General features: G+C 33.7%; 3 protein-coding genes across 3 annotated transcripts; 2 read left to right on the top strand and 1 right to left on the bottom strand.

Annotated features, from left to right (window-relative positions):
• Nucleotides 1–3,606: 3,606 nt before the first annotated feature.
• LOC103492637 (type I inositol polyphosphate 5-phosphatase 4) lies at nt 3,607–8,529 on the top strand. Its single transcript, XM_008453074.3, has 13 exons — nt 3,607–4,602; nt 4,710–4,797; nt 5,205–5,276; nt 5,442–5,529; nt 5,602–5,706; nt 5,807–6,422; nt 6,518–6,711; nt 6,829–6,937; nt 7,048–7,196; nt 7,295–7,587; nt 7,666–7,743; nt 8,086–8,196; nt 8,291–8,529. The coding sequence occupies exons 1-10, from the start codon at nt 4,573–4,575 to the stop codon at nt 7,518–7,520; spliced, it is 1,677 nt and encodes a 558-aa protein (XP_008451296.1). The 5' UTR covers nt 3,607–4,572; the 3' UTR covers nt 7,521–7,587; nt 7,666–7,743; nt 8,086–8,196; nt 8,291–8,529.
• A 15,336-nt stretch (nt 8,530–23,865) lies between these two features.
• On the bottom strand, nt 23,866–45,403 carry LOC103492636 (pentatricopeptide repeat-containing protein At1g03100, mitochondrial). The gene is made up of 3 exons (XM_008453072.3): nt 45,098–45,403; nt 41,917–44,752; nt 23,866–24,406 (listed from the first exon to the last, which is right to left on the bottom strand). The coding sequence occupies exon 2, from the start codon at nt 44,636–44,638 to the stop codon at nt 42,278–42,280; it is 2,361 nt and encodes a 786-aa protein (XP_008451294.1). The 5' UTR covers nt 44,639–44,752; nt 45,098–45,403; the 3' UTR covers nt 23,866–24,406; nt 41,917–42,277.
• LOC127148524 (uncharacterized) lies at nt 38,260–40,692 on the top strand. Its single transcript, XM_051082568.1, has 2 exons — nt 38,260–39,498; nt 40,129–40,692. The coding sequence occupies exons 1-2, from the start codon at nt 38,260–38,262 to the stop codon at nt 40,690–40,692; spliced, it is 1,803 nt and encodes a 600-aa protein (XP_050938525.1).
• Nucleotides 45,404–63,757: the final 18,354 nt, after the last annotated feature.

The following is a 63,757-nucleotide window of genomic DNA, read 5'->3' as shown; positions in this document are numbered from 1 at the left end:
ATATCACTAATTTGATGGTATTTGGTGACACAAACCTAAACTAATTCCTAAAAGCTACTTCATATCTATAAATGCATTTGGAACCTTGAATTGAGTATCATAACTAGTGGTTTTTTTTTTTTTTTTTTTTTTTATAGTTATTTGATACCAAATCTTATTATCTACAAATATAGTAGGTTACGTAAACATTTTACTAGGCGTGAGTATGATAGACCAAAATACTAAGCTGACTGACCAAATCAACCGGACTAAAGATGTTTGGTTGAATATAAGGACGAGTTTATGGTCGGTGTTGGTTTGGGAAAAATAAAAACCGACAATAGTTTTAAAAAGTTTCAAAGTCTTAAATTGACCTAAACCAATTGATCGACCAACCAACAAGCAATTTGTACTTCTTTTGTGGTTAGCGTTAGTTTGATCATTATTTAACTAACCATATGTATTTGTTTGGTCGAAAAATCGACTTCGACCAACCAATCAATGCTCACCCCTACATTTTGTTACTACACTATAGCCAAAGTGAGCTTAGCTCTACCGTGATTAACATGAGCTTATTTTCTAGGAGTTGAAGGATTGATTCTTCATCTATGTTGTTGCGTTATACTAAAAGAGGAGAAATACATGTATACAAGATGAGAATTTCATGCATACATTTTATATTCTTTCTCCGAATCTAACTTTTAAATCAGTCAAGATATCTGTTTCAAAAGTTAGCATATTCCTTACAAATTGTTTTGGGTGTCACAAAGAGGAAAAAAAATCTTATAGTGAATCATTTTATGTTCATTTGAATAAATGGTGGGTGGAATTACTTGGTATGTATATTAAAAGTTTGTTAAGTATACAAAGATATATGAAACGTTATCTTTAGTGTGACGTATTAAGCTTTAATTAATATAACAACTATGGACCATGGGTGTTAGGAACAATTCTAACTAATGAATTAATTAACAATGTATCTAATTAATTATTCTTAGATATATCCAATCTCATTTTTGTTGGAAATGATTATTGGCTTAGGTCCATGACAAAAGTTAAGGAGTCGAGCGAATCTTTGTCACACATGAGAGAATTTAGCAATACCTAGAGAGTGTTAATAACAAGATATATTAATTGTGTGACAAAAGTATGTTGGTATCATAGTATGACCTTATCACCACATGTGCATTGTTCGTCCAGTTGGACAAGTGGGCGTGTGTAGGTAACCATGTTTTTCTATTCTTTTTTCACTACACTTCTCTTAATTCTAGTCCATATTTTGATGAGTGTACACCTCAATATGGAGAGATTAACACCACAATTGTGCTGTAATTAGTTTCAAGACATAGTTCATCCACAGTCCAACTATTCATTTCAACATCTCTTCTTACAATTTCTCCCTATTAAAATGAAGACAACTTTCTAGAATGCCATACTTTTTTCTTTTAAAAAAAAATCATAAATGGATTAAATCTTTTAATATAATTAGGTCCACTTCAATCCTATAAAATGTTTTGATTAGTTAAAAAACTACTTAATTAGCCAAAATCAAACAAAATAAAAAAGCAAAAGTGAACATATTATTATCCTATATATATATATATATATATATATATATCAAGGTAATGAGGTGCTACCTAAGTCTTTGACAACCTACACTTTAGGAGATTTTGCTATAAAATTATATTAGAACCTTCATAAAAAGTCTATATCTATATATAAAAATGAGTTTGTTGGCTGGTTCCCCCACTTAGAGGATAACAAAATTAAATAAATTTTTAGGGTTTTTATTTTTGAAGAGCCAATTTAATTTCTTGCTGTCAACCCCATTTTTTTAATCTTTCCCCAAGAAGAAGAAGAAAACCCATATGATTAATTAATACTAATTCTAAAAAGAAAAGAAAAGAAAAGAAAAGAAAAGAAAAAAAAAAAGCAGTATAAAAAATTAAGCATTCTAATTGATCACCAAAGAGCCTTGAAATTATGAAAGCTAAGATTGAGGTTAGGGACCAAGACACACTCTCCCACATGTAGCATGTGTATTTTTGGAATAGTCAATTAAGATCAAGCAAACCTTTAAAAGCACCTTATTATATCCTTAAAAATTGGATATATAGTTTTCTTATAGGGCCACTTGAATACTTGAAACTATATTTTAATAAGAAAATAAAAATCCTAGAAGCAAGCATTTTGTGGGGGAGAGTGAAGATTAAGGTAGGGAACCCTAATTAGTGCCCTAAACAAGATCCTACATCTATGTTAACATTTTTATTTAAATAAACAACAAAGTTCACTTTTACCCATATGGGGTGTTTTTTCTTTTTTCTTTTTTTCTTTTTAATATATTGTGTTAGAGAGAACAGTGATCCTTGAATTAGGACTCATTGCAATGCTCCAATTGGACATAAGTCTTAGATTTGAGTCAAAATGCTCCAAAGTGAATTCCATGTTACAAGACATAGTATTGTGTTTCATTCAAAAAGTAGAAAACACAATATTTTTATTTTAAGGAACTATGTATCTTTCATGTTTTTTTTTTCTTTCTTTCTAAAGCCCCTTCCCCCAATGAATTTTTTTTTTTTTTCCCTCACAAAACTCCAAAAATATTTATTATCTATGGTTACCAAAAAAAAAAAAAAACATTCTTGATTTGAAGCTTAAAATGTATAAGAAAGCAAAGGTAAATTCATGAATTCTTGAGAAGAAATGGTAAAAGAATTGCACTCATTTCAATCTCAACCTACAAGGAAAAAACCAAGAGGGAATAATTTGTAAGTTCAAAATTTATGATTTTTAGTTAGATCATAAAAGATATCCAACAACTTTGCCACTGTTTTTTCTTACCAAGAAAAATATCTAAATTACCACACTGTATTAGGCCATCTCACACAATTCTAAGCCTTGATCTAAGTTTAGACTTTGAATTTCTATTCCAAGGATCGATTTTGATTTTCTTTTCTTTTTTTTCTTCATTTTTAATGAAATCTAAACATGATGTTGCAACTTTTAAAAGAAAAAAAATTTATTTTAAAAACAAATGCTGAAGTTCAATGGTATTTGGTATTAATTTAACCAAAATTATATATATGATAAGTCAATCCAAGCATAACTCATTACATAATGTATAAGGTCATCAGTTTACTATGATTGAGTTTGTTGAGTTTATTGTCATGTTTAAAGGTATCTCCCGTGTTTTTGCTGACATCTATGTTTTTTGAACATAAATTGATTCACAAATCGTTTGGTTGGAAAATTTAGTGCTCTTGAACTTTGTTTGATTAATTGTAAGAATAATTTTACTGTCTATGATTTAGCTATCCATGCTTAAAGATGATTTTATACCTCATGGCTTGAAGAAAAAAAAAAGTTGGATCCCTAATGTTGGAATTTGAGTACTGAAAGGGAAAAAAAGTAAGGAATTTTTCCACTTGTTTATGATGTAATATTCATTTACAAAGATTGAAGCTTTAGGAAATAAGAAAGAGTTTATACAAAATTTTAATAAAAAGGAAAGGAAACAAAAAGAAAACGGAGAAATTGCATATTTTCTTTGATATTCATTTTTGAAACTGCTCTTAACTCCGTTGGTATTGAGGATTGAGGAACGGTGGAATTACAAAATACTCTGTTTTTTGTTTGGGGCAGAGAATGAGCATGTTTCTACACTAACCCCAGATACTGACCGCGGGCAGCTTTTCAGGGAGAGAGAAGAGCACAAAAATGGCTTCATGAGACAAGCCGTCAGATGGGTTCGGGCAATGCTGCCTCCACCGGGTACCCTATAGATCCACACCACTTCCCCAAGTCCCCAAATTGAGTCTCCCTTGAATTTTGAGCACCAAAAGGAAAAAACTTCCCTTCCCTTCTCCCCTTTATTGCCTTCAAAATTCCTCATTTTACTCTGTCACCCACAATGGGATTTTGTTAGATACATACTTCATCTTCTTCATCTCTACTCTATTTATCTACATTGCTTCTTTTTGCTTCACTTTCAATCTCATTCTACCCTTTCGCCCTTCCCCCATTTGGATTTTGCCTTTCTATTTTCTTATCTCCTTTCTTTTTTACTCTGTTTATCCCTTATTACTTGTGGGAGTATTGGGAAAATTTGAACCCCCATTTGGTTGATTCCCCTTTGTGGGTGGTTTTGGGTTATGACTTCCTGTTTGGGAGGTGGGAAAATCAGAATGCCAAGAAACAGAGATTTTCCTTGTTCACCCCTTTTCTTCTCTCTCTCTTGCTCCCTTGATAGAACAGAGGATTGCCCATTTGATTATATGTTTTTATTTATTTGGACTTGATTGTTGTACACCAAGGGGTTTGTGTTTTTTTTTCCCTTCTGAAATCGGTTTTGAGCATTATTGAATAGGGGAACTTCTTCACCTCCGGCATCTTGTTTTTTGTTTTTTTTTTTTTTTTTTATTCTTCTCTTTGATTTGGAAATAGAGATTAGTACTTCTTTTTTTCCTCATTGAGATTCTTCGTTCTCTTCCACTTTGGAAAGGACGAATTGAGAGGCTGATATTTTAAAAGCAATTGGTAATTTTCTAGTTGTTGCTGTGAATCTGGGGTCTATATGAATTTTGTGGAACGATGAGAGATGAGAATTCAAAGAAAAGCAAGGTTAGAGAAATGCTTTGTTGTTTGCTTGTTGTGTGTTCTTTTTTGTGTAATGTGCATTCTATTGTTGGTCTGAAATTTTCTTATATGCTCTCCTGTTCTTACTAAAGCTCTCATGGCCTAAAACACTGGTTAAGAAGTGGTTCAACTTGAAAAACAAGGCCGAGGATTTCGTATCGGATGATATCGCTTATAGAGGTGGGTGTTCCTTGTGTTTGTTCAAATTTCTTAATGATTTGGATACGTTCTGGGATTTTCTCATTTCCTGTAGCTTGTTCTTAACCTGAATTAGATTCTTCTAAAGCCTGAATGATAAACTTGTATTAGTCTGCTTCTCGTCACTGTTTTGTCTTGTATACAAGTTACTTTTGGTCATTAATGGAGTGTTCTGTTTAGGTGTAGCCCAACAAGAGATTTATAATTTGTTTTCTTCCTCTTGCTGTTTGTTTTTTTCTTTTGGACAGAGAAAAACAAAAAGACTAAAAATTGAGTTATATATTTTTTCGTTATGGATGGATTTGGATGCGTGCGTTTGATGATGATGATTAACTAGGAAGTAAAAGCTTAGCTTTAACATTCTTTTGTTGTTGGTGTTTCTTTTTCAGGTGGTGGTGATGAAGAATGGAGGAACAACTGTTCAAAGAGGGAGACGTGCACTGTCAAGAAAAGCAAAACAGGTTGGTTCAGGTTCAGACATCTCTCCATTGCTCTCTTTTGGACCACAGCAGCCTTAAAAACTCCAAAACAATGGACAAACTAATATGCTTTAATCATTCCTCGTTTTCTGCTCCCAAATTATTTTTCACTAATCCTTTTCATCATCTCCCAAATTACGTCCACAGACAGATCCAACAAACGACATCAGGATCGAACTCGGAGAGGCAAGATTGACCTCGATGCTACACTAGTTACTGATGTGCAAAATTACAGGTTTGGCTTTGTTGTTGTTATTGTTGTTTGTGGGGTTTGTTCTTTCTTTGCTTATCTGTTCCATGTGGACAGGATTTTTGTTTCTACTTGGAATGTGGCTGGTAAATCTCCACCTAACTGTTTGAATCTTGAAGACTGGCTTCATGCTTCCCCTCCGGCTGATATCTATGTTCTTGGGTATTTACTGATATCTTATATGCAATCTCTTTCTGGTTATGTCTGATTACAAAAGTTTGGAAATAGTAAAGGAGAAGCTTAATGTTGTTTACTTTTGTAGGTTTCAAGAAATTGTTCCTTTGAATGCTGGTAATGTTTTGGGCACAGAAGACAATGGTCCGGCCAAGAAATGGTTGGCTTTGATTAGGAAGACTTTGAACAGTCTTCCTGGCACTAGTGGGAGTTGTCACACACCTTCTCCTATCCCCGATCCGGTTGTGGAATTAGAAGCAGATTTCGAAGGATCAACGAGGCAGAAGGCTTCGTCGTTTTTCCATCGGAGATCATTTCAATCACTGAGCCGCAGCATGAGAATGGAGAATGACATGTCAGTGCCACAACCACGACTTGATCGACGGTTCAGTGTCTGCGATCGGGTTATGTTTGGGCATCAACCGGGTGACCATGATCCCAGTTACAGATGGGGGTCCTCAGACGATGAGAATGGGGATTCACCTGTTGCCCCACACTATTCACCTTTCTCTTGTAATGGTTTTCTTCCCATGGAGGATAGAGATCATAGACATTCAGGACACTCGAGGTACTGTTTAGTTGCAAGCAAACAAATGGTCGGCATATTCTTAACAGTATGGGTGAGGAATGATCTCCGAGACGATATCCGAAACATGAAAGTATCTTGTGTAGGTAGAGGATTAATGGGTTATCTTGGGAATAAGGTAAAAAATTCTTTTGGTTTATATACCAAACTTAAGGAGCCCTAATGTAAAATGAAGGAAATAAATTGTAATCTGGTTTCTTTATTGATTTGCAGGGATCAATTTCAATTAGTATGTCTTTGCACCAAACAAGTTTCTGCTTCATCTGCACTCATCTGACCTCTGGTCAAAAGGAGGGCGATGAACTTCGGAGAAATTCTGATGTCATGGAGATTCTCAGAAAAACAAGGTTTCCTAGAGTTCACGGCATGGGGGACGAGAACTCTCCTCAGACAATTTTAGAGCATGAGTAAGAATTCTGATCTTATCATTGAACAAACATTTCATAAAATGTATTAACTTTGGTTGTTAGTACAACATCATTAGCCTTTTCTAATCGTTTGTCATTGTGACTGTCCTTTCCCAGTCGAATTATTTGGCTTGGGGACTTGAATTATCGAATTGCATTGTCATATCGATCTGCAAAGGCTCTTGTCGAGATGCAAAATTGGAAGGCATTGTTAGAAAACGATCAGGCATGCTACAAATCTCCTTTTAAAAGCAAAACATAATCCATCAAACGTCATGTTCTCATTTATACAATGACGATCACTTGATCTAAGATTGTAATATTTTGTTCATTCAGTTACGACTTGAGCAGAGACGGGGCCATGTCTTCGAAGGATGGAACGAAGGAAAGATATACTTTCCTCCCACATACAAGTATTCAAATAATTCAGATCGATATGCAGGAGATGTAAGGCATCCAAAAGAGAAGAGAAGAACTCCTGCTTGGTAAAACGATAATATATAAAATCGTGTTTACATATTCACAAAACCATGACATATACCCTGTCGGAAAATGTTGATTCTAACCTTGATTATTTGTGAAGGTGCGATCGTATTCTATGGTACGGAAGAGGCCTTCACCAAATGTCCTATGTACGTGGAGAATCAAGATTTTCTGATCATAGACCAGTGTACTGCATATTCTTAGCCGAAGTTGAAGCAATAAACCACAGCCGCATCAAGAAAAGTATGAGCTATTCAAGTTCCCGAATCGAAGTAGAAGAGCTGTTGCCATGTATGTATGGACACCCTGAAATGAACTTCTTCTGAGGGATATTCTTGCCGCGTCATGCTTTACTAAGCCAACAACTTATGATCAAATGTCTTACTCTAGAAGGTAATCATCCAGATCCTTAGTATATCTATTTCTTTTGAACTTACTTTCTCCCAAATAATAATCGTATGCCATTACCAGGTCTCGTTCAGCTTTCAACCGTTGTACTCGACTTCCTCATAAATCCAACCAAAACTCACCCTCTCAAAGTAAAGAAAGGTAATCCATTACCTCCCGTATTTGAAAAGCACGTCAGTTTTGTCACTTTTGTGCAAATCTAGACAATTTGGGTTTGTGCATAATGTACTTATTTATAATGTTGATTTTGGAGATCAAACATGACATCTATTCTTGGGTAAATGGCGTAGTAACTTTAAGTTTCAAACTACCCAATTCAAAATCTGATATAGTTGACTACCAACCTTGGAAAACAGAACAAGAACCAAGCATTTATTCTGAACCAACTGCTACAAAAGTTGTCTTGTTTCAAAAATAAGTTTAGGTTTGGATTTGTTGGTTGGCTTTATTCTTATTTGCAAATTGGTCCCCCAAAATTTGCAGGCTCTCTCTCTCTCTCTCTGTGTGCTGCAGGAATGGAAAAAGAAAAAGAATAACTTGCTTCTTTTACACAGCAATGGCAGCTCTCTGAAAATCTGCAAGATCAAGAAGAAGGTCCATTATGAGCTTTCTCTCATTCTCTAAGTATGACTACAATTTTTTACCATTTTATAATTTGTTCTTTGTTTTTTCACTCTTCACTGTGCAGGTAGTAGGTACAGACTGCAAATTTTTTCATCAGTAAGATTCAAACTGATATGTTGGACAAAATAAGCAAATTTTTTTTTTGGGTTCAAGTGTGTAGGGTAGGAAATTCAATTTGTAATTTGGTGGTGGTAAGGTGGAGGGAAGATTTGAGGATTCTTTAAATGTAATTTAGTTCTAATGATATTCTTGTCTGATTTTGGGGAAATAAAACTGATATATTGAACAAAACGGCTACTTCTTCTTTTTTTTATATATATATAGATTCTTTTATTTCTTTGTTGGTTTGATTAAACTGTAGAAAAGTTGAAAAGAAGTGGAGAAGTGACAGAAACTAATGGCTAAATGCAAAGTGTAAAGAAATTTCTTAATGATATAAAAGCATTTTTTTTTTGTTGAGGTTCTGATATATTCTTTTTCTTTTTCTTTTTTTCTGTCTTTTTTTCCTTTCTATAAATGGTTAATTATATTTGTATTTGTTCATATATTTTCTTTTCTTTCTGCTCTTTATAAAGAAATCAATGAGAAAAGAGATGATAGTTTATTTTTGCTTTATCTTTAGTTCAAGTAATTGGTTTGAACCCTATTTTGTCCTTTGAAAGTCCATTCATTGTTTTTTGGACACAAGATATTTTTTTCTTCATTATCATTAATTTTAAATATCCATCCATGAGAAATCTCATTTTCAAAGTGATTACAAGACTCAATTTTTTCTAACTTGATGCAAAATGTTTAGGCAAAAGTGGGCAAGATTTTAAAATAAAAAATCATTTTAGAATTGGTTTTTACATGAAAATTAAGTATTATAATAGATGTGCAAACGAAATTAGTATATAATCTTTTATTTTTTAAAATAATCACAATAATATATTAAGGAACTAAACAGCACAAAGGTTAAACAAGAAAAAGTTTGAGTAATTGAATTTCGAACATCAATAACAAAAATAGAAACCACATTGATACATACGAATCTTTATCCAAAATTTGAATAATAGATAAGAAGTTTGAAAATCGTTAGAGTTCATACATCTATTCTCTCAACTAATTGGAAACTCTCATAGTCTTACAAATTGAATTGACGGCGTGTATGTCCGTTGAGATACGTGGATGATGTTGAACGGAAACTTTCCAATAATAAAGTAAGTATGGGATTGAAGTAATGTTATATACTCTAATCTCAAGGGTGTGAAAAGGTAAAACTTTATAATAATTCTTTTATGTTCCTTATATTCCAACTCGTGACATGTTTGAAATTAAAGTTCAGCATGAGAGAGATCTACATGTGCCTTTATTCTACCAAATTTATTGGGATTATGTTGGACCCATTTTTTCAAAAAAAAAATGGTTTTTAGGTTTAAATTTTAATTATTTGAGGGGAAAAAAAAAAGTAAAGTACATAGTATTTAAACCAGCTCTTGTAGTTTATGCTACTTTAGACTTAAATTTTATAATATGGATTCACATATGTGCTTTTAAAGTGCAATGATGTGAACATTTATTAAAGTCACATTGACTAAATGAAATGAGTATATAGAGTAATGAACAAAATGATCTTAGTTTAATAGTAAGTGACATACAATCTTCTTTAGAGGTTGAAGATTTGATTTAGGAAATTGGTTAGGTGCAATGTTCATCTAGCTAGTACTTCACAATGTTCATCTAGCTACTTAGCGTGGTGGATGCATCCTTAGAACTTTGTTATAACCTAACAAATGGATTGACTTGACACTTCCAACAAGAGTCATGGCTAGGGATAGTCCAAAAAGGTGGGACTAAGGTGACTAAGGTACCTCCAAAAGATACCTAGGTAAGTTAAACCAAAGAGCGAAAGTCCTAGAAGGATCTGGTGATCGGATAGGAAATTTTCAAAAAACGATTTATGTACAACGAAATGCATATGACAGTGCAACAAGCAAAAAGACATACTTCAAAGTAAAAAACTATTAACTTAGGATAATGTCCAAACAAGAAAGTAAGGGCTAATGTTATGGTTAATTTAATTTGGACCAAATGGTAACATTATCTTGTAAGGCTCAACCAAGGTTTAAATAGGTAATGGATGGTGGTCGAGTCCAATCTCGTGTACAAAACCCAATGAAAAATACCGAAACATTGGGTAGGAATGAGCTGAAGTCCATTACGCGCACTGACTAACCCTGCCAGTTCGGTATTCCCTCAAGTGTTGGATGATCCAATAAATCGTACTATGTATTCTAGATAGATTAGGAAGTCTAATCCTTATTGTCATAACAATTTATAAATAGGCCATAGGAGTTTTGTGAAAAGCAAGAAAGTTTCCTCTAATCACATGTTGCTGTGGTTTTAAACTATAGAAGACTTCTTCTGATTTAAGAATAGAAGCATGTGTGAACTTTGTGAGTGTAAAGAAATTGATTAATTTTGTTTGTAGACTAATCATCTTCTCTCCAATCAAATAAGTTTGTTATTTTTGTGTGTACAAAGGTTAGAGACCAAGCCTTGAGAAAACTTTGACATGAATATATATCATTATTAGAGAAGAAAAATTATATTACGTACCAAATCAAAGCAAGAGGGGATTCCATAGCATACTAAATTGTTCCAAGTGTAAAATAACAAATCCAAAGCATTGAAACACAAAATGGGTAGAGTAATTTGTGTAATTAGGTTGCTTTTCTTCTTAAAAAAAAAAAAAGAAAAAGAAAAAGAAAAAGAAAAAGAAAAAAAAAATGGAAAAGTAGTATTCCTCGAGATGTGTTTAGGTTTTCATAACTGTGTTGACCCTCAATTAAATCCCCAACACAAACACCGTCCATCAAAATAATAATATTAACAAATAACTAAATCCCTATAAAATAAAATATAATATGTTTTACCTTTCTCTATTTTCAACGGAATATGAAACACGTGGGGGGTTTCCATTGGTAGAAGCAGTTCGAGTAAAGTTCTGATTACTCCAACATTTCTCATACTACTCTCTCTTTCATAAAAAAAAACAATATTATTTTTAATATTTCCACGTCAGCGACAAACCAAATCCAGATCAAACGCATTTTCTTTCTACCCTTCCCTTTTCTCCGTGGGCGTTATTTTAATTTTTCCTTATTTATTTATTTATTTTTTAATTATATTTTTATAATATCCATAAATACATCACTCTCAATTCACAAAATACCAAAACAAAAAAAATATATATATATATATATATTCAACATCAATATTTTAGATGGATTTTTGCAAACATATTACATTTTTGAAATATCTTTAAACATCTACTATTTATAATATTTTTTAAAAACCTTTTTTTTTTAATCTTTTATAAATTTTTATTAGAGGTAAGAAAAGAATGTGTTGATTTATCCCTTTAACCATAACTCAACTTACATATATAGCTATTAAGAGGTATGTAGTTCGAATATTTATTGCTTAAAGAGCCAATGATGAATACATGTACTGTTCAAAGATGTTATCTCTAAATCGTAAAATGTCAAATCAAGGCACAGTAAATAAAAAGACTCCCTAACAAGGGAGTTTTTAATTGTTTTCTTATGTCAAATATATGACTTCGATTATGTCATTTAGTTTAAATTGTATATGACTGATAAGTCTCAATCCCAGTTACTATGTGAACCAAACACAACAACAAATGTCAATTTACAAATAATGATGATTTGGTCGAATTTAAATCTCTAACTTCTTGAGTTATCTTTTGCTGAGAGTTATGTTCAAGTTAAACAACGGTATAGTCATATAGTCAATTATTCCTATTATGCACGTGGACGTAAATTAGAAAATAGAAAAAAAGTAATTAGTTTCAATGAAAAATTATTAAAAATATTTATAATAATTATCACTATTTATCATTGATAGACTACTATCATCTAAAATGGTAGACAATATATACTATTATTATTTATAATTGATAAACACTATATCATGATCTATCACTAATAGACCATGATATTTTTTTTGTTATATTTGTAAATATTTTAGTTCATTTTGCTATATTTGAAAACAACTCGAATTAAAATATAATTAATAAATTTATAAATTGAATTAGAGAAAAAAAAAAGAATCCATTAAGTTCACTTTTATCTTTTTAAAACAATTTTACTCTCTTTAGTGTGGACTTTATTGAGTAATTGTCTCTTACCTCATTGCATGCTATAGCTAGATTAACAAAATCTATTTTGTGGAGTAAATCAACAAAATTTTATAATTATTGAAAAAAAATGAAAAGAATTTTGAAAATAGAAAAATTGACAAATATATATATTTCATAAAAAATATCTAATTTAATTTTTTCTTTTAATAGTTTTGTATGTGAGGAGTAAATAGTAAGTTTTTTTTTTTTTATATATTTTTGAAAATTAAAAAAAAAAATCAAAGAATAAAAGTATACTTAAAATTAAAAAAACCATAGTAAAAAAATATTAGATTACAAGAATTAAAAAAACAACAAGATCACCTTTTAACTTATTTATAAATTTGTTTAAAAAAAAGAAAAGAAAAGCAAAAGACAATCTTCATTAAAAGAATAACCATGGATAATTCTTGATTTTGTTCATATAAACAAAAGGCTTTGTTTGGATAATATTAATTATGATGATTACATTACTTACAATGCACCTTCCTCTAATCTTTGTTAACTCACTGAATTTAATTCACCAAAATCAATCAACTCATAATTATTATTGCTTATTCAATTTCTTAATTTGTTCCAAATTGGACATATACATATATTATTAAAACAACCAAACATCCAAACATCACTTTAATTAATTTAAGTTAGTTAAAGTAATTTGGTCTCTCATTAGGAAAAAGAAGCTTCAAAAAAGCTATGTTGGGACTGCCAGGTGGCATCTTATCAGCATGTTATTTATATATTTTCTCTACCCATACTATATATTTATATATTTCATTTATTCTCTCAGACAAAATCAAATAATAACATTAATTTGCTGACAGATTCTTTCAAAATAATAATTCCTTCAAACATTTTCTTTTAATAAAACAGAGTGTGGGGTCCAATGTTCTAAGTAATTTTATAGTGATAAGATATTATATATCTTATTTTTACTCTTTTATATTAATAATCTCTTTCACTTATATAATTCATGTGACTACAAACATGATATTCATTAATTTTACTTCTTATCTAACCGACATCTTCATTGTATCGTAAAAAACTATAAAATGCTACTAACCTTAGTAACCATGTTCGTCTTTATACTTTGTTTAAAAGTCACAATAAATAAATATATATTCAAATCTTTAGAAAGCATAAAATACATTGTAAGATGAATTAAATTTTCAATTACTAATAAAGCCATCAATCTAATTTAGGGATACATAAGGTCCAATTTTAGACTCGTTTGTTTTGACATCCTCTCACTGAAACATATATTCTTCTGATAGGATTTTAGGGTTAATTAAGTGCATAATATAGTTAAAAAAACCAGATAGTCACATTAAAAAGAATTAAAATAAAGTCATTATCAAAAACATTATAAGAGATCACTCAAAAAGCCAAGAGGGGATTTCAGCTTTGTTATGTGTTTTTTTAAAGAGAAAAAAGAAAAAAAAAAAAAACTCACACTCTTTCTCAGCTTTTGTAGTGTTTTTAATAGATATTGTCTCTCTCTCTCTCTCTCTTTTATTTAATTTTTCTTTTTCTCTCACAAGATCCCATCTTGTTCCCCATACAACAATTTTCAGCTTTTTTGTTTTCGGTATTTTAATATATAATCATTATTATTAATTGTTTTGCTTTATAATTAATTGCTTTTTAAAGTATGTTAGTTGTGATTTAATTTCACGACCAATTCTTTAGTCATATATGTCTCTTTTTTGCATTATATTGCTCTTACTCCCTACTAAGTTAATTATTCTCTCTTAACGCTTAGATTTCATTTTAGTTCACCAAGTGTTGGTTTTTAACTTCAAATAAGCATCTTTTAATTTTTTTTTAAAGGGTAATTGCAGTTTTTGAATGATAATTAATCTCTTTAATTCAGTGTCAACTATATTCCAACTCCCTTCTAATTTTAATTTTTCAATTTTGTGCTTATTTTCAAAAAAAAATTTAGATTAAATTGTAAATTTAGTACTCTAATTTTGAAATTTTGTTTTATTTAGTTTTGAACTTTTAAATTTACAAATTTAGTCTCTAGATTTAAAAAAAACCCAAAATATTAAAAAAAAAAAACATATTAAGACAATGCACTATTTTGATAATTTTTTTCTTTTTTTGGAATAACTCTTTAATATTCACATGATCCAAATATCGAAATAATTAAGTGATCAGCCTATTTTTGTATATGCTCATTGCTCTTCTTTTATATATATATATATATATATATATATATATATAATTTTCATTAACTTGATTCTCTTTCTTCTTCTCTTATTCTCACAATTTCTCTCGAAATCAATATACATTTAAAGGAATGACAACTAAAAGATGTTAAAAAAAGAAACAAAGTTCAAAATTATTCAACATGTAGATGAAATTAACAAAAGTGAGAATGAAATATCAACATGCATATGCAACAAACAATAGTTCGGTAATATCAACTTAGGTTACAATTAGGTTAAAACTTTTAGAAGTTAAAAAAGAAAATTATCACTGCATAAAGTATTATGTTTCTGTATAGTACAGTGGTATTTAGTCAAGTTTGTGTGTCAACTTTTATTGATAGCAATATATGATTTTACTAAGAAATTATTATGAAATATAAAAACGACCAATGAGGCATAAGGCCTTTTTAGGACAGATTTAGAATAAAATAAAGGCATAAACTTTGGGAAAGGCAAGAGGGAGAGAGAAAGGGGAAGGCAAAAAAAATCCAAGTGGGGTTTAGGGTTTGTTGGTTGCCATTTTATGAAGCAAAGAAAGAAAAGGGTATGGCTCTGCATAAAAAGTTCTGAGATTCAAACAGATTATTATAATTATGAATTAAAGAAGATGAAGAAGAAGAAGAAGAAGAACATGAAGCCAAAAAGGAAAAGGAACACATAAGAAGAACTAAGAAGATTAGAAGAAATTTCAATTCCCAAAAATTCAAATACTGTCTATCCATCAAATCACTATTCTTGTTTTTTTGACCCATCTTCTCTCTTTTTATGTTACTTTACTTTTCTTATTGTGGTTGGAATCCCAATTTTAATTACTCTATACCCATGATGTGTAAAATCAACTTCTTCTTTTTTCTTTTATTTTACCCTGGACTAGGTTGTTTAAGTCAATGGTGTTGGGGATGATTTTGGACTACTAGGGGTCAAATGTAGTTACCCTACAAACCCAAAACTTACCTATATAGAGATTAAGACAAGGATGACCCTAATACAAAATGTAGCCATGTCATGACTCAAAAATAATATTGTCTAGAGACCAAAATAGCTAACGCGTGCCGTATGTCCATTGCATGACCCACTATAAAAAAGAATTGTTATTTCCTATCATGTGGTTACCAAACTCTCTATAGGATAACCTAAATCATCTATTTTTATAAATATATATCATTATAGCTCTAGAAAAGGTATAATTCGTCATTTCTCACTTTCAATTCTTCCAGCTTTCGTATTTTATTGTCTCTTTAAACTTATGCATTAAACTGTGTGTGACAAACATGAAACCAGTATCTAAGCTTTTACGATCTTCTCATCTTTAAACAAATTTTGGTCTTTTAAATTTCAAACTCTTTTTACTTCTCCACATCTACATGGAATCTTTATATAGTTTCCTTTTGATCTAGGATGAGCAAGTACGGTCATGATTCAAAGTGTCCATTAAATCATGCAAGTATTTAATAACAAACATTAATGGGCTAATATATTATTCCTTTGACCAAGAGGCAATTTTATTTCCTTTAATGCGTAGATAAAAATAAACAGAGGTAATTGCAATAGGTAGCATTTTAAAGTTAATAATTAAATGCACAATAAAAAAGTTTAATTATTATAATTATAGCAAAACTTATAAACTTTTATTAATAATATTATCTATTTTAGGATCAAAGTTGAATTTAAATTTTTCTATATTTGTAATTTCTTTTACCTTGTGTTATATTTGCTAATGGTTTGAGAATATAACTGATACATTTGCAACTGTCTATCTTCTAAATAGTTATATAAATTTAAAAATTAAGACATACATTTTTTAAAGTTAAAGAAGAATGATAAATAAATATAGTTGGTTTTAGAAATTCGAATGATAAAATTAATTTTTTTTCCTTATAAATTTAGAGACATGTAGCAATGATCAAAATGGAAAATCTAAATTTAAAATTTTGGCCTTAGAAAGGGTAAATTTTCCTTACAGTAAATGCAACAAATTTTAATGGCTGCAAGTTGAAACTTTAATTGTTTAAATTAAATTAAACATTGTTGATAAAAAAAAAAAAAAAAAAGCTTAATTATATGTATGCGTCTTTATTAAGCTTTAAAAGTAAAAAAGAATTGCATTTTCAAATTGAGTTTATTTATGAATTTTCAAAAAAAGAAAAAATAATAATTTAAAATAGATGAAAATGATTGAATCAAGGATCCATGTTGATATCAAGATTTCAATTTTTTATATATATTAAAGGATATATTGAAAAATATCGATATATACAGATTATTTATAAAATTTACAAAATTTATTTTGATTAATAATTAAGTTGTTTTTATTTCAAAATTAGGTTATGAATACAGTTATTAGTATTTTCATTTATACCAAGCTAAATAGGTAATGATGGTCATATTATCATTTACGAACATTTATAAAAGATATATATATTCATATATATTTGATATCCTTGAATTTCAACATATCTATGAAAAAATTATTTTTCATATTATATTCTACATCATATCATGAAATATAAAACTCTTCTTCTTTTTTTTTTTTTTTTTTTTTTTTTTTTTTTTTTTTTTAAGATTTAGTTAATTATGATACAATAATAAAAGTGATGTACTTTGTAGTACTTACTACCCATACAACACAATAATAATAATAAATAACAAAGGGAAAATAAACATATTCTTCAAATAAATCAAAACTTAACCAAAACCAAAAACCTCTTTATATTTAATATCAACATTTATGACCATTTTGCTGAAATTACAGAAACGTACTGTTTTGTCCATTTTTTTTTTTTTTCTCAACCTCTTTGTTAGATTAAATATATTTATAAATATTTTAGAAAAATAAGAAAAAAAGAATATATATGACGTGGGGAAGGATTGGACGCACGAGGTTTGCTTACTCTGTCTCTAACAGGTATTACGTCATGCAGTGTGGAAGATACCTTACCATTTTACATCTTTTTTCTTTTCCTTTTTTAATCTAAAATCAGTTTTATGATATTTTCATATTATCATTATTTGTTTTGTGTAAATTTATAAATTTATAAATTTGAACAATTTTATTTATTTTATTGTTTTTGTTTAGAATAATGATGAGGTGACTCTTCATTAATTTGGTACGAATTAGCATAAGAGAGTACTATTATTAGGAAAAAAAAAATAGCTTTAAAGAACAAAGAAATAAAGCATTTGAAAATTTGATCAAAATGAGTCATTTCAGTTTTCATTTACGAAAATTAAGCTCAGTTTTCTAATCAAAACATTTTTCCTAAAGCTTGGACCTCAATTTTTAAATTCAAAATTTAAGGTGTAGTTTTTTTATTTGCTTACTTTTAAAAAAAAGTAATCAGTAAGATTTAAAAAATTATAACATCTTGTTTTGTTTGATTTAATAAATCTTTAATTTTAAAAATATATGTAAAAAGAAAGCACCAATTTCGAAGTTTAGAAACTAAATTTGTAATTTAACTTTTTTTTTATTAGTGATTCCTTAGTCATTGTTAGTGCATTGTATTATTAATTTTTTTTTTGAGATTTAAGGGATGTTTGAAGAGCTAAAATAGAATCACAAACCCTCAAAATTAGAGAGGTGTTCGAAATACGTATTGAATTGAAGGCAGAACAAAAAAACAAAATTGTAAAGCGTGAACACGGTGGAAAATAGCATTCAATTGAAAATTATTGGAATAAAATGAGTTTAGTATTACAATTTGAACTCAAAACGTTGAATCGATCCAAACTTAAATTTTAAATTACATTTCAATTCCGTCGCGAGGTTTTCAAACACCCGTCAAAAGTTTAAGCCAATAAATATTATGGAAATCTTTTCACACTAACATTTAAACGTTGAACCATTTACATGTATGGAAAAAGATTTTTCTATAAAATTTTTGTAACCCAAAAAAAAAAAAAAAGAAAAAAGAAAAAAGAAAGAAAATCTGTTATTATAATCCTCTCTCGGTTGTCAAAAACTTAATAGGTAAGTCTTCCAAATACAATGGAATAAAAACCAAAAGTTTAAAGACTGAAGTTCAAACTTTGGTAAAGAGATAGATATGCAGACCATCCAAAGCATAATAGAACATAAATCTAAACTTTAGCAGCCATTTGATACCTAGTATTAGCCTAATAGGTTATGAGTTTGTAGGGCAATGATAATAATAATAATATTAGAGGTATAGGACCCACATATGAAAAGAGGTAGGATTTGTCATTTTGAGGATTGAAATTATATAGAGTAAGGAAAGAGATATCCAATAAATAGCAATAGTCTTTTATGGTTAAGAGTAATGTGTGTGTGATGTGATTCTGAGGGAAGCAGCAGAAAAGTAGTCAGTGTACTAAAACTCTATCCCTCCCACCACCAACTGAAATGGTTTCTTACAACTCCAAAACAAATTTATTAAATTTGGCAACAATGGAGATTGGTTAGCCTTTGGTTATGCTGAAATTGAATGCAGCAGGCACATTTTTTTGGGAGGAAGAGTTAATAATAACCCTATGAATTCACTTCACTACTGTAAGTTTGGCTCAGCAAAAGGCTCATTTAACATAGCAGAAGAAGCACAGAACACAACTGCAATATATATATATATATATATATATATATATATATATATATATATATATATATATATATATATATATAGAAATGAGGTACTGCTACAATTCTGACACTGTTCACGCACGCTTCAAAATTTACACCAATGGCAATCATCATCAATGCTATCATCTCTTTTCCTTCCCACCAACAACAACAAATTCAAAATCAACCCCCCTCCCTCTTCTAGATTTGACACTGGATTTCTCTCATGGAAAGGAAGAAGGTTGGAGATTGTTACCGATTATAAAGCTGTTGAAAAGAGAATCTGATGCAAATGTGAAGTCCGGCATCAATTAAAAGTAGAAAATATATATCGTAAATATACAAGTAAGAATATTGATTTTCACAAAGAATATCACTGTTATTGTAAAAAGTGTTTTTAAGTTTAATGAGATGGAAAGCAAAAGCAGGTCAGTGTTGACAAAAACAGGCAAAGGTTTATGAGAAGAGAGGAGGAAAAAGATTAATGGAGACATAATTAGGAAAGGTTGGTAAGAAGATGGGTGCAGTTTGGTGATGGTGGTGAGTAATTAAATTTAACCATATCAAGAAGTAGCGATTGAGTATGAGTGGTGGGTTTAACTTGTGAAAGAAGGGATGTCAGAAGATGAAAGGAGGGGTTGTGGGGACGATCAATTATGAGTCAAAACAAATGAACATGAGCAGATAAGCCAATTGGGAAAACAATGGAAAATAAATAAGAAAGGCCTTACCAAAAATTATATTAATATAGCACATTTTTTTTTTTTTATTCGAATATTGTAGTTTCATAAATTATTTATTAAAATATTGCTATTTTATTTTCTCTCTCCATCGAGTAATTTAATTTTCTTTCAATTATTATTATTTTTTTATTTCATTTGAATTTTATTTTTCTTTTTTATTTCAATTGTAAGTAAGATTTAAATTCTTATTTCTTAAATTTAATACTAATTTACTTTTTTCCCTAAAAAAATCCTATCATCACAACTTGGTTGAATTTTATTTTTATTGAAACTTATTAAAAAAAAGTGTGTTGCTTGTATTTTCAAACTAACTATATTTCTTTCAATTTTTTTTTTAAATTTATTTTTACGTTGACCTTTTAATTTATTTTTGCGTTTGTTACTTGACACGATTTGTAAAGATCAACCATTAATCAAAATTTCATTACTTGAATGTTTAATTTTATGTTAGTAATTCGTTTGATTTATGTTAATATCATTCCATGTAGGTATTGACCGTTCAAATCCATTCATTTTGTATTAATTGAAGCTTCGTAAATTTCTAGTAATTACATTCAATGAAAAATTAAAAAAAAATTGTGTTTCCCAACCAGGGCGTTGCTGATTTCTAGTTGATTATCTTCATCAACTTTGAACTCTTGGTTGCACTAGCCCCGCCTCATTATCTTGTTTTGTTGTTAGTCCTTAGACTGCTTGGGAACCGTTGTAGACGCTTTATAGTACAAATATTCGTTATGTTCTTCACCATCACACCTGTGTACATGCATTGTATGAAACGTTGACAAAGTTTGACAATGATCGGTGAATGTTCTAATCATATAAAACATTGGGATCGATTGATCATGGTTTAATGCCATTAACTATATGAAAATAATTTTTTTTATTAATTAAACAAATTGCCAACAATATAGGATAAAAGAAATCTATGATGACATCTAGAGCCTGTCCATCCATTTTTCAGTTTGTTCACCGTTGATATTATGTTAGTGTGTTGATCAGAACCAAACACACATCATCATGGGGCGAAATATTTTTTAGATGTGGTAAAAAATAACCTATGAATCCCCAGTCTCCTCTTCTATAACGATAAATGCTAAAGGAAGAATATGCTCATTTGAATCGGCAGATGTAACAATTAATAATTTTCCTTCATACTATACAAGTGAGTGTCATCAATTTGAATGCTCATGGTTTTGCATTTAAATTTATACCCAAATCTTTCATACTAACAGTCACATACAAATGTATTATATTTAGAAATGACTTTGCAGTTGAACACGTAGTGTTTATTGCTTGTTCATTCGGAATAAAGAATTGCTTGTTCATTCGAAATAAAGAATGACATAAACCTAGTTGATCCTAAAATGAACAACACCACGTCTGGCACAACATGCATACCCTCTAGTCAAACTTTGCAAAGGTAAGAGATAGGTCGAGCATTTAGTGCTCAACCCAATTTATTTATTTATTTATATTTTTGAACAATGAGGCTGGCCCCCTTGAGATCAAATTTTTTTTCTCAAAAGAGAGAGGGAGTCTTGAATAGTTAATTTTCTTAATTAGTTTCAAACCAACAATATTTTGGTAATAGTCTTTCAAAGCAGCAATAATAAATAAAATAAAAGCTGCTTGGTTTTGGAGGTAAATGACCTCACTCTCAGCGTAAACACTGCAAAAAAATCAATGAGATTTGTTTGTATGTCTTTGTTTGCCAGCTTAAGCATGGAGTAAAAGAGAGCCAAACGAGGTAAGTCCTTGATTTGGTTCAGTGATTCAGTCCGATCCACTCGTCATTTCATTTACAAATGTTTTATCTTTTTCTTTTCTTTTCATTTCTTGGGATGGAGTTTGGTGTCTAGGACAAGGCAACCTTAAGATTCCAAAGGTGTATGTCACACTCCCTTTTGTTGTTTTTCTCTTTTTTCTTCACCTCTGAAAGTGTTTTTTAGATTTTCGAGAAAGGAATGAATCTGACTGAGACTAAAGAATTCTACTTCTACTTGCCTACTGCCAATAAGTTTTCAAGTTAATATATTTTATTAATACGTCAATTTTAGTTGTATATGATTTGTTTCCAATTTTCAAATCATAGAAACTAGTGCTTTTTAAGGTTGAACATATTCAAGTGCTTGATACCTTAACTTGGGCCCTTATTTTACATCACATCAAAGCGTGGGAAAAGTCTCTTAAGCTAAGTTACTCGGCAATGGAAATTTCCCTGGTGATAATCTGTTAATTTCAGGGAAGATTTGAGCCCATTCAACCAACTTAAAGTCAACCACTTTAAACTAGACATGAGCATTAGACAGCACAAGGTATCACAACAGGACCGTGGTACAACATAGGCATTAAGCTAACCAAACGGAAGAGAATCAATGAGATCCTACAGGGAACAAACCACATTGATAGCTCATCCTAGACACTACCTGAATAAAAGGAGAATAGTGTCTGTCTATCGAAGAAAATTGGCACCACTGAAGTATACTCTTTTCATTACCACTTGGCACGTAAGCATCATTTTAAAAAGCAAAACCCAAGTGTAAATAAAAGGAGTAGATACATAGTAAAAAAGAATTTCAATATATATTGTTGGACCTCTACTCAACCAATATCTAGAAAGATCACTATCAAGATGTTAAGCCTTTTTTATATTTTCAAGGACAATGAATCGGGAACTATGGGTTAGGTCATCTGATCAAGCTCACAGGGACCATGACTTTGTTTTCAAAAAGCAAACTCATGGCCATTCGTTACTACTGCATGGAACTAGTTGGTGGAATAACATTAATTTTTGGTGGTCATGTCTAATTTCCCTTGCTCCATTATCCGTTATTCTCTTTTGAACGTTTCCTCCAGTTTCTCAGTTGTCATTATAACTGCTCAAACACTTTCTTGAAAGGTGGTCACTTGGCAGTTTCTACATGGAAGGTCCACCTAATGTTAACTTAAAGCTAAGAAAAATTGGGCCATTCGTGAAAACTTGAGAATTGTTCCGACATGGTCCCAAATTGTGTTTATAATGACAAAATAGTTGATACTTGTGTGCGTAATAGAATGACTTAGCTCAAGTCAATTGACTCTCTACACGTGAAAGGTTGAGCAAGATTGGCTCTATTAAAGTCAGTGTCCAGGCAAGATTCACTCCGAGATCCACATCATCAAACAAAGAGACCTAAGTTGGATTCACTCCTACATCCAAGTCAAAAATAGACCTAAGTTGGACAAGGTCACCAGTAAAGTGTTTTCCACAGTTAACTCTTTGAAACAGTTTCAAGGGAAGAGTTGTACAGGTTAAGAAGAATACCGCAAATTTGTACAGGTCGAGGATTCACACTAGGTGACCACGCAGGGGATGTGAGAAGCTTTTCCAAATGATAGTAACTAGTAAGTCTTACAATTTAGAAGTTTCTTACAAATGAGAAGCTTTTCCAAATGATAACAAGTCTTTCAATTGATGGACAAAATTATAGAAGGAAGATAAAATCTCCCAACCATCATGGAAGAATCACAAGAAAGCTTCCCACGATGAATCATCAAAGGACAATTGTTTTGCACCCCTAAAAGGATCAATCATCAAAGGACAATTGTTTTGCACCAATAAAAAACATTAAAAAGCATCAAACTAGGATCCTAGATAACATAGTATTCTAGAAAGAACCCTAAAAGAACCTAAAGTTTCAAGAAAAAAATCTCTATTACTCAGGACACCAAACCATCTAAAGTAAAATTTCAATATACGTATCATTACCATCACAGATTGTTCAACTAATATGCACAGTACAAACTATATTCAAAACTTCATGTTTTCAAAAACAAAAGCACCAAAGAGAAACATGTCTACTTTTTTTATTATAGTCCATTTTCAATGAGAGAAAAACGACCGAATATAACGTCATACAAAAAACAAGCTTGCTAAAAAAATGGCATCACAATTTTGGGAATACTCATATCAATGTGGACTGTTACAAATGTTTTCTTTTTTTAAAAATAAAACATTTCCTCTGTTTTGGGAATACTCATATTCATGTGGACAATAATCTTAACTATTACAATTTATTTGATCGCATCACACTTTTAACAAATTAATCCACATGGCCACATCACAATTTGACGATTCTAAAACAATCTTGTGCAACATAAGAATGTAAAAGCAGATAATTAGTCCGATCACTGCAAGACAGTCTCAAATGCCGATCCTAGAGTCTCAGTCTAAGTAGCTGGCACAATTTACAGTTTGCAGTAAATGACCGAAAAACTGCTAACCAGTACATTGTTAATCACCGTGGAGAAACACCAGGACCATTCAGGAAGTGGAATAAATTGAACAACGCTCATAGATTTGATAGACTACATTAACAAAGCTGAACTAAGGAGTACCCATTTCTCTGACTCTGAACTTTCTCGATTGACTATCTTGCTACCTTGTCGTGGGGCACCAAAGTGTTCCTCCAAAGTTCAAATACTGCATTTTGCCACCAAGGTACAGTTTACCACTTTTACATCAAGAAAAAACTTGGTACAAAAACCACACCGAAATATGATCACCACATGCAGAAACTCATGGACAGTTATATAGTAAAAAGTAACACTTCTGATGAAATTAACTCTAATTAGAATCACAATCACAAAACGTAAAAGGGGAAAGAGAAGTACATGTATTTTAACTCCAGCATAAAACGTAAAGAATCTCTGAAGTTCAAAAAACAAAATCAAAACATGGAAGCTGATGTAGGAAGTTATAACTAATTGTTAGTTATCAATTAGTTAGTCTAATCTTTGCTTAACTTCTTGATTAGACTGACCAGTGTAGAAAAATCTGTAGGTGGAATTCAAGGAGAATTAGGATAAATCCATTAAATGTTAGGAGAGATTTTACAGAACTGACCATAACTTCTGAAACCCACAAAGAACCTGCCAAAAAAGCTCCCACTAAAAGAAAACAAATCCAAGACAGGCAAGATTCAGGCGTTGACATGGCTGCCAACATCAATTTTCCTCTAAATCAAGGCAGAACCCTTGCAAGAAACTTATGAAAACACAAAAATGTTGAAGATCCTTATCAAGAATTCCAAATGAAAAAAGAACACAATCCAAGAAACTTATATCAAGCAAGATTCCAACCTCAAGATCACCACCAGGGAGGGATTTCAATGCTGGAGTCTGACTCTTCCAAGTGAATATGCCAATATTTTGGATGATAAGAAGGTCAAGTTAGTGGCCTTCAATTTCAAAGAGGTGTTTCAGCTTGGTGGGACTAATTAGAGATCAATCGTCGATACTATGACAAGACTCCCATACGATCTTGGCCAAAATTTCTGAATTTAATGAAAGAAACAATTCCTTCCTATCAATTATCAACAACGGCTCTATAATCAATACCAACTTTGTAAACAAGGGAATCGTCCCATCTTTGATTATACAGAAGAATTCCATTGTTTAGGGGCCCAAAACAACCTACCAAAATCCGAACAGCAACTAGTTTCAAGATTTGTGCTAGGCCTTCAAGATGAGATTAAAGAAGTGGTCAAGTTACACCCTGTAGCCTACCTTTCTGATGGAATCTCCTTAGCAACTACAATAGAAGAAGAAGCTGCTGCCACAATAAGGGAATCTCCTTAGAAACTACAATAGAAGAAGAAGCTGCTGCCACAAAAAAATGTCAAAATCTATCAAAGAAGACAGCCTTGGGATCGCCAACCACAACCTTTTCGAAAGAATCCCACAGAATCAGCAATGGAAGACAGTCCATGGTACCAAAAAATCTATCATTCCTAAAACCAATTATACAGTCCCAATCAAGAGAACTACTAACCCATATCAAAGGACTACAATTGGTAAATGCTACCGTTGTGGACAGCAGGGACACTTTTCCAAGGAATGCCCTCAAAGCAAAACCATTGCTCTTCAAGAAACCAACATTGAGGAGGAATCTGAAGACAACACTTATCAAGATGAACCTGGATTTTGTTAGACCTATTAGATTTCATTATAGTAGGAGAAAGAAAGGGAATCACACGAGTGAAGCATGTGTAACAGCGCAGTCAATTTGTTAGCAATTAGTTAGTGTTTAAGTCGGTTAACTGTAGTATAAATAGTTGTTATTTTTGGGCGGAAAGGGTAGTTAACTTCTCTGTGAGAATTTGAGTTTTAGCTTGTTACTTCTCGAGAGACAGAAAAACATGAGAGATTGTACTGTTAATTGAGAATTCCTCAATTCACTTCTGCTGTAAATTCTATTCAATATATGAATAAAGATTGAGATTCAATACCAGATGATCGAGTTCTATCATTTTGGTATCAAAGAACCATTCTGGAAAATCTTTCAGACATGGTTCAAACACGAATCGAAGAGCGATTAGAAGCATTCGATCAGGAAATCGCTGGATTAAAAAAAGAGTTGAGTAAAATGCCAGTGATTGAAGCAAGTTTAAGTGAGATTATGAAGAATTTGGAACTGATGCGGCTGCAATCGGAGAAGCAACAACAAGTGCTTTTGATGTTCATGGAATCGAACGCGAAAGAATGTTCAATGATGAGTGAGTGAATGACGGAATCTGCTGTATGCGATTCGTCGACGACGAAGGGAAAAGAAACAGAAGCTACTTCTAGCCGTGAAATCGGAGTAGACCAAAATATCGGTGAAAACCGAAACGAGAAGAAATCTGATAACGATGATGCTGCTGGAGATCGAAATAAGTTTAAGAAGGTCGAAATGCCAGTCTTTAATGGAGAAGATCCTGACTCGTGGTTATTTCGCGCTAAAAGGTACTTCCAAATACACAAACTTACCGAATCTGAAAAAATGCTTGTGTCGACGATTAGTTTTGACGGACCAGCCTTAAACTGGTACTGATCACAGGAGGAGAGAGATGAATTCCTGAGTTGGTTGAACTTGAAAGAGAGGTTGTTAGTTCGATTTAGATCCACTAGAGAAGAATCAATTTGCGATAGATTTCTTGAATAAAGCAAGAAACAACGGTAGAGGAGTATAGAAATTTATTCGATAAACTTGTAGCACCCTTGTCTGACTTGCAAGAAAGAGTGGTAGAGGAGACATTTATGAATGGCTTATTTTCTTGGATTAAAGTTGAGGTAGCATTCTGTCGTCCTAAAGGTCGGGTCTAAATGATGCAAATAGCACAGTTAGTCGAGAATAGAGAAATAATAAGGGGAGAAGCAAATTTAAATGGTTTTTCTGGAGGGAAATATCCTCTTCAATCTGTAGTAAGTAATAAATCAGGTGCGAGTTACTCTGTGGGTGAAAATAAAGGGAACACTACATTTCCAATAAGAACAATAACTCTGAGGAGTTCTAACAATGGTGAAGTATGTAAAGAAGGAACCTTGACGCATTTACCCGATGCTGAGTTTCATGCAAGGAAAGAGAAGGGACTATGCTTCAGGTGTAATGAAAAATACTCAGCTGATCACAAATGTAAAATGAAGGAACAACGCGGACTAAGAATGTTTGTAATGGTGAATGAAAATGAAGAATATAAGATCATTGAAGAGAATGAGCCTGAAGGAAAAGAGTTAGCTAGGCTGGACGTAAAGGGAAACAGTGCAACATATGTGGAGTTGTCCATTAACTCAGTGGTGGGATTGAAAGACCTTGGGCCTATGAAGGTGAGGGGAAAACTGCAAGAAGAGGAAGTTGTGACAGATTGTGGAGCCACCCACAACTTTATTTCTGATAAACTGGTGAAGAAGCTGCAGTTACCTACCAAAGAGACAGCACATTATGGGGTAATCTTGGGTTCAGGAACAACTATTCAAGGCAATGGGATTTGTGAAGCCTTGGAAGTACAGCTGAAAGATTGGACTGTGAACTGTAAGGCAGGACTTTTTACCCTTAGAACTGGGAGGAGTAGATATTATTTTGGGAATGCAGTGGCTCTATTCTTTAGGACTGACTGTGGTTGATTGAAAAAATTTTCGCTGGCATTTACTGGTCATGGAAAGAAAATTTGTATCAAAGGAGATCCAAGCCTCACCAAGGCTTGAGTGAGTTTGGAAAGCATGATTAAGACACGGGGAGAAAACAAGATGAAGGGTTTTTGATTGAGTGCAGGTCAGTAGAAGTGAATGGCCAAGTTAAGGCAGAATGTTGTGGATGTGATTCTGAGTGAAGTAAACCCTATGTTTTCAGTTCTGGAACAATATACTGATGTTTTTGAATGGCCAAATAAACTTTCACCAAGAAGGGACATTGAACATCATATTCACGTGGGTACTGATCCAATAAATGTTAGACCTTATCGTTATGGCTACCATAAAAAATAAGAAATGAAAAAACTAGTTGGGGAAATGCTTGCATCAAGAGTAATTTGCCCTAACACTAGCCCTGTACTTCTTGTTAAGAAGAAGGATGGTAGCTGGCACTTTTGGGTAGACTATAGGGCTGTGAACAATTGTACAATTCCAAATATTCTATACCTGTGGTTGAAGAGTTGTTTGATGAGTTGTGTGGAGCATCCCTGTTCTCTAAAATTGATTTGAAATTTGGCTATCATCAAATTCGGATGGTGGATGAAGACATTGAAAAGACTGCCTTTAGGACTCATGAGGGACACTATGAGTTCCTAGTTACGCCCTTCAAACTAACGAATGCGCCAGCCACGTTTCAAGAGCTAATGAATGCCATTTTCAAACCACACCTAAGAAAGTTTGTCTTGGTGTTTTTTGATGACATTCTAATATACAGTAAGAATATGGAAGAGCATACGGTGAAACACATGGAGTGGGTTTTTTCTATTCTAAGGAAACATGAGTTGTATGCTAACAGAAAAAATTCAGCTTTGCTCAGTCAAAAAGTTCTTGTCAATAGGAGCAAAGGGTAGTACAGCCCCAATATCAAAAATGGGTAGGGTATTCATTTAAGGTGATTTATAAGTCAGGTCTTGAAAATAAAGCTAGATGTCCTGTCAAGGAAACCACTAGATGTACACTTGTATGGCATATCAATATCAATTTTGATTGACCTGAAAACTATCAAGGAGGAAGTGGGAAATGACTTGAAACTCCAGAAGGTGATAGCTGAATTGAAGGAGTTAAAGGAATAGGAAGATGGAAAATATCCGGTTCAAAATGGTATGCTAAGGTATAAGAACTGGTTCGTATTGTCGAAGACATCAACTTTAATTCCAGCTATTCTAAATACTTATCATGACTTTGTTGTTGGGGGTCATTCGGGATTTCTAAGAACATACAAGAGATTGGCTAGTGAACTATATTGGGAAGACATGAAAGCTAATGTTAAAAAGCATTGTGAAGAATGTTTGACATGTCAACAAAACAAAACATTAGCCATGTCTCCTACTGGCTTGCTGGTACCATTAGAAATTCCACAACAGATAACAGATATGTAGTGATATATTCATGGATTTCGTGGATGGATTGCCAAAGGCTAAAGATATGAGGTGATATTGGTAGGGGTGGATCGTTTAAGCAAATATGGTCATTTTTTGCCCTTTAAACATCCTTATACAGCTAAAGCAGTAACTGAACTTTTTGTGAAAGAGATAGTTAGACTCCATGGATTTCCTACATCTATTGTTTCGGATAGGGATAAAATTTTCCTCAGTCATTTTTGGAAGAAAATGTTTAGAATGTCCGGTACAAAATTGAATAAAAGCATTGCCTACCATCCCCAGTCAAACGGTCAAACGAAGGTAGTAAACAGAGGGGTGGAGACATCTCATATATTTCTGCAATGAGAAACCCAAAGAGTAGGTTAATTGGTTACCATGGGCTGAATTTTGGTATAATACCACATTTCAAAGAGCCTTAGGTGTAACCCCTTTTCACGTGGTGTATGGTCGGAAGCCTCCATCTCTGTTGTCTTATGGTGATAGTGAAACCACTAATTTTACATTGGATGAACAATTAAGCGAAAGAGATATTGCTTTGGCAGCTTTACGAGAACACCTTCATTTAGCTCAAGAGCAAATGAAGAAGTATGCTGACCGTAAAAGAAGGGATGTTGAGTACAAAGTTGGGGATTTGGTTTTTCTTAAAAATCAGACCCTACAGACGGTTGTCATTGAGGAGAAAAAGGAATGAGAATCTTTCTCCAAAAATTTTCAGGCCCTACAAGATTTTAGAGAAAGTTGGTTCGATGGTTTACAAGCTTAAAACTCCCAGAAAATACTTTCATTGATCATGTATTTTAGGTCTCACAATTGAAAAAATTAGTGGGTGAGCACACGAATATACAACCTACTATCAATATGTAGATGAAAATTATGAATGGAAAGCAAAGCCTAAGAGATCCTCGGTTATCAGAAGAACAAAGTTGGAAGTTGGAAAGTGTTGTTTTCCTGGGAAGGGTGACCAAGGCATGAAGCTATCTAGAAAAGTTATGAGGATATGTAGCGGCTTTACCCTGATCTTCACCTTGAGGACAAGGTGAATTTAGGGAGGGGGAGTAATGTTGACCTATTAGATTTTACTATAGTAGGAGAAAGAAAGAGAAGTCACACGTGTGAATAATAGAATTGGTATGTAATTCAATCTTTATCCAAGTAATGAATGAAGTGAATTGAGAAATCCTCAATTCACAAACAATCTCTCTTGTTCTTCTCTCTCTCGAGAAGTAAATCCTCAATTCACAAACAATCTCTCTTATTCTTCTCTCTCAAGAAGTAAGAAGCTGCAAACTCTCGCATAGAAAACTAAATACCTTTCTCGTCTAAACCAACAACTTATTTATACTCACATCTAACCGACTTTGACACTAACTAATTACACATGCTTCACACGTGTGACTTCCCTTTCTTCCTCCTATTGTAATGAAATCTAATAGGAGGTCTAACATTACTCCCCTTCTAAATTCACCTTGTCCTCAAGGTGAAATTCAAGATAAAGTCGTTCCATATCCTCATAGCTTTCCCAAGTCGCTTCATGCCTCGGTAACCCTTTCCAGCAAAGCAATACTTCCCTACTCCCAGCTTTGTTCTTCTGGTAATCGAGGATTTTTTCAGGCTTAGCTTCATTCAAAATTTTCATTTACATACTGAATAGTAAGCTGTACATTCGAATGCTCTACCACCAATTTCTTCGATTGTGAGACATGAAATACAGGATGGATGAAAGTGTTTCTGGCAGTTCCAGCTTATAAGCCACTGAACTAATTTTCTCTAAAATCTTATAGCGCCGAAGTATTTTGGAGAAAGCTTCTCATTTATTTTTCTCCTTATGTCAACTTTCTGTAGGGCTTAATTTTTAAGAAAACTAATTCTCCAACATGATACTCAACATTCCTGCGGTTAGCATATTTCTTCATTTGCTCTTGAGCCAAAAGAAGGTGTTCTTGTAAAGCTGCCAAAACAATCTCTTTCTCTCAACTATTCATCCAATGTAAAGTTAGAGGTATCACCATCATTATAAGAAAATAAAGATCGAAGATTTCCGACCATACACCACTTGAAAAGAGGTTACACCTAGGGTTCTTTGAAATGTGGTATTATTCTAAAATTCAGCCCATGGTAACCAATTAAATCACTCTTTGGGTTCCTCACCACTTTAGTTTGACCGTCAGACTGAGGATGATAAGCAGTACTTTTATTCAATTTTGTACCTGACATTCGAAACATTTCCTTCCAAAAATGGCTAAGGAAGATTTTATCCCTATCCGAAACAATAGATGTAGGGAATCCATGGAGTCTAACTATCTCCCTATAAAAAAGTAGTTCAGCTACAACTTTAGCTGAGGGATGTTTAAGGGGCAAAAAATGAACATACTTACTTAAACGATCTACCACTACCAATATTACCTCATATCCTTTAGGCTTTGGCAGTCCATCCACAAAATCCATGGAGATATCGCACCTGCTATGGAATTTCTAATGGTACCAGCAAGCTAGCAATAGACAATGCTAATGTTTTGTTTCGTTGACACGTCAAGCATTCTTCGTAATGTTTCTTAACATCAGTTTTCATGCCCTCCCAATACGTTTACTAGCTAATCTCTTGTACGTTCTTAGGAATCCAGAATGAACCCCAACAACAGAGTCATGATTAATGTTCAGAACAGTTGGAATTAAGATTGATGTCAGCACTAACCGATTCTTATATCTCAACATACCATTCTGAACGAAGTATTCTCCACTTTCTTGTTTTTTTAACTCCTTCAGTTCAGTTATCATTTCTGGAGCTTCAAATCATTTTCCACTTCTTCCTTGATAGTTTTTAGGTCGATCAAAACAGGTACTGATATACCATAAAGCTAAAGCTGTACATCAAGTGGTTTCCTCGACAATGCATCTGTCGCTTTATTTTAAAGACCCGGCTTATAAATCACCTCAAATGAATACCCAAGCAACTTAGCAACCCATTTTTTATACCGAGGTTGAACTACCTTTGCTCTAGCAGAAATTTCAACAACATTTGATCAGTTTTGACCAAAAATTTTGTTCCCAATAGGTATGGCCTCCATCGTTGAACAGCAAGAACAACTGTCATTAACTCTCTTTCATAAATTGGTCGTCTCTGTCTCTGTCTCTGTCTCTTTCATTGCTAGTGTATGGCTATAAAAGGCTATGGGACGTCTAGATTGAATCAAAACAACACCAACACCATAACCTGATACATCTGTTTCAATCTCAAATGGATGATCAAAATTTGATACTGCTAAAACAAGGAGGGACATCGTTGCTTTCTTCGGTCTTTCAAATGCTTCTTCAGCCTCCTCATTCCACTTAAACCCACCTTTCTTCAACAGGTGAGTTAAAGGTGCTGCTATGGAACCATATTGCTGCATAAATCTTAATAACCAGTTAATCCAAGGAATCCCCGGACTTCCCTGATGTTAATTGGTTTTGGCCAATCAGCTATAGATTTGATTTTTTCCGGATCAACCTCAACACCTTATCCAGATATAACATGCCCCAAATACTCATCTTAGACTGAGCAAAGCTACATTTTTTTTCTATTGGCATACAACTCATGTTTCCTTATAATAAAAAAAAAAAAAACAAGCTTCATATGTTTAACATGCTCATCCACATTCACTGTATATTAAAATGTTATAAAAAAACACCAAAGCAAACCTTCTTAGGTACGGCTTGAAAATAACATTCATTAATGCTTGAAATGTAGTCGGTGCATTTGTTAGCCCAAAGGGCATAACTAGGAACTCATAGTGTCCCTCATGAGTCCTAAATGCTGTCTTTTCAATGCCTTCATCCACCATTCGTATCTAATGGTAACCAGATTTCAAATCGATTATCGAAAATAAGGAAGCCTCACCCAACTCATCAAACAACTCTTCCACCACAGGTATAGGAAATTTATTTGGAATTGTAGCATTGTTCACACCCCTATAGTCTACATAGATACGCCAGCTGCCATCCTTCTTAACAAGAAGTACAGGACTAGAGAAAGGGAATTCTGATGCAAACATCTCTCCAACTAATTTTTCCATTTCTTCTTTTTCATGATAGCCATAACGACAGGGTCTAACATTTATTGGATCAATACCTTTCTTTAAAAGAATATGATGCTCAATGTCCTTCCTCTGTGGGAGCTTATCTGGCCATTCAAATACATTAGCATATTGATCGAAAACTGTAAGCACAGGACTTGTTCCACTCAAATGCACAACACTTTGGCATTCTCTGTGTTATGATATATATATATATATATATATATATATATATATTTATATTATATGTCAATTATCGTAATTGTACATACAGTCTAGGGTTTCTTTGTTCTCTATATATATGTAACTTTATTTTGACTCTAAATGATAATAAAAAAGATACTTTTCTCTGACTTCTTGAGTACATGGTATCAGAGCCTTTAGGGTTTCGAATTTTGTAGTTGGTGGTTTCCTCCTCCATTAGGGCTTAGTTTAGGTCATTTTGAGTGGCCATTTGTCACACCGCCTAGCTCAGAAGAAGGGTCATCGCCGTCCACCGCATTCTGTCGTTGCCGATCGCTGATCGTCGAGAAACGCCGCGCGTGAGCTTCACGCGCCGTCGAAAGATTCCTGTACAGCTGCCACGCGCCAGCGCGTGGGAGACGTGGGTCGTCCGTTTTGACTTCCGTCTTGCTTGCCTCGAAAACAGTCATTCTATGCAGTTGGTCCATCGAAGATCATTTGATTTTGACGAAAATTGAGGATTACTACCTCATTCTAGGGTTGTGGCTGGTTTTGTTCCAATCTTGCAGCTGTTTGGATTGATTTGTTTTGTTTGTGCGGACTTCAATCAGTTTGTATTTCCAATATGGCCGACATAAAGGATACGGTAGTTTCTAATGCTATTCCCCTAGTCTCTAAGATCACCAAACACAAGTTAAATGGATCTAATTATTATGATTGACGTCGGACAATCTTATTCTATTTGAGAAGTACTGATATGGATGATCATATGACCGAAGATGCCTTAGAAGATGCCAAGAAGAAGAAGGATTGGCTTCATGATGATGCCCGTCTATCAAAAACTCCATTGAGAGTGAGATAATTGGATTGGTTGATCACTGTGAGTATGTTAAAGAACTTTTGGAATTTTTAGATTTTTTATATTCAGGTAAAGAGCAAGTACATAGAATGTTTGAGGTCTGTATGCAGTTTTTCCGTGCTGAACAAAAAGCGGAGTCTGTTACCAACTACTTTATGCGCCTTAAGAAGATAACTGCTGAGCTTGCTTTGTTGTTACCATTTAGTCTTGATGTTAAAGTTCAACAAGCTCAATGAGAGAAGATGGCTATTATGATCTTTTTAAATGGACTTTTACCTGAATTTGGAATGGCGAAGGCACAGATTCTCTTTGACTCTAAGATTCCATCATTAGACAATGCTTTCACTCGTGTCCTTCGCATTGAAAGCTCTCCGAATGGTGTATCTATTCCTCAATCCAGTAGTGCTCTCATTAGCAAGAACAATAACCCTCGAGCACCTCAAGTGATGGATGGCAATGTTCAGATGAAGAGTTATGATCGATCATCGAAAACCAGATTCTCCAGAGATTGTTTGTAACTATTGTCATAAGCCAGACCATATAAAACGTGATTGTCGAAAATTCTTATATAAGAATAGTCAACAATCTCAACATGCTCAGATAGCTTCCACATGTGATATACTAGAGGCGTCAGTTACGATTTCTACAGATGAGTATGCTAAGTTTCAGATCTACCAAGATTCATTACAAGCGTCATCTTCCTCTACTCCTGTTGCATCCACTGTTGCCCCAGGTAATACCAAGTGTCTTCTTACATCATCTACAAAATGGGTCATAGACTCTGGTGCCATAACCCATATGACAGGTAATTCTCGCCTATTTTCTAGACCGTTGTCCCCTGCTCCTTTTCCATCTGTCACATTGGCAGATGGCTCCACATCTTCTATTCTTGGATCTGGCACTATTCATCTTACCCCATCATTTTCTCTATCTTCTATGTTACATTTGCCTAACTTATCCTTTAATTTAATTTCTATTAGTCAACTTACTCATGACCTTAATTATGCTGTCTTGTTTTTTCCTGGATATTGCTTGTTTCAGGATCGTGTGACGAAGAAGATTATTGGTAGAGGATATGAGTCGGAAGGCCTTTATCTCTTTGATCACCAAGTATCGCAAGCTGTGGCGTGTCCTATTGTTCCTTCTCCCTTTGAAGTTCATTGTCGTTTAGGTCATCCATCTTTGTTTGTGTTGAAGAAACTCTGTCTCGAATTTAGGTCTTTGTCCTCTTTAAATTGTGATTCATGTCAATTTGCTAAATTTCATCGTTTTAGTTTGAGTCCTCGAGTCAATAAACGAGCAAGTGCTCCATTTGAGTTAGTTCATTCTGATATTTGGGGTCCTTGTCCGGTTGTATCTCAAACAGGCTTTCGTTATTTTGTTACATTTGTTGACGATCATTCTCGTCTAACTTCGTTATATTTAATGAAAAATCGTTCTGAGTTATTATCTTACTTTTGTGCCTTTCATGCTGAAATAAAAAATCAGTTTAATGTCTCTATCAAAACTTTGTGCACTGATAATGCGGGTGAATATTTTTCTCATAGTTTGGGCTCTTACTTGTGTGAACATGGCATTATTCATCAATCTTCATGTGCTGATACTCCATCTCAAAATGGTGTCGCAGAACGCAAAAATAGGCATTTACTTGAAACTGCCCGTGCTTTATTGTTTCAAATGCATGTTTCGAAATTTTTTAGGCTAATGCCGTGTCTATGGCTTCTGTTTTAATTAATAGAATGCCTTCATCTCTTCTTAATGGTGAGATTCCTTATCGTGTTCTTTTTCCTACCAAGTCTTTGTTTTCTATATATATGTAACTTTATTTTGACTAAATGATAATAAGAAAGATACTTTTCTCTAACTCTTGAGTACACTCTACACTCAATCAAAAACCCTTCATCTTGTTCTCCTCGTGTCTTAATCATACTCTTCAAACTAACTTTGAGCCTTGGTGAGACTTAGATCTCCTTTGATACATATTTGCTTTCCATTACCAGTAAATGTTACTGAAAAATTTTCCAATCAACCACAGTCACCCTTAAAGAATGGAGCCACTGTGTTCCCAAAATAATATTACTCCTCTCCAAGTTCCAAGGGTAGAAAATCCTCCCTCGGTCTTTTAGCTGAACTTCCAAGACTTCACAAATCCCCTTGCCTTGAATAGTTGTTCCTGAGCCTAAGATAACTCCATAATGTGCTGTCTCTTTGGTAAGTAAATGCAGTCTCTTCACCAATTTATCAGAAATAAAATTGTGGGTGGCTCCACAATCTATTAATATCACCACTTCCTCTTCTTGCAGTTTTTCTCTAACCTTCATAGTTACAGGGTCATTTAATCCCACCACTGAGTTAATGGACAGCTCCATATAAGTTGTATTATCTCCCTTTACTTCCAGTGTGGCTAGTTCTTTCCCTTTAGGCTCTTTTTCTTCAATGATCTCATATTCTTCATGATGTGGATTCACTCAATAATTTATTGCGTGTACCTGAAGGACCAATCACAAAGCGCAAGGCAAAGAAGATACAAAAGGCTTTCACACTGCATGTTCAAAAACTGGCAAATGCACAACGAGAAACCAAGAATTTTGAACTCAAATTCTTGTATAATGTCATTTCAGCAAGTCAAGAAGAGCATGGAGTCAAGATGGCACGGGAAAAGTTGTGTAATTTGGAAGATGGCACGGGGAACGAAAAAAGTGTGCAGAATTTGTGAAGAGGTGGCTATCCAACTTGCATCTCTTGGAATTTCGTGATGTCAAGGTTGTCAAACATTACCATTATGAGGGGCGGGTTACATAGCACGTATTTAAGACAATTTAAAAAAAATTCTATCTTTTAATTTTGAGAAATGGTTGCTCGTTTGATGTGTAATCAAGTTTTAAGTTCCTAGGTCTTATTTTCTACAATTTGCAATTAAGTGTATTTGAATGACTTTTGAGTTCCTTGGTCTATCCATGACCATTTGGCCTATAAAAAGGCTTGTAATGCTTATGAAATGATATATAATGAATACTAAAAAGCTTTTGCTTATTCAACCCCTTTGGTGTTGTCTTTTCTATCAAATCTTGTCTTAGGTTTGATGTTCAATCGATTCATTGGATTAGTTTTGAACAATCTAATTCTGGAGTGAGTCGTCTTAGGATCTAGGAGAGACCATCATAGATTCTAAGTTTGATCTAAGAGTGATTCATCCTCTAACTAAACTCTTGGTTGGAATCATTCGGTAAGTTAGACTCATTTGTGTCCGTTTACAAGGATCCTAGAAGGACCTCTAGCTTTGTAAATTTAAAGCATATTGGGGGGCTTATCATTTGGTATCAGAGCCCTTGGTCAACATCCTTTGGTCGACTCTAGAGGTGAAATATCTTTACTTTCCGTCATTTGTTTTTTTCAATAAGAGTTTATAATCAAGTCTTGCTCTCGAAGTATTCAAAAAAAAAAAACAAATTCAGAGGGAAAAAAAAAGATTTTTATTCGAAGATCCGAGGGCACACCAAAAGTTAGTGTCATTATATTGTGTGTTTGTTCAAAGTTTGCAATTGCTGGTCTTAAGGTTGAGTTGCTCTAGTTTAGATTGTGAAAAGTTGATCATTTGAATCAGTTATATCAAGCGTATAGCAAGATTGCACCAAAATTAAATCCAACCCTTACATCTTTGACCTAGTACCAAAAACCTACCCTTGAGTGATAAACACGAGTGTCCTTGAGTGAAACCTTTGTGAGAAGTGTGGAAAGGTCCTTGCTCCTAAATACTAAAAAAAAAATGTCGCATGATGGAGAAGAAGTTCCGGAAGTGATAGATCCAAATGTTGCTATCCTTTAAGCAATTCAAGGTATGTTGGAATTGATGAGGGAGGAAAGACAAGAAAGGAGGGCACAACAACAAAGGGAAGTACGACCGTTTCAAGAAGATGAAGGTATGTTTGACTTAAATGCACATGAAAGACAGCTTGGAGGTAGAGGAAATGTGAGAGGGAGAGGAAGAAATAACCTCGCCAACGTAATGCAACCTAGAAGGATGGAAAGAGTGCATGAAGATAGAGATGGAGGAGTTAAACTCAAGATTCCAGCTTTTACTGGAACGGCGGATTCAGAGACATATTTGCAATGGGAAAGGAAGATAGAACATGTGTTTGATTGCAACACATTTAGTGAGAATAAGAAGATGAAACTTGCCATTGCCGAATTCACCAATTATGCATCTGAATGGCATCATTATCTCAAGTCCGAGAAAAGGAGGAAAGAGGAGGATCCAATAGAAACTTGGGAAGAACTCAAAGAAGCCATGAGGAAAAGGTTTGTCCCAAAACATTATGAAAGAGATTTGAAAACTAAATTACAATCTTTGAGGCAAGGTACAAAAAGTGTTGCTGAATATTATCGAGAGATGGAGACTTTGATTGGAAGAGCAAGAATCCAAGAAGATGAGGAAGACACCATGTCTAGGTTCCTTGGAGGGTTGAATCAAGAAATTGCTCATCTTGTTGATAGAAATCCACCATATAATATGGAAGATATGTATCATTATGCTATCAAAATTGAAGCTCAATTGAAGGAAGAAAAGGAGCGTTCAAAAAGGTATGTGTCTAAAACTCACACCTTTTCAAGTTCTAATACATGGAACAAGGATGGTTTTGTGAATAGGAATGAATCAATGCAATCAAGGGGGAAATTTGTGGCTGCCCAAAAAGTGGAGACCGAGAGCTCTAATACTAAGAAGGTTGAAGCTTCAAAGGAGGTAAGGGAGAAGACTAGTTCTATTCAATGTTGGAAGTGCAAAGGGTTTGGACACATGAGTAAAGATTGTATCAATAAAAGAGTCATGGTGGTGAGAAATGGCGTGATTGATTCGGAAGATGAATGTGAGGAAAATGATGCACAACTTGAGGAAGAATATGAAACACCCGTTGATGACGAGTATATTGAAGAAGGTAGTTCCATATCTCTGATTACAAGGCGGGTACTTAATGTGAAAATCAAGGAAGAGAAAATTGAAGATCAAAGGGAAAACTTGTTTCACACAAGATGTTTGATTAAAGGAAGCCCATGTAGCTTGGTGATTGATAATGGAAGTTGCACAAATGTGGTAAGTAGTTTTCTTGTAAAAAGGCTTCAACTTACTACTCGTCCACATCCAAAACCATATAAACTTCAATGGTTGACCAACAAAGGAGAATTGAAGGTAAATTCTTAAGTTCTTATTTCTTTTACTTTGGGAAGATATAAGGATGAAGTTCTTTGTGATGTTGTACCTATGCATGCGGGAGATATTTTGTTAGGCCAACCTTGGCAATATGATAGAGAAGTTACATACGATGGATTGTTGAACAAGTATACCTTTACTTTGGATGGGAAGAAGTTTACTTTGCTGCCATTATCTCCATATGAAGTACATTGTGATCATTTGAAATTAGAAAAGAAAAGAAAAGAATTTGAAGAAAAGGAGAGGAGAGAAGAAAATAAGTTAAAAGAAAGAGAGAATAGTGAAGAAAGAGAGGAAGGTGAGGGGCAAAAGGTGAGTGCAAATCAAGAGAGAAAAAAAAGTGATTTTGAGAAAAAAATAAAGAATGTGAGTTTGGTTATGAGAAAAGGGGAAGTGAGAAATATGTTTTCATTCGAAGCACCAACCTTTGTACTTATGTGCAAAGGAAAGTGTTTAGAAAATGAACCTAACTCTAATGATGGTTTGCCTAGTGCTTTTAAATCTCTTTTGCAGGAATTTAATGACATGTTTCCACATGAAGATGCACCTACGGGTTTACCTCCTCTAAGAGGGATTGAGCATCAAATTGACTTCATTCCGGGTGCAACTCTTCCAAACATGGCTGCCTATAGAACCAATCCAACCGAGACTAAGGAGATCCAAAGACAAGTTGAAGAACTCGTGGATAAAGGGTATATTAGAGAAAGTATGAGTCCTTGCTCAGTTCCGGTGATTTTGGTACCCAAGAAAGATGGTACATGGAGAATGTGTGTTGATTGCCGAGCTATCAACAAAATAACGGTAAAGTATCGACATCCTATTCCTCGATTAGATGACATGTTAGATCAATTGCATGGTGCTAATCTGTTTTCAAAAATAGACCTTAAAAGCGGTTATCATCAAATTCCTATGCATGTAGGAGATGAATGGAAAACGACTTTCAAAACAAAGTTTGGGCTTTCAAACCAAGGCCTTTATTGTCCATTAACTATCTTCACTAATATTTGGGAAGACCTTTCTATGGACTTGTTCTTGGCTTACCCTGAACCCAACGTGGTTATGATTCTATTTTGGTAGTTGTTGACCGATTGAGCAAAATGGCGCACATTTTAGCTTGTAAAAAGACCAACAATGCTTTGAGTGTTGCTAATCTTTTCTTTAGGGAAATTGTTCGATTAAATGGTATACCTACGAGTATTGTCTCGGATCGGGGATGGCAAATTCATGAGCTATTTTTGGCACTCCCTATGGAAACAATTCAGCACAACCCTACTATTTAGCTCTACTAGCCCTCCCCAAACGAACAGCCAAATAGAAGAGACCAACCGAACACTTGGCAACCTCCTTCGCTACCTAAGTGGAGACAAATCCCACCAATGGGATCACAACCTTGCTCAAGCAGAATTTACCTTCAATAACATGACCAACTTTTGAAATTGTCTACACTCAAGTACCTCGCCTCACTCTTGACCTTGCACACTTGCCTGTTCCCATTGATCTTAGTGTTGAGCAACTCTCATGGCCGACCGAATCAAAAGAATTCATGAAGAAGTCTGTCAACACTTAGAAGCTTCCAATGCTTCCTATAAACTTAAAGCATATGTACACCGTAGGCCAACCACTTTTGAAGTCGGAGACCGTATAATGATCCATTTAAAGAAGCAATGCCTGCCTTCTGGACAACATTCAAAACTAACTAACAAAAAACTTGGTCCTTTTCCTATTTTAGGCAAGTTGGGACAGAACGCCTACCAAATAGATCTCCCTCCAACCTTGAAGATCAGTTCTACCTTCAACATTGCTAACATCTATCCCTACCACCCCCCACATCAGTTTCAACTTTTCTAATCAAACTCAGGGTAGAGCTTGTTTTTGTTGGTTAGGTGGAGTTGAGGTAGGAAGTTATAACTAACTGTTAGTTATCAATTAGTTAGTTTAATCTTTGCTAAAGTTATTGATTTTCAACCAATCGTTACTTGGTTATTAGGTTGTTAAGTTAGTTTACTTTCTGTTGGTTTGTTATAACCAACTTTCCTCATGTATAAATAGGTCTCTAAGACCTTTACAGAAATAATAAAAGATAAAGAAATTTTCAGTATTCTTGAGTGCTAGTTTTACATCAAAAGCCTAGTTAGTTCTACCAACCTCAAATTGAACTTGAATCAAAATTTCGATTTCATAATAGAATTGATCAATTTTTCCTTAGATACTCAAAGCTCATTCAGTACAAATAGCAGGTTCAGGTTGGTCACAGGACTAATCAAAGATGGACAAAATGGGAAGAGAACTAAAAGCACAAACCTTCATCAATATAAGAAAACGACTGCTTTTTAAACAATCTTTTTTCTTACGAAAGTACCATTCATTGAGAAAGTTCCTTGCAGTGCCTGCTTGGTCTCCAGAAGCAACAAAATCAGAATTCCTGCCGAGTTCAATCTTGCCCTACCACCTCCATATTTGATGTCTTCAGAACTTTTTCATTAATGGATTGAGCTTCTTGGAGATGGGTAAATCATGATAGCTGAGAATATCAATCCAAAAATGTTGTAGAGTTGAATGTCATCAGGAAGAGATTGTTGACTACATCCTTATTGGACTAAAAAGCTCGAGGGTCCAGATGATGTGAGGGCATTTGAAAGAAGAACCGGATATTTTAAGAAAATCAATTCAAACCAACCCACTTCTTAAAAGCCAAGGCTGTTTCTCTCTTCCTTAGTTGGGCTTCTGTTTGGAACTTGGGAGCCTTGCCCTTGTAAAGTGTTCTATGGTACTTCAAGAACAAGGTCCTATATTTGTACTTGTCAACGAACATGTTATCTTTCTCCATCACCTCCACAACTTCATTTGCTCGAGCAAAAAACCCACCCCTCACAAATGTATAGAGCACAGAATCGAGAAGTTCTTGATCAAACTTCAAGAATGAAGCTGATGCAATACTTTTCATTTCTCCCCACAGTTCTGTTACTTCTAGATATTTCCCACCGATGGCAGCATATCCAGTTACCATAGAATGGAAGGTCTGAGCATTCGGACAATGTCCAAGGCTTCTCATTTTCTTTAGAGCCTTCTCAGCATCTTGCATCAGTCTCTTCTTACAGAAGAAATGTATAACGTTGTTCCAATCATGAAGTCCATAATCCACTCTTTGCCCATCTTTTATCTCCTGTAAGAGTTTTGCCATCAATCCAGCTTCATCATTCTCAGCACTCTTCTCAACCAATCTTCTAAATTCTTGATGTCCAGATCTTGGTATCTTAGCTTCTTTCATCTCTTGAAAAAATTTGAGTGCCCCCTTGTTGTCATTCTGGAGCACTCTAGAATTGATCAATGCATCATAACAGCTTGAATCAAGCTGTATTCCTGCCTTCCGAGCATCTCGCAAGAGAGATGCAACCTCTCTAGTTCGATTAGCTTTACAATATGCTTTTAACAGAGAACCATATACTGAAGAACCAGTTCTAACACCAGCCAGGTGCATCTCATCGAGAAGGTCGTGCGCTTGATCTAACCACCCAAGTGAAATGCATGCATTAATGACATGAACCAGCACTGAATCATCGTTAGATACTGGTGACTCTTCCCTTTCTGCCTTGATAAGAAACTGAGCTAAATCCATGGTCTTGCCAGCTTCCAGAAAAGCCCTAACTAGTTTTACAAGAATAGCTTCAGTTGGCTGGAGAATACCACGTTCAGTTGTAACCAATTCAACTTGCAATTGCAGTTTCGTAAGCAAGGTTCGAAGAATTTCCTTGGCTTCAATATCAAGTTTCAGAAAATTTTTGTCCAGAACAAAATCTTCAAAGGAAATGGACTTACCATTTGATATTTTATCTTTTAATCCATCATTTTGGCAAATAAAGTTTTTCTCAGAATCTTTTCCAGATGATGGTTTTATGTGATTTTCTGCAGTATTACATGACAAGGTAGCTGTAGCCACTGAATTTTTTGCTATTTTTGCTTTCCTCAACATGACCAAGACCATATTAGATGCAGATTCAAGATCTCCAAATTTCAGGTGACATGTTAGTAAGCAACTATAAAACTGCCGAAATTGAACATCACTTAGGTTATGGGCTTCATCTATGTGTCTCTGTAATTTCTTTAATTCTTCTCTCCGCCCATTTCTTTCATGTATATGAACCATTACCATTAACAAGTTGGAATCTACTTTGACACCAATCCTAGGCATCATATCAAGGATTTCTTCTGCCTTTCTAGTTGTCCCAGACAAGACACAACCCGCCAAAGCAATGTTAAAAGCAATAGAATTAGGCTTCATAGCAATCAAAGGGGCATTACATTTTTTACGTGGATCCACCCTGCCATCTTGAAATAAGTAGCCTATTTCAAGAATCAATTCAGCAGCAAGGAAAGCCCCAGAACCAGTTTGTGACATGTGAGCCAAAATTGCAGACCAAGCAGCTACAGGGAGTAAATGTTCCATTTTTATCAAATTTCTTAGAATAGTTGATGCGGGAACTGGTAGACCCAATTTTGCAAGACTATAAGACAAATAGATTAGAGGGTCCTTCTCTAGCAAGTTCTGCTTCCCTTCTGTAAATGCCTGTTCCACCAAATCATAGGCCTTCTCAAGCCATTGAATTTCCAGAGTTTCAGCAAAACATGTTAACAGTTTATTAACAACAGATTTTCTAGGAAATCCTTCCATCTGCATATGCTGTTGGTATAACTTCCACGTATCATTCAGTCTTTGCTCTTCAATGGCAGTTTGTATATCCATACTTAGTTTTGCAGGATCCCGAGCCTGAACCAAAATCTTTTCAGACAGTGTAGACAACAACTTGATGTCAAAGATGCATTTATTCTTGAGTCCCAGCACAAAGTGTTCTACATTTGAGCTTGATGTTGAGGAAACAAATGCTCTGAAAGACTGACAATTTGAATCAAGTGTGCATTTACAGACCCCAAAGATGCTGTGATTAGCACCATGAACTAAGCAATACAAAGCAGAAGGTGAATACACTGCAGCCCTGAAACTTGACTTCATGATCAAATGTAGCATCTTACAGTTACAACCACGGAGCAAACGCGTGATCCAAAGTTCAAATGCACCAAAAATTGGTTAGACTTTGTAACGGATATGTTTACTGAAGACACTGGCAACAAATCTTCCCAACTGCGCATGCAAGAGCTAAAGTTCTTCAGTGATTGACACTTGACAGTGACAGTACAGTAGAAGAAGAGACCATTTTATTACAATTTGCAAATGAGAATGCTATGTCGCTAATACAAATTACGTACTTTTAATTCTTATTTTATTAAAAATTATGGTATTGTCAAAATACACTTTCTACCCACTTTCCTTCGTCAAATCCCTGTTTAATTTGTTTGAACTCTGTTCATTTTTTATTAACCATCAACCATGTAGACAATACAGCAAACGGTCTCTAAAAACCAAACAGATGAAAACCCAGAAGAGAGAATGCAAAGAAAATAAAATAAGGAGCAATTGCAATAGCACCTTTTGGTAAGTCCACAGAGAATCAACCTTTGTCGAGGAAGAAGCATTTAACCAAACACCATTATGTTGTGGACCTCAAGAGTGGCGGATGGTCATTCAATTGCAGAGCCATTGAAGGTTCGAAGAGAATCGGTCACCATGGAAGAAAATTGAGGGTGGGCCAAAACCATAATAACAGAAGAAAAAATTGGGCCTTTGACGTGCTGCCGATTCAGGCTTTCTAGTGAAGCCTTCGAGAAGAAGAAGACAAGACAACCCTAGTGTCATTTTGGGGGAATTTTTGTTTTAGAAGAAATTACTCTCTCTCTCGTTTTCTCCCTCCAAATTTGAGGTCATTCCATTTTTACTCCAAATATACGATTTTGGCATATTAAAGTCTTATCTTATGTATACACGTGCACTTTTTATATATGCTAGTTTGCAGCGGGTGCATTGTACGTGAGATTTGTCATTTTATTTTAATATATAAAAAAGTGAGATTTGTATAAATAGCATATTATGAATTTGTATATTTAAATATAGTAGAATATCATATTGTGTGATCTCATATTATTATAATATATATAATTTTTAGATACATGAAAGTAAGCATACACAAGATAATATTAGTCAACAAACTCTCTCCCGTATACATTCTAACTGTTAGATGACTTTATTATTTAAGTTAATAATTAAAAAAACATATATAACAACCAAATTAATCTAATGTGGTTAAGTTAGAAATGTGTAAATTAAAATTATGAACTATATTTCACATCTTAAAGATGAATAATTTCATCATAACAAACTTTTCAGATTTGATTCGTTCATTTCAGTGCTTAATTAACATTAGAATTTCCCATTAGAATTTCCTTTTTTATTTCTTACTAACTCTTCTAGGCTCACCATTTTTTACAATCTCATAAGACATCTTTCTTCAAATTTGGCACTATTGAATTGTTCATGATTTGTCATAATCAATCACTTCTTAGTCTTAAACCCCTCTCCACCTAGTCGGAATTGAAAAGCATAAATTAACAAAAAATTATTTTAATATTTACTTTCCTTATGATGAAACAGAGAAAAGTTAGGAAATAAGAGAGTATACCTTATAAACTTCCCTTTTTCATCACCTCCATGCTTGTATTTTCTTTGTAGTTTTCTACCGATTTGATGGTGGTAAGCTAATAAGATGCTAAAAAAGAAGAAATCTTAAAAAGAACGCTATAGTGTGAATTCTTCCATAATTCTATGCATGTGTATACCTAATTGTTCAATGTTGTTCTTTTATGTTATTTGATTTATGAATCCAATGATCTATTTATAAATGTGATTTGATCGAGGTTAGAATTTGATTAGGTTATTGTTTTACTTGTGATAAGAACAAATAATTTCGTAACTTCATTCTTGAATAAAGTAATTTAATCATTAATTTGATTTACTTAAATGCAATAATGAATGGTTATAACATTAATTATCAATTAAATTTAAGAGTCATTCAAACTACTTTAAAACTCGAGAAAACTATATGAAATTATTTTATTAATTGTTTAGAAATAAAAATATGGGAGAAACCTTTTCACATACTTATTATTGAATGACAAAATTACCACCAAGTGAACTGTAAGAAAATTTAAAACCATAAATGAACTAACAAAATTTATGAGTTTGAAAACATTTTATCAAAGTAATATTTCTGTGCAAATCACTACTCTACATTCATACAAACAAAAAAATTTTAAAGGGTGAGTTGAGAAAGAAAAAGAAACAAATTAGGAAAAAAAAAGTTTTCTTTTGAATAAAAATAAATGTTGACTTTACATAGTTATAGTCCAAAGTTGTATTGAAAAATGTTACAGTGAGAGTGTTAAAACATTACAGAACTTTTTATTATTGGTGTAAGACTATTATATAAATTAACTTGTCAAATAATTGATACCTTAGTTTGACAACATTTGTCAAAGCATATATACATATCTTATTAATACAAAAATATTGTTATGCATTCTTGAAAAAATTTGAGAGAATGAATTGAGAAAAAAAATACACAACAAACAAATTAAGAAAAATGAATTAAGATTTTCGAAAACAATAGTAGAGGATAACTCTTTATATAGCAAAAATTTATTTATTTATTATTGGTGTGAATTGTCTAATTAATGTAGTTAGTAGATGGTTTTGTAACGATAAAAAAATTAATAAAATCATTTTCCAAAAGAATGAATCAAAATTTGAAAAGCTAAAAGGTTTTTGGAATTAAAAAAAATAAAGTGTAGCATAACTCTTGAAATTCAATTATTAAATATAAGTAAATATAAAATTATTAATTATATAATTAATATTTAGAAATTCAAACCAACAAAACTTTTTGAATTATAGTATTTCATCTTCTTTCCTTTCTACTTCTTTTATCTATTTTATTAATCTTATACCACTTATTTTAAATATTATTTTTATTAATTTAGATATTAATCATTTATGGAAATGTTGTATTATTTGAAAATCTCATTACATATAATTTACTTATTAAAAAAATTATTATTATTATTTTCTTAAAATAAAATTTTTAAAGCATACATTTGCACTTTTTTTATTTTTAACAATACATAATAAATAAATAATAACAACTTGGAATGTCATTAGTTTTGTGGTTATTTTCATTGGAATAGTAAAAAAAATTGTAAATAATTAGTAGTTAGTAGTCTTAAATAATGGAAGAGACATTGCTTTTAGTTTATGAAAAACAATTAACTATTAATTATTTAAAATAAATCTTAAAAAAAAAGATAAAAGTATAATAAATATAATGATATATTATAGATGTAGATATTCACACCTATATATGTTACAATTCTCATTCTATTCCATATTGTAACATTCAGCCCATTAAATTTCATAATGTAACATATACCATGATATGTTCTATAAATAGAGGAGTGTGGTGTCTTTGTAATACGCATCATAATTGAGTTCAATTGTTCTCTACTTCCTTTATTTTCTATTCTTCTTTTGTGCTGTTGCATTATTCTTATTTAGTTTCTTGGTTCTTTATTTTATAACACGTTATCAGCACGAGTCTCTACAATTTTATCATTTGCAAAAGATAGGTTATAATATTAGTTTGTTTTTTTGTGTTTTGGTATTTGTGAACATTGCATGCAATAATCCATGTATACATCATGCATAATTTAAATATTTGAGAATGTAATCATCTATAACTATTGCATGTTGTAATTTTACATATTTACATGATTATTGTTTGTTAAAAATATTATTAATTCATAATAAGATTATGGTTTAATTCATCTTAATTTCTTTATGATTTATGTGATTGTTTATGTTTGGTTCTTATTTCAATTATTTTAAGATCTATATATAGTTTAGGGGTTCTTTATGATTTGTTTTTATAATTTAGTTGTTTACTTTCTATTAGTATAAGTTTTATACTTCTTTTTTACTTACTAGAGAACAAAGCTTGTGATAACCATTTTGATGTATTTCTAAAGATATACGTCAAAATGGTTAATTATCACATGCTTTGTTCTCTAGTAAGTCAAAAAGAAGTCGTGTTTCCTTCTTTAATCGTTTCTCCAAGATTCATGGCATCTAAATGAATTTTAGCATCAAGCACCCATGATAAATAATTATCACCAATGATATCAAGAGTTAGAAATTCTAATTTGGTAAGACTTGACATGGTAAAACTATAACAAAGAACAAAGAAACTAACTTATATTTGTTATAAAATGAAGAACCAAAAACTAAATGAGAACAATGCAAGAATACAAAAGAAGAATAGAGAAGAGAGGGAGAAGAGAAGACAATTGAACTCAATTATGGTGTATCTTACAAAGGCACCCATACTCCTCTATTTATAGGACATATCATGGTATAGGTTATGATGTAGAGACAAGAACAATTTGTAGAGATAATGAAAGAAATCTGTCTAGACTTGGCTAGAAATGCATATTTCAATGTATTTTCATTGTTAATGTTCAAAAAAACTGATGTAGGATCTTTGAGCAATGAAATATAAACTAGGTTAAAAGAACAAGGGCTGGGAAAGTCAATAAGACCCACAATAAGAAAATTACTACAAGCCCAAATTACTAAACATAATAAAATAATAATAAACTAAAAGAACTAACCCTAGATCTAATGGTTAGATCTTCATCAGTTCCCTCTCACTTCAGAAAGAACGTGTCCTCACGTTAACCACCCTTGGAGATCAATCATCTTTGTTGTTCAACATGGCGTTTGGAAACAAATTAGTTTGGTCGACATTCGTGGTCACGATGTTCCGATTAAGGAGTCTGCGTGGTCCAATTTCATGCCAAACTTCTCATCTTCAGATTCTTCAATAGTCCATCTGGTGGATGGTACATGGTCAGATCTAAAACATTAAGGGTAAAGGACGTGTAGATTGATGGCGGTAAGTCCAAAACATAAACATTAGCACCAATTTTTCGCAATATTTTGTAAGGATGAATTTTTCGTGGTTTCAGCTTGGAATACGAACCAATGGGATGTATCTCGCGTCGAAGGTAAGCCATAATAAGATCTCTAACCTAAAATTTTTCATCTCGTCATTTTTGGTCAGCATGCTTTTTATATTATGTATTGGCTTGTTGAAGATGTTGCTTTACTCTATCACTGATATTGATGATATCTTTAGACATTGTGTTAGCTTTTCTGCACATTTCCTTTTGACTAGGAAGTAAATCAAATGTGTTGTTAGGTACTTTGGTGTAAACTATTTGAAACGAACTAAATTTAGTAGATCTATTAGGCATGTTATTGTAGGAAAATTCTGCTTGTGGCAAAAATAAATCCCACTTTTTAGGATGTTCTCCAACCAAACTACGAAGCATATTTCCCACAGTTCTATTAACAACCTCTGTCTGTCCATCAGTTTGCAGGTGGTAAGCACTACTAAACTTTAGAGATGTGTTAAAACACCTCCATAAGATCCTTAAAAACTAACTAACAAATTTCACATCCCGATCTGAAGTGATAGATTTTGAAATGCCATGTAACCGCACAATCTCACGAAAAAATAATTTCGCCACAACACTAGCATCGAATGTTTTCTTGCATGGCAAAAAGTGTGCCATTTTAGAGAATTGATCAACAACCACAAAAATAGAGTCAACTCCCCTTTGTGTTCTTGAAAACCCAAGGATAAAATCCATTGATATATCTTCCCAAATGTCATTAGGTATGGGCAAAGGAGTATATAGTCTTGTGTTTTAGGAATGTCCTTTAGCTGATTGACAAACTCCACACCGTTGAGCAAATTTTCCAACATCTCTTTTCAAATATGGCCAAAAGAAACGAGCTGCCACAGGTTGTATTGTTTTGTCCCTCCTTGTATGGGCAACTAAGCCATTAGCATGTAACTCTTGAATTAGTTGGGCTCACAAAGATGTGTTAGAGATGCACAACAAATTTCCCTTAAACAAAAATCCTTGGTAAAGGAAAAATTCTCCACACCATTCGTTTGTTACACAAGAAGTCCATATCTTTGCAAAATTTGGATCATCAACATATAAATCTTTCAAACAATCAAAGCACACGATCTCTGTGTTTAACGTCACAAGAATATGAGCTCTCTGACTCAAAGCATCAGCAACTACGTTTTGTTTACTTGGTTTGTGTCGAAAAACAAACTGAAATTTCTGTAAATACATAACCCATCGTGCATACATTCTTTTCAAATGTTTTTTAGAGTTAAGGAACTTTAAAGCATGGTAATCACTATGTAAGATAAACTCTTTTTGTACCAAATAGTGCTCCCAATGTTGGAAAGTGCGAATAATAGCAAAGAGCTCTTGCTAATAGGTTGACCACTTTTGTTTAGATTCATTCAACTTCTCACTGAAAAATTCAATCGGTCGGCCTTCTTGTATCAAAACAGCCCCAACTTCTTGTATCATTCAACTTCTAGCTTAGAAAAATATGTCTGCTCAACCCTTGAGCACGGAGCTCGAGTTTTTGATTGCATGTCATTTGGAAAATTACTTTGCATGCTCTCTTTTCCCCTTCTTGCTTATAGTACATGCATGATTTTTACTCTTCTTGCTTCTTGATGCATGTGTTCTCAACTCAATGTCATATAATAACATTTACCTTTCAAGACATAGGATTAATAGAAGAAAGATTAAGAATAGAGAGGAGAGAAGAAGAAACTACTTTAAGGCCAAACAATCATCAAGAAGATCCAACCGTAAAACTCCACTTTGAGTAAAACTTAGAACAACCTAGAACGGGGTGATGCAAATTCAAGCTTAGTGCAAAATGTAGGCTTAGAACAAAATGATTTCTTTGACTTTGATTGTTGCATTGAGGTTTCAAACTTTAAGCTTGTTATCAACTACATCTTTCTTAGGAAAAAATAGGCAAGGAATAAACTTTTTCATTTAACATTTCTTGGTTTTCTCTTTTTTTTTTCCATCCACTCCTAGCTTGGAAGGTCTTTAAGAATTACAGAAAGAGGAAAGAAACCATTGTTATTGATCCGGGTTGAATTAGGGAGACTACGGTCATGCAACCGACCTTAAACAATACAAAATTTTACTGTTTACTTTTAAATTCTGCACATTTTTTAAGTTTTTTGTCAACTTCTTTAATAAAATTTGATAGAAATTTTTGTTTTCTTTTTGTAGGAATAAAAGGAAATGAACTATAACTAAACTTGGAACCTTTGTAAGCAAGCTTCCATGGAGAACTAGACTACGAGGGGAAGTTTTTTGTGTCCATTCTCTTTCATTTCCATCCTTAGAATCTTGCATAGAGTGCTTTGAGGACAGTGCAAATTTTTAAGTGGGTGGGGGAGTTGTAGTCTTGCATGTTCCATGTCCTTTGGGAAATTTTTATTTTGCAAAAATGCCCATATTTTAAAAACTTTTAAATGCTCTATTCTTAGAATAAATACCATGTCTACCTTGATTTCTTGCTTAGAAAACATTGTCTACCCAACCCTTGAGCACGGAGCTCGGGTTTGTGATTGCATTTCCTTTAGAAAATTACTTTGCATGCTCTCTTTACCTCTTCTTGCTGTAGTATATGCATGATCTTTACTCTTATTGCTCTTTGATGCATGTCTTCTCCTTTAAATAACATAGAATAGCATAGAAACCTTTGAAAACATAGGATTCATATAACAAAGATTAAAAAGAGAGTGGAGAGAAAGAAACTTAGAAGAAACTACTTTAGGGCCAAACAATCCTGAAAAAGATCCAACCTTAAAACCCTACTTTGAGCAAAACTCAGAACAACCTAGAATGGGGCGATGCAAATGCAAACTTAGAGCAAAAGCTAAGCTTAGAACAAAATGATTTCTTTGACTTTGATTATTGCATTGAGGCTTCAGACTTTAAGCTTGTTATCAACTAAACCTTTCTAAGGTAAAATATGCAAGGAATAAAACTTTTCTATCTAACATTTCTTGATTTATTCTTCCTTTTCCATCCACTCCTAGCTTGGAAGGTCCTTCATCGGTAGTTAACCAAAGCTTGGCAGGTCTTCGAGCATGACACGAAGGGGAAAGAAACTATTGGTCATTGATCCTGGTTGAATTGGGAAATTACTTTGCATTGTCTCTTTTCCTTTTCTTGCTTATAGTATGTGCATGATTTTTACTCTTCTTGCTCTTTGATGCATGTCTTCTCCTTTAAATAACATAGAGTAACATAGAAGCCTTTGAAGACATAGGATTAATAGAACAAAGATTAAGAAGAGAGAGGAGTGAAAGAAACTTTGAAGAAACTACTTTAGAGTCAAGCAATCCTCGAGAATATCCAACCTTAAAACCCCACTTTGAGAAAAACTTAGAACAACCTAGTATGGGGCAATGCAAATGCAAGCTTAGAGTAAAATGTAAACTTAGAACAAAATGATTTCTTTGACTTTGATTATTGCACTGAGGCTTCAGAATTTAAGCTTGTTATCAACTAAACCTTTCTAGGGCAAAAATATGCAAGGAATAAAACTTTTCTATCAAACATTTCTTGATTTCCTCTTCCTTTTCCATCCACTCATAGCTTGAAGGTCCTCCATCGGTAGTTAACCAAAGCTTGGAAAGTCTTCAAGCATCACACGAAGAGGAAAGAAACCATTGGTCATTAATCCGGGTTGAATTGGAAAATTACTTTGCATGCTCTCTTTTCCTTTTCTTGCTTATAATATATGCATGATCTTTACTCTTCTTTCTTTTTTATGCATGTCTTCTCATCAAGAAGATCCAACCTTAAAACCCTACTTTGAGCAGAACTTAGAACAACCTAAAATGAGGTGATGCAAATGCAAGCATAGAGAAAAAGGTAACCTTAGAACAAAATGATTTCTTTGACTTTGATTATTGTAGTTGAAGCTTCAAACTTTAAGTTTGTTATCAACTACACCTTTTTAAGGCAAAAATATGTAAGAAATAAAATTTTTCCATCTAACATTTCTTGCTTTCCTCTTTCTTTTTGATCCACTCCTGGCTTGGAAGGTCCTCCATCGGTAGTTAACCAAAGTTTGGAAGGTCTTCAAGCATCGCACGATGGGGAAAGAAACTATTGACCATTGATTCGGGTTGAATTGGGAAATTACTTTGCATGCTCTCTTTTCCTTTTCTTGCTTATAGGATGTGCATGATCTTTACTCTTCTTACTCTTCGGTGCATGTCTTCTCCTTTAATTAACATAAAATAACATAGAAGCCTTTGAAGACATGGGATTAATAGAACAAAGATTAAGAAGAAAGAGGAGAGAGAAACTTTAAAGAAACTACTTTAGGGCCAAGCAATCCTCAAGAAGATCCTACCTTAAAACCTTATTTTGAGCAAAACTTAGAACAACCTAGAATGGGAAGTTGCAAATGCAAGGTTAGAGAAAAATGTAAGCTTAGAATAAAAGTATTTCTTTGACTTTGATTATTGTATTGTGGCTTCAAACTTTACGCTTGTGATCAATTACATTTTTCTATGATAAAAACATGCCAAGAATAAAAGTTTTCCATCCATAGTCAACCAAAGCATGGAAAGTCTTCAAGAATTACACGAAAAGGAAAGAAATCATTGGTTATTGATCCAGGTTGAACTACGGAGAGTACGGTCGTGCAACTGACCTTAAACAATGCTAAATTTTATTGCATTTTTTTTTAAATTCTGCACATACTTTTAAGTTTTTTAGCCCATTTAATAACGTTTGATAGAAATTTTTGATTTCTTGTTGTAGGAATAAAGGGAAATAAAGTATAACCAAACTTGAAACTTGTGCAAGCAAGCTTCCATGAAGAACTAGAATACCAGGGGAGGTTTTTTGTGTTTGTTCTCTTTTTTTCCATCCTTAGAATCTTACTTAGAGTGCTTTGTGGTCAAAACAAATTTTTAAGTGGGGGTGTGTTGTAGCCTTGCATGTTCCATGTCCTTTGGGAAATTTTTATTTTGCCAAAAATGCCCGTATTTTGAAAACTTTTAAATGCTCTATTCTTTGAAAAAATACCATGTCTACTCTGCTTTCTAGCTTAGAAAAGCATGTCTGCCCAACCCTTGAGCACGGAGCTCGGGTTTGTGATTGCATGTCCTTTAAGAAATTACTTTCCATGATCTTTACTCTTCTTGCTTTTTGATGCATGTCTTTTCTTCTAAATAACATATAAACCTTTGAAGACACAAGATTAATAGAAGATTAAGAAGAGAGAGGAGAGAAAAAAAACTTAGAAGAAACTACTTTAAGGCCAAACAATCCTCAAAAGGATCAAACCTTAACACCTTACTTTGAGTAAAACTTGGAACGATCTTGAATGGGGAGATGTAAATGGAAGCTTAGAGCAAATGTAAGCGTAGAATAAAAGTACTTTCTTTGACTTTGATTATTGCATTGAGTCTTGAAAGTTTAAGCTTCTGATCAACTACATCTTTCTATGACAAAAATATGCCCGGAATAAAACTTTTCCATCTAATATTATCTTGCTTTCCTCTATCGTTTCCATCCACTCTTAGTTGGAAGGTCCTCCATCAGTAGTTAATAAAAGTTTGGAAGGTCTTCAAGCATCACAAGATGGGGAAAGAAACTATTGGTCATTGATCCGGGTTGAATTGGGAAATTACTTTGCATGCTCTCTTTCCCTTTTCTTGCTTATAGAATGTGCATGATCTTTACTCTTCTTGCTTTTTGATGCATGTCTTCTCCACTAAATAACATATAATAACTTAGAAACCTTTGAAGACATGGGATTAATAGAACAAAGATTGAGAAGGGAGACGAGAGAAACAAACTTTGAAGAATCTACTTTATCGCCAAACAATCCTCAAGAAGATCCAACCTTAAAACCCCGTTTTGAGCAAAACCTAGAATAACCTAGAATGGGACAATGCAAATGCAAGCTTAGAGCAAAATGTAAGCTTAGAAAAAAATGATTTCTCTGACTTTGGTTATTGTATTGAGGCTTCAAACTTTAATCTTGTTATATAATACATTTTTCGAAGGCAAAAATATGCCATGAATAAAACTTTTCAATCTAACATTTCTTGCTTTACTCTTTCTTTTCCATCTTCTCCTAGCTTGGAAGTCCGTCCATCGATAGTCAACCAAAGCGTGGAGGTGTTCAAGCATCACACGAATAGAAAGTGAAACCCTTTGCTTTGATGCAGTTTGAATTAGGGAGAGTACGGTCGTGCAACCGACCTTAAAAAATGTAAAATTTCAGTATTTTCTTTTAAATTTTGCACAGTTTTTAATGTTTTTTTGTTTAACCTCTTTAATAATAATTCATAGAAATTTTTGTTTTCTTTTTGTATGAATAAAGGGAAATAAAGTATAACCGAACTTGGCACCTTTGCAAGCAAGCTTCCATGAAGAACTAGATTACAAGGGGAGGTTTTTGTGTCCCTTCTCTTTCTTTTCCATCATTAGAATCTTGCTTAGAGTGCTTTGAGGACAAAACAAATTTTTAAGTGGGGGTGAGATTTTAGCCTTGCATGTTCCATATCCTTTGGAAAATTTTAATTTTGCCAAAAATGCCTATATTTTAAAAACTTTTAAATGCTCTATTCTTAGAAGAAAATACCATGATTTCTAGCTTAGAAAAGCATGTTTGCCCAACCCTTGAGCACGGAGCTCGGGTTTGTGATTGCATGTCATTTGAGAACTTACTTTGCATGCTCTTTTTTCCTCTTTCTTGCTTATAATATATGCATGATCTTTACTCTTCTTGCTTTTTGATACATGTCTTCTCCTCTAAATGACATATAATAACATTTACCTTTGAAGACATAGGATTAATAGAACAAATATTAAGAATAGAGACGAGAGAAAGAAACTTAGAAGAAACTACTTTAAGGCCAAACAATCCTCAAGAAGATCCAATCATAAAACTCCACTTTGAGCAAAACTTGGAACAACCTAGAATGGGGCGATGCAAATGCAAGCTTAGAGAAAAATGTAGGCTTAGAACGAAATGATTTCTTTGACTTTGATTATTGCATTGAGACTTCAAGCTTTAAGCTTGTTATCAACTACATCTTTTTAAGACAAAAATATGCAAAGAATAAATCTTGTTAAAAATGGAGAACCAAAGCTTGGAAGGTCTTCAAGGATTACACAAAGAGGAAAGAAACACTTGGTCCTTGATCCGGGTTGAACTAAGGAGACTACGGTCGTGCAACCGACCTTAAACAATGCTAAATTTTACTGCTTTCTTTTAAATTCTACACATATTTTTATGTTTTTTTAGCCCATTTAATAACGTTTGACAGAAATTTTTGTTTTCTTGTTGTCGGAATAAAGAGAAATGAAGTATAACCAAACTTGAAACTTGTGCAAGCAAGCTTCCATAAAGAACTAGAATACAAGCGGAGTTTTTTTTTTTCTGTCCATTCTCTTTTTTTTCCATCTTGCTTTGTGTACGAAGCAAATTTTTAAGTGGGGGCGGGGTTGTAGTCTTGCATGTTCCATGTTCTTTGGGAAATTTTTATTTTGCCAAAAATGCCCATATTTTAAAAACATTTAAATGCTCTATTCTTTGAAAAAATACCATGTTTGCTTTGCTTTCTAGCTTAGAAAAGCATGTCTGCCCAACCCTTGAGCACAGATCTCAGGTTTGTGATTGCATGTCCTTTGGAAAATTACTTTTCATCTATAGTATATGCATGATCTTTACTCTTCTTGCTTTTTGAAGCATGTGTTTTCTTCTAAATAACATAGAATAACATAGAAACCTTTGAAAACATAGGTTTAATAGAATAAAGATTAATGAGAGAGAGGAGAGAAAGAAACTTAGAAGAAACTACTTTAGGCCCAAACAATGCCCAAGAAAATCCAACTTTAAAACCCCACTTTGAGCAAAACTTAGAACAACCTAGAATGGGGCGGTGCAAAGGCAAGCTTAGAGTAAAATGTAAGTGTTAGAATTAGTAGGGCTTTGCCCTTGGAGTATTTTTGGAAACAATAATATATAAGATTTTATTTCCTAAATATTTCCTAGATATTTTCCTTTCTTACTCCTATTGTACTCTATTTATTCTCTCCCTTTGTACCTATTGTATTCGTTCATAAGAAAAATAATAAAAACTAAAGTATCGTGGTTTTTCTCCTAGTTCTCGGGTTTCTACATAGGTCTCGGGTTGTTGTTAATTGCTTTCAATATGGTATCAGAGCAAAGCAATAACGAAATCCTAGAAAATAACCTAGGAGAAACCCAGATCAAAACTGAACCTGACATTGTCGCTGGGATTGCCACCGTCGTGGACGCCGCCATGTCTCCCCACCTTTTTTTCCACCTTTTCTCTAAACTTGATGTCTCTTCTCTATCTTGTGATGTGTGTATCCGGGCTAAACAACATCGGGTCTCTTTAACCTCACAATCATATAAACCTACACAACCATTTACCCTCATCCATAGTGACGTTTGGGGTCCTTCCAAGGTCACCACCTCCTCGGGAAAGCGGTGGTTTGTAACTTTCATAGATGACCATACCCGTCTTACCTAGGTCTACCTTATCACAGATAAATCTGAGGTTCCATCCATTTTCCAAAACTTCTATCATACTATCAAAACACAATTTCATACAAAAATTGCAATTCTTCGAAGTGATAATGGTTGAGAATTCCAAAACCATAACCTTAGTGAATTTCTAGCCTCCAAGGGGATTGTTCACCAAACCTCGTGTGCCTACACTCCTCAACAAAATGGATGCCCGAACGAAAAATCGTTACCTTGTGGAAGTAGCCCGTTCACTTATGCTTTCCACTTCCCTTCCATCATACCTGTGGGGAGATGCTATTCTTACAGCCGCTCACTTAATCAATAGAATGCCTTCTCGTATCCTCCACCTTCAGACTCCTTTAGATTATCTTAAGGAGTCTTACCCCTCTACTCACCTTGTTTCTGAGGTTCCTCTTCGTGTATTTGGGTGTACCGCTTATGTCCATAATTTTAGACCTAATCAAACCAAATTTACCCCTCGGGCTCAGGTTTGTGTGTTTGTTGGGTATCCCCTTCACCAGCGCGATTATAAATGTTTTCACCCGCCGTCTAGGAAATACTTTGTCACTACGGACGTTACTTTCTGTGAAAACCGACCCTACTTTCTTGTTAGCCATCTTCAGGGGGAGAGTGTGAGTGAAGAATCTAACAACACCTTTGAATTTATTGAACCTACTCCTAGTACTGTATCTGACGTTGATCCTCATCCCATAATCTTACCCACAAACCAAGTTCCCTGGAAAACATATTACAGGAGGAATCTCATAAAGGAAGTTGGGTCCCCTACTAGTAACCGCCGGCTCCAATCCAAGATTTTGAACCTCCTCGAGACCAAGGTATGGAAAACCCTACAAAACCTTGTACTAATAATACGATGAGTGAGAATGACAGGTCTGATGTTGCTGTTCTTGAAAATATGGAAGAAAAGAATCGTGATGATGAGACTGAGGTTAGAATAGTAACCAGTAACGATGAAGCTGAATAGGGTCATACAAGGAAACTTGATGAGTATGATCCCTCTCTTGACATTCCAATTGCATTGAGAAAAGGTATCAGATTTTGCACTAAACATCCCATTTGCAACTATGTTTCCTATGATAATCTCTCTCCACAGTTTAGAGCATTTACAGCAAGCCTCTTAACTCTACCATAATACCGAAAAATATCTACACTGCTCTAGAGTGTCCTGAATGGAAGAATGTTGTTATGGAAGAGATGAAGGCTCTTGAAAAGAATAGAACTTGGGAGATTTGTGCTCTACCCAAGGGACATAAAACTGTAGGATGCAAATAAGTGTTCTCTCTCAAATACAAAGCAGATGGTATGCTTGATAGACACAAGGCAAGGTTGGTTGCAAAGGGATTCACTCAAACCTATGGTATTGACTATTCAGAAACCTTTTCTCCAATTGCTAAATTGAATACTGTTAGAGTCCTTCTATTTGTTGCTGTAAACAAAGATTGACCTCTATACCAGCTGAATGTTAAGAATGCTTTTTTGAATGGAGACCTTGTGGAGGAAGTCTACATGAGCCCCCCGCCAGAATTTGAAGCCTAATTTGGTCAGCAGATGTGTAAACTCCAAAAATCCCTATATGGTCTGAAATAGTTTTCGAGAGCATGGTTTGACAGATTCATTATCTTTGTCAAGTTCCAAGGGTACAGTGAAGGACACTCTGACCATACTTTATTTACAAAGGCTTCCAAGACAGGGAAGATTGTTATTCTAATAGTTTATGTGGATGACATTGTGTTTGACGGGAGATGATCAAACAGAAATCAGTCAACTAAAGCAGAGAATCGGTGATGAATTTGAAATCAAGGATTTGGGAAATCTGAAATATTTCCTTGGAATGGAAGTGACCAGATCTAAAGAAGGTATCTCCGTGTCTCAGAGAAAATACACCCTTGATTTGCTAAACGAGACAGGTATGTTGGGATGTCATCCTGCTGATACTCCTATTGAATTCAACTGTAAACTAGGAAACTTTGATGATCAAGTTCTAGTTTATAAAGAACAATATCAGCACCTTGTAGGTAAATTAATTTACTTATCTCATGATCGTCCTAATATTTCCTTTGTTGTGAGTGTTGTCAGCCAGTTTATACAGGCTCCCTATGAGAAACATATGGAAGCTGTTAACAGAATCTTGAGATACTTGAAAAATACAACTGGTAAAGGCTTGATGTTTAGAAAAACAAATAGAAAGACCATTGAGGCATATACTGACTCAGATTGGGAAGGATCTGTTATTGATAAAAAGTCTACCTCCGGTTATTGTACCTTTGTTTGGGGCAATCTTGTAACATGGAAGAGTAAGAAGCAAAGTGTTGTGGCTAGGAGCAGTGCTGAGGCTGAATACTGAGCTATGACTCTGGGAATATGTGAGAAAATTTGGCTTCAGAAAGTCTTGTCAGATCTTCATCAAGAATGTGAGACACCATTGAAGGTTTTTTGTGATAATAAAGTCGCTATTAGTATTGCTAACAACCCAGTTCAACATGATAGAACTAAACATGTTGAGATTGATCGACATTTCATCAAAGATAGACTTGACAGTGGAAGCATATGCATTCCGTACATTCCTTCAAGCCAACAGCTTGCTGATGTTCTTACCAAGGGGCTTCTCAGACCACACTTCGACCTTTGCGTTAGAAAGTTGGGACTCATCGATATTTACGTCCCAACTTGAGGGGGAGTGTTAGAATTAGTAGGGCTTTGCCCTTAGAGTATTTTTGGAAAGAATAATATGTAAGATTTTATTTCCTAAATATTTCCTAGATTTTTTCCTTTCTTACTCCTATGTACTCTATTTATTCTCTCCCTTTGTACCTATTGTATTTGTTCATAAGAAAAATAATAAAAACTAAAGTATCGTGGTTTTTTCCCGATTCTCAGGTTTTCACGTAAGTCTCGGGTTGTTGTTAATTGCTTTCAATAGTAAGCTTAGGAAAAAATGATTACTTTTACTTTGATTATTGCATTGAGGCTTCAAACTTTAAGCTCGTTATCAACTACATCTTTCTAATGCAAAAATATGCAAGAAATAAAACTTTTTCATCTAACATTGCTTGCTTTCCTCCTTTTTCCTTCAGTTCTAGCTGAGAAGGTCTTTCATTGGTAGTTAACCAAAGCTTGGAAGGTCTTCAAGATTCACACGTAGAGGAAAGAAACTGTTGGTCATTGATTCGGTTTTTGAATTAGGGAGAGTACGATTGTACAACCGATCTTAAACAATGCAAAATTTTACTACTTTCTTTAAATTCTGCACATTTTTTCTAAGTTTTTTGTTCAACTTCTTTAATAAAATTTGATAGAAATTTTTGTTTTCTTTTTGTAGGAACAAAGGGAAATGAATTATAACAAAACTTGGAACCTTTGCAAGCAAGCTTTCATGGAGAACTAGATTACGAGGGGAGGTTTTTTGTGTCCATCCTCTTTCTTTTTTAGCCTTAGAATCTTGAATTGAGTGCCTTGAGGATAAAACAAATTTTTAACTTGGTGGCGGACTTGTAGTCTTGCATGTTCCATGTCCTTCGCAAAATTTTCATTTCGTTAAAAATGCCCATATTCTAAAAACTTTTAAATGCTCTATTCTTAGAATAAATATCATGTCTACTTTGCTTTCTTGCTTAGAAAAGCATGATTACCAAACCCTTGAGCACGAAACTCGTGTTTGTGATTCATGTCCTTTGGGAAATTTCTTTGCATGCTCTCTTTACCTCTTCTTGCTTATAGTATATGCATGATCTTTACCTCTTCTTGCCTATAGTATATGCATGATCTTTACTCTTCTTGCTTTTTGATGCATGTCTTCTTCTTTAAATAACATAGAATATCATAGAAACCTTTGAAAACATAGGATTCATATAACAAAGATTAAGAAGAGAATAGAGAGAAAGAAACTTAGAAGAAACTACTTTAGGGCCAAAAAAATTCTGTAAAAGATCCAACCTTAAAACCCTATTTCGAAAAAAACTTAGAACAACCTAGAATGGGGTGATGCAAATGCAAGCTTAGAGCAAAAGGTAATCTTAGAACAAAATTATTTATTTGACTTTGATTATTGCATTGAGGCTTTAGACTTTAAGCTTGTTAACAACTACAACCTTTCTAAGGCAAAAATATGCAAGGTATAAAACTTTTCTATCTAACATTTCTTGATTTCGTCTTTCTTTTCCATCCACTCCTAGCTTGGAAGGTCCTCCATCGGTAGTTAGCATAAGCTTGGAAGGTCTTTAAGCATCACACAAAGAGGAAAGAACCCATTGGTCAATGATCCGGGTTGAATTGGGAAATTACTTTGCACGCTCTCTTTTCCTTTTCTTGCTTATAATATATGCATGATCTTTACTCTTCTTGCTTTTTGATGCATATCTTCTCTTCTATATAACATCGAATAACATAGAAACCTTTGAAGACATAGGATTAATAGAACAAAGATTAAGAAGAGAGAGAAGAGAAGGAAACTTAGTAGAAACTACTTTAGGGCCAAACAATCTTCAAGAAGATCAAACCGTAAAATCCTACTTTGAGCAAAACTTAGAACAACCTTGAATGAGGCGATGCCAATGCAAGCTTAGAGCAAAAGGTAAGCTTCGAACAAAATGATTTCTTTGACTTTGATTATTGGACTGAGGCTTCAGTCTCTAAGCTTGTTATTAACTACACCTTTCTAAGGCAAAAATATGCAAAGAATAAAACTTTACCATCTAATATTTCTTGCTTTCCTCTTTCTTTTCCATCCACTCCTAGCTTGAAAGGTCCTCTAATAGTAGTTAACCAAAGCTTGGAAGGTCTTCAAGCATTACACGAAGAGGAAAGAAACCATTGGTCATTGATCCGGGTTGAATTGGACAATTACTTTGCATGCTCTCTTTTCCTTTTCTTGGTTATAATATATGCATGATCTTTACTTTTCTTTCTTTCTGATGCATGACTTCTCCACTAAATAACATAGAAACCTTTGAAGGTATAGGACTAATAGAACAAAGATTAAGAAGAGAGAGGAGAGAAAGAAACTTAGCAGAAACTACTTTAGGGCCAAAAAATTCTCAAGAAGATCAAACGTTAAAACCTTACTTTGAGCAAAACTTAAACCGAACTAGAATGGGGCGATGCAAATGCAAGTTTAGAGCAAAATGTAAAATTAGAATAAAATTATTTTTTTGACTTTGATTATGGCATTGAGGCTTCAAACTTTAAGCTTGTGATCAACTACATCTTTCTATGACAAAAATATGACAGGAATAAAACTTTTCCATCTAACATTATCTTACTTTCCTCTATCATTTCCATCCACTCCTAGTTGGAAAGTCCTACATCGGTAGCTAATCAAAGTTTGGAAGGTCTTCAAGCATCACACGAAGAGGAAAGAAACACTTGGTCATTGATCCGGGTTGAATTGGGAAATTACTTTGCATGCTCTCTTTTTCTATTCTTGCTTATAGTATATGCAATGATCTTTACTCTTCTTTCTTTTTTATGCATGTCTTCTTCACTAAGTAACATAGAATAACATAGAAACCTTTAAAGTCATAGGATTAATAGAACAAAGATTAACAAGAGAGAGGAGAGAAATAAACTTTGAAGAAACTACTTTAAGGCCTAACAATCCTCAAGAAGATCCAACCGTAAAACTCGACTTTGAGTAAAACTTAGAACAACCTAGAATGGGGCGATGCAAATACAAGCTTAGTGCAAAATGTA

Source organism: Cucumis melo, chromosome 1 (genome assembly GCF_025177605.1).
Source record: "Cucumis melo cultivar AY chromosome 1, USDA_Cmelo_AY_1.0, whole genome shotgun sequence".
Taxonomy (NCBI): Eukaryota; Viridiplantae; Streptophyta; class Magnoliopsida; order Cucurbitales; family Cucurbitaceae; genus Cucumis; species Cucumis melo.
Note: the sequence above shows the minus strand (reverse complement) of the source record. Positions and strands in the feature narration are given on the sequence as shown.

Coding starts and splice junctions, on each gene's coding strand:
- LOC103492637 (XM_008453074.3), top strand. CDS start 4,573: ATGAGAGATGAGAATTCAAAGAAAAGCAAG. Junction 5,277..5,441: donor TGTCAAGAAAAGCAAAACAG/GTTGGTTCAGGT, acceptor TTACGTCCACAG/ACAGATCCAACAAACGACAT. Junction 6,423..6,517: donor TGGGTTATCTTGGGAATAAG/GTAAAAAATTCT, acceptor ATTGATTTGCAG/GGATCAATTTCAATTAGTAT.
- LOC127148524 (XM_051082568.1), top strand. CDS start 38,260: ATGAGGGAGGAAAGACAAGAAAGGAGGGCACAACAACAAAGGGAAGTA. Junction 39,499..40,128: donor ATGGAAGTTGCACAAATGTG/GTAAGTAGTTTT, acceptor TCTCTTTTGCAG/GAATTTAATGACATGTTTCC.
- LOC103492636 (XM_008453072.3), bottom strand. CDS start 44,638: ATGCTACATTTGATCATGAAGTCAAGTTTCAGGGCTGCAGTGTATTCA.